The sequence below is a fragment of the Phoenix dactylifera genome, unplaced genomic scaffold (assembly GCF_009389715.1).
Source record: "Phoenix dactylifera cultivar Barhee BC4 unplaced genomic scaffold, palm_55x_up_171113_PBpolish2nd_filt_p 000852F, whole genome shotgun sequence".
NCBI classification, from domain to species: Eukaryota; Viridiplantae; Streptophyta; class Magnoliopsida; order Arecales; family Arecaceae; genus Phoenix; species Phoenix dactylifera.
The window spans coordinates 137,034-209,122 of record NW_024068216.1 but is presented as its reverse complement, the minus strand read 5'-3'; the positions used below and the strand labels follow the sequence as shown (position 1 = coordinate 209,122).

The window sequence follows — 72,089 nt, the reverse complement described above, 5'->3', positions numbered from 1 at the left end:
TTGGCACAAATCAAATGGAACTATAACCTTTTGTGACTTCATGTCGTCACCAGAACACAAGATAGAAACACTACATAGAGAATTACCTTGCATCAAAATCTGAGGTTATATTTAGTGAAATTTCTCCCAATAGGTTTAGAATGGGAAGGTAAGTATTGTAAGAATTTTAATAAAATGTATTTGGGCTTCCATTGGTTACAAGTGTTGCACTAGGTTGACAAGAAACATGAATTATAAAATACCAGGGTAATCCAAATAATGGTTGTAATTATGGTTAAGGTGCATCCTAGCCGCATGTTATCTTGTAATAGATATATGGATTGGATTGCGTAGGCTTGACAAGGTATTGCTCTTACATCTTGATAAGAGCTAATATATAATGATGCTCTCATATAAGAGATAAAAGAACAAGGATAATCATATAAAGTCTATGATAACTACAACCTCATCAGATTATCTCTATAAATAAATCAATCTTGTCCTTACTTCTGTACTTTGCCCCATACGGCTAGTCCACTTAAACCTGATAGCAGGATGTATGAAGATTGGAGAGGTGGAAAGTTTTTCTAAAAAATATGCCTAGAGTTATTCTTAAAATTTGTGTTATTTATTTAATGTTATTAATTTATAATGTCTACAGACAACCCCTTTTGCAGATCTTGCTAGCATTCAAGATTGTGTTGGTCACCGAGATTTGTAAGCCAAGTCACAAGTTTGTGGGCCATACCAAGTTGCCAAGCCAAGGATAATGTACCGAGAGATGAGGGTTGAAATCATACCCCTATAGAATGCTTAATATCTCATAATGAGGGAGCAAACTCAATCTTTAGTAGGATATTATTCTCTTCTGTGGGGGGAAAGGCTAAGGAAGGACAAAAGTGAAAACGAGTGCAAAAGCTTTAATTTAAGAGACTAGAAAGAAACAAATTGAAAAACAATCATTCCATTTTTTACCTCTTTCATCTCTTTCACATCACTATTATAACTCTCTTACATGAGGACTCATGGCCACTAAATATTTAAAGGAAAATAATCTTCATTTTCCTACTCATAAGGAATATTTCCACTTTAAACCAACTGGGATATCATATGAACATATGTATGTATATATTTTACATTGCTGACCTCTTTTACCTCTTTTATCCCACTACTATTACTCTCTTCACAAATGTAGGAATCACAGCCACTCTATGTACAAGTCAAATCATGATTGTTTGATGTATAACTATGCCTAGCATAAGATTGAGATAGTTGTTTGTATTCCATGTTAGAAATATAATTCAGAGATCTGTAAGATAACAGTTGAAATATGTTATAGAGCTAATTTAAGCCAATAAAATATAGCTTTATGGTCCATACCATGAAGAATATCATGAAGGGATCCCATAGTAGCAAACTCATAGGCAAGAACACGGAGATTCCCATCAACACAATAACCGATCAGCTCCACAACATTTTCATGTTTTAGCCTTGATACCATGGAAACCTGTATAACCTTATATAAGGAGCACATAAACATGTTGAAAGCATATTCAGATAATAGGAATGATTGTCAAACCTGTGCCAAAAATTCTTGGTCTGGCTGCTTGCTTGCATCTAATTTTTTTATGGCTGCACTTCTCCCGTTTTTAAGCACACCAAAATACACTCTGCCAAATGAACCCTCCCCAATTAACGCCTCATCACCAAAATTTCTAGTAACTTCCTTTATTTCTTCTACAATAATGGCTGGAACTGCAATAGGCTGGACTTTTACAGTTTGAACACCCTTAGGGGCAGGCTCTGCAGCACGATATGTTCCATCATTCCCTACATAATGCATACCATTCAAATTTATAGCCATGTATGAGAATATGATATTAACAAGTAATTATAATGGTTCAGACATATTGAAGTTAATACAAAATCCTACATCCAATCCATATTACCTGCTGAATGGGTTCCCATATAGGGACCTCCGCTATCGGCTGTTCGATGGACATCATCTTCTCCACAGCATGCGAAGCATGACATGATTCTCTCTTCTTACAGCAATTCCTACTACAATCAAAGGAAAAGAATTGGTAGAATACAATGAGCATCCAGTAAGCAATATCGCTCATCCTTGTTTAATTAGAGGAAGTCATTGCGACACAATTTAAATTAGCAAAGAAATGATAAATCACAAACTTACAATAAAAATGACCCATTGTGTAGTTGGAAAAGGGTTCAAATTTAACTTAATATGTTTGAGTACATTAGGATCTACATACTTAGATCTATATATGCATTTATTTTCAATTTATACTCATATAATAAGAAATATGGGTGATACCCATCAGACATTCAACGGACTTTTGTGTCAACTCTCATTTGAGTACCCAAATAAAAGGGCGGGAATAGGAGAAGTTCAAAAGTACAATTATAAATAAATTTTATCTCCTTTGCATATTCTAGATATTGGAGACTCCTTGACAAAAAAAAAAAAAAGATAAACGTCTTCAATACCACCAAGCACGCCAATTCTTGTCCCTTTTTTCTCTCAAACTTCTTTCCATGTCTACCAAATCACGGTCATCCTGACCTTCTCTCATGTGCATGGCTCATGACTAACACTGGTCTTTTTGTGTGTCTATATTGGGAAGTTGATAGTGTTCTCGATATTCTAAATCATACATGAAGCAAAATTCATGTGGTTTGGATAGTTCTGAACTAATTGAAGCAAACCATTCATGAAGTGATCGCTTGATGCAGAGGTAACAAGTCTCCGTGAGAAAGATGGCACAATGCATAAGGCTCCTACCACTATGAGGTCTAGGCAGGGTTGGATGGACACAACCTTATCCCCCGTGTGCGATGAGGTTGTTTCCGTATTTTGAACTCATGACACCTGAGTCACAAAGGAGAAACCTTATCGTTGTGCCAAAGCTCACCCTCTAAGTAACAAATCTTCGTATTCAATAAAATTGTCTATGAGTATCTGGACATTGTATATCATCGTGTACAATGTGGATTATTGGTTTGGATGTCCTTCCATGACTTTACATGCTCATTACGCCCTATGAACATTTAGGTCATGTTTGGTCCTCGAATTAAATAGATCTATCCAAGTAAAAACACCTTTTTCTAGTTTTATCCATTTTATCCGACCAAAACCCAAAACTTAATTCTAGATTTCTGCAAGTTAGTGGTAGGGAACTTATGAAATGTTTCGAAATAATTTACTCGCCCACCACATCAAAAAAAAAGATATCCTGAAAAATGGTGGATTGAAATTATCCTCACTGTCCCTCCATTTTCAACCCCAACTTATCGCCCACCACATCAGAAAAAAAAAGATATCCTGAAAAATGGTGGACTGAAATTATCCTCATTGTCCCTCCATTTTCGACCCCAACTTATCCCTCCTCCTTTTCCCGTTTCCCAGATAACTCTATTCTGCAAGAAGATATGCCCTAAAATCCCACCGCAACCACAAAAAACCCACCGACACAAGTTGAGTCACTATAATCATTTTTTTGGATGTAAATAAAGAATTGTGGAAAAGTAAAAGGGGAATAGAATCAAATAAAAGATTCAACCATGTAATAAACTCAAAAGCAATCAGCAAATAATTTTTTGAGAACTTGGGAGAATTTGAGATTAAGAAGAATCTCCCCTATTAATAGGACTCAAACTAATGCAGCATAGAGATTGGATAGGCTCAATTAGAACACACAGTTAGGACCATGGTCTGCTGTACCGCTCCGTACCACCTCATGTGGGGCGTACCACACTATACTGGGAGGAAACTGGTACGAAATTCAGCTTCGAGTCGGTATACGCTCCGTACCACCCCATACCAAGACGTACTAACATATACTGATGTGCGTACCGGCCCACACCAAAGCATACCAACCTGTATCGAAGCATACCGAGATAAAAATTGAGAAAAATAATTAGAGAGCTATTTTAGTACAGGGTGCTTACCATACCAGACCAAGCCGATAAGGTATCGATATGGTACCGATTGCGAACCTTGGTTAGGACTCACATAAAACCAATGGAATTCCAAGTCTTGTGTTCACATGAAAGACAACCTAACACACCCTCCCCGCTCCAAGAAACAAAGAGATAGAGGTAGCCCAAAATAGAAAAGCCCTAGCATCATATAAAGAACTCTAAAATCTATTTTCTATATTTCTTTAGGTGCTGAGACGTTGCAGAAGCTCTCAGAGAGGGTAGTTGCACTCTTTGTTTCCTTCTCTACCCTCTTCTTCCTTTGATAGAAGAAAAATTAGAAAAAGACGTTTGGTTCAATATGAGATTTACTCACTATTTCAGCATTTAATCTGTGAGGTTTACTCACTTTATACAGTTGGAAGAGGTAGGATTTGACTTCATCTCTCTTTATTTTAGCATGATGATGGTCTCAATTGTTAAGCCCCCCCCATCACTTAGACTAGCAAAATAATCACTTGATCATCATTACAGTAACTTGGAATAAGATCCACAGAAATCAATGATAGTAGTTTGTTTAACTCTTCATTTGAAAATCTTATTGAGGTCTAGAAACCATCTTGGGGGTTTAAGTTTCAAGACAGTTCTTCTCTCAAAACAAAAAAAAAGTTTCAAGACAATTCAGCAATGGACTTTCCTGAAACATCCTTCAGTTCCTGGCCAGTAAGTCTCAGTGCAAGATGAATTTATGAACAGCTAGTGATTCATGAGAGCATAGAACTTTCTTCATCTGTCTGATCAAAGATCTAATTGGTCTGGTAAAATTACATCCATTAGATGAGTTGCTCCTTAATTTTGTAAGGCTGATAAAATCCTAGCTTCATATTGTGTTAGACTTGAAAATTTATCGAACAATGCCAAAGTACATGAAGTGATGTTGATTGATAACACCCTAGCTCCATGCTGCATCAGACTTGAAAATTTTATCTAACATTGCCAAAGTACATCAAATAATGTTGATATCAAGGAGTCCATTAAGTGTTCCAACTTCCAAGTATCCAAGAATCTGATCATTGAGGAACTGAAATCAATCCAGGAAATGTTACAAACATTTGAACTCATGACAAGCCATTTTATCACCCAAAGATGCATTAGTTGGAATTACTACACCAATTCAAATAGTTGTTGTCAAGAACTGATCATATAATGTTCTCAAACAATAATGAAACAGATGCCAATGTTTTATGCCGGCGATAGATAGTTACGGCTTTTTAGTCATGGACATGTAATGTATATTACATTCTATATATTTCTTACAATATTTAAAGGAAATTAAATTTTAGAAATATTCTGCAAATATCTTGAATTCCTGATTGTCAATATTTGTTCCCAAAATATCCTAAACTCCATAAAAGATTGTTGGCCTATGTGCTAGGTTTCTTATTTCCCTTTTCTTTTTTTAGCAATAAATCCAATCAGATCCAACTTTCAGGTCCAAATAAAATCCAGCATTACGTGTTTTACAATTTAATGTCAACATTGTTCTGTAATAATATTCTTCATGCACAAGAGAAGGGGGATGGAGAGGTAGCAAGATGGACTAAAAAAGCATGACTCTTCTCTCATCGATTAACATCCTACATGATCCCTGCAATTCCATGCACAACCACTCCTCATTTCTCTTCTCTATGCTCATCTTATATGTTACCTATTAATCCCATCTAATTACAGTGGGCTATATTTTCCATCTTAACATAAAACTTCTCCTACATCAACATCTTCCTCTGACCAGCATGCCAAATTGTGGAACTGATCAAAGATGGACTGTTCTAGTAAAGAAATTAGTTTCATCCCTCACCGCCTTGCACCCCCCCCCCCCCCCCCGGGCCTTAAAATGTAGGAAGAAATAGGCTATTCTATTGGGGTTTCCACGTCTATGTTGCCCCTAAAAATCTGGAAACATTCTTTCAATCTACCTATTAATTTGGATTTCTTTTGTGAACACAAGAAGATCTCCATGAGCAACGTTGCAAGACAATTCTTCTCTCAAAACAAAAAAAGTTTCAAGACAATTCAGCAATGGACTTTCCTAGAACAGCCTTCAGTTCCAGGCCAGAAAGTCTCAGTGCCAGATGAATTTATGAGCAGCTAGTGATTCATGAGAGCATAGAACTTTCTTCATCTGTCTGATCGATCTAATTGGTGTGGTAAAATTATATCCATTAGATGGACTGCTCCTTAATTTTGTAAAGTTGATAAAATCCTAGCACCATATTGTGTTAGACTTGAAAATTTATCGAACAATGCCAAAGTACATGCACTGATGTTGATTGATAACACCCTAGCTCCATGCTGTGTCAGACTTGAAAGTTTTATTGAACATTGCCAAAGTACATCAAATGATGTTGATATCATGATTCGATGATTTAAAAATCAAGGAGTTCATTAAGTGTTCCAAGTATCCAAGAATCTGATCATTGAGAAACTTAAATGGATCCAGGAAACATTACTAACATTGAACTCATGACAAGCTATTTTATCTCCCAAAGATGCACTAGCTGGAATTACTACACCAATCCAAATGGTTGTTGACGAGAACCGATCATGTAATATTCTCAAACAATGATGAAACAGATGCCAATGTTTTATTCCAATGGTAGATAGTTATGGCTTTTTAGTCAAGGACATGCAATGTATGTTACATTCTACATATTTTTTACAATATTTAAAGGAAATTTTTAAATTTTAGAATTATTTTGAAAATATCCTGGATTCCTTATTGTCAATTTTTGTTCCCAAAATATCCTAAACTCCATAAAAGATTGTTGGTCTATGTGTTAGGTTTCTCATTTCCCTTTTCTTTTTTAGCAATAAATCCAATCAGATCCAACTAACAAGCCCAAATAAAATCCAACATTTTGTCTTTTACAATGTAATGTCAACATCGTTCTGTAATAATATTCTTCATGCACAAGAGAAGGGGGATGGAGAGGTAGCAAGGTGGACTAAAAAGGCATGACTCCTCTCTTATCGATTAACAACCTACATGATCCCTGCAATTCCATGTACAACCACTTCTCATTTCTCTTCTCTATGCTCATCTTATATGTTTCCTATTAATCCCTTCTAATTACAGCGGGCTATATTTTCCATCTTAACATGAAACCACTCCTACATCAACATTTTCCTCTGAACAGCATGCCAAATTGTGGAACTCATCAAAGATGGATTGTTCTAAAAGAGAAATATTGGTTTCTTCCCTCGCCGCCCCCGCCCCCGCCCCCGGGGCCTTAAAAGGTAGAAATAGGCTGTTCTATTCAGGAAACATTCTTTCAATTTACCTATTAATTTGGATTTCTTTTGTGAACACAAGTAGATCTCTATAAACCGTGCTGCAAGACAAGCCAAACTACCCTTCAATAACTATATAAAATATATTTCAAAATCAAATATTAAATGTTTTCTAAGACATAATCAAGTTGGGACAGGCCAGAGAGATGCGGTGGCACAGCAATGTTGATGTATTTACTTCCTGGACTACTTAAAAGGCTATCCAACCTATTTCCTTCCCTATCTTTTTTTGGGGGGAGGGGGTAGGAGAGGGGGTGGGATTTCTTCTTAGTGTTGTCCCAAATCCACACTAATAATAAGAAACAGCAGTTCCTTCTAAAATTCTACATTATCATGCAAGTTTTTGTATTTGCTATAAAATGTTATATTTTGATAAATGGATGGTGCTTGATTTAGGCAACATTTTTCTTACTTGAAACTTTGTAGGCTTGCATATAGGACAAAATGGCATCACTTTGTTAGTTCAATTGGTTACTATATTAATAAATCAATAAATTATTTAAAAAATCCTCGCTCCACCACTAGTGTACAACCTCTTAATACTTGTCTTTTCTCTTATGTGTGCTTTCCTTATACATTTCCTAATTTTAATTCCATCTAGTTACAGTGGGTTAAATGTTCATAACATAGATATTTTAAAATTAAACTAGTCCTAAATCAACAGCACATCCCTTTATCTAAGCATGCCATACCCCATGTCCATTGCCTAACCCAAGGTCTGCGAAACCGTTCCGAACGAAATAGGGGACCAGAGCGGAGCCCCACCTCCATGTCTCCCCTGCCTCTGTCTCCTCCGCACGGAGGCTCCCCGGCCTCCACCGGTCGGCTCTGACCGGCCTCTCTTCCTTTCTCTCCCTCTCCCTCCCTCCCCGCTCTCTCTTTTCTTCTCTCGTTCTCCCTCTCCCCCACCTCTACTATGTCGGTACTAAGCTGGCACGGCACGGCACGGCACGTCGAAGAGCCGTACCAACCTGTGCCGCCGGACAACCGGTACAGGGCCCGGTACCGGCACAGCAGATGTTGGCCTAACCCATATGCTAGCACATTCATCATTGTAGCAAGTTCACCAACTGTTTAACATAACTTGCATATAGATATACTTGGAAAATCCCTGACCATAGAAACTTCTCCACAGTCTTAGAAAAACTAACAAGACTAAGGCTCGTGGGCTAAAGTTAAGAGCACAGCTTCTTAAGATATACCTGTATTCCCCCTCCGCAAATAACACTACTTATTTCCAAAAAACATAAAATGTTGTAATTCTGAATGAGTATCAGGATTCCCTTTATTGGTTGTCAGGTTAAGAGCCAAGCTTAAAATGTTCTCAATATTTATTGAATTATATAAATTGAATAAGTTTTATTGCTTAAAGTTGATGGTTACAAAGATTCAGCTTCTGGGCTATACCTTTGAAATTCCCTTCTTCTAATTTTGGATTGCTGTCTACCAAAGTATACAATATCACACCTCTAGTTGAACACAAATTAGTATAAAACAATGAACACATCAGGATAGTCTTTGGCATAGGTCGGCAGTTAACAGTAGTTGATGAGTAACATCAAACATACTTGGATAATCTTAGAACTATCCAAAAGCATGTCTTTCTCTTCCTGAACATCCAATGGATTTTTTTTAATTTATACTTCATTATGTGTTTTCATCATATCAACAGTATGTATCATCCTCAAAAGCCTAGCAACTTCTTGCACTGAACCTGCTTCCAAATATAAACTGAACTTGCTCCTGTCACCTACAATAAATTGAATTGTAAACTATAGCAGCATTTTTGTTCTGAAATTTCTTTTTCATGCTTGCTTCCAGTCTTTTCCTATTTCTATATTCTAAGGCAACTATAAATGAAAATGGAGAAATATTCTACAGGGAAAAATATTTTCTTTATTCAATAAAAGGAATCTTCTCTTTTAAACTTGACAGGCTGATGAGTTTGATTTAGTACCTGAACATTTGATTCCAGGTCACAAAGCTTCTATCAATAGGCCTATTATTTGGAATATCCTCTTGGAAAGAGAACTTATTGATGAGAAACTCAAGAAAACAAACAAGCTAATTTCTTCGAATAATTTTTAAGCATGACTAGTCCAAGTTTGGTAGTTTCAGACCCAAAGCGTTACAGCTGTAATGGAATTACTATCTACTTGCTTTTCTTTGCATCATCCTAAGATACCATCGTTCAACTATTCCTCTCCCAAATCCAAAAATTCTTATTTTTTATGTAGGTTGTTATATAGAGATCTAATTGCTCCAATCCATTTTTTATTTATAGTTACAAGTTACCATTTTCAAGATTCTCTACCAAGTTTGAGATATCCATCATAGAAAGGATGAGATTACCAAATAAGTTAGTTCGTCCCAACTGGCACCAGTCATCATGGTGCTGATCTGCACACCTAAAATATGAGGTAAAAAATAGCTCCAATTTATATCTTAATCTTGATGCAAGACATGGTAATAGGTTGTGAGTGTTAGCAATCCACTCCAAAAGCTTAAGCAAATTGGAGGATGGATCCATGTGCATATAAGACCGCCTAAAATCACTTGCATTTCCAATGTGGGACTACCCATTCTCCAACACCCCCACACACATGGAGAACCCACAAGACGAAACCCAGAGAAGGGTGACACATACAAAATGGCAGCATGGAGGGACATCAGTAGGAAAAGAAAAGGGACAGCTAGCTCTGATACCATGTAAACAATGTAGTGCAAAAGCTTAAGCTAACTGTATGATGGGCCCATGTGTATTTAAGACCGACAAAAGTCCCTTGCATTTCTGGTGTGGGACTATCCCACTTTCCAACAGTCAGATGGAGAGAAAAGATATCAGACAGAGTTTTTAGTTATGAAGTTATCGATTATCATTCGTTTTTATCTCATGATTATTTGAAAGAGCTTATCCTGAAATCTTTTCCATTAACATGGAGTTTCACTATTCATGTCAAGTATTGAGAAGAAGAAGAAGAAAAAAAATTACAAGAAATTGTGCAAAAAATTGTGTTAAATGTTATTCAGAAAGAAGTGATCATTCTCAAGCATCTTTACATGATTGGACATTGAGCTGAAATAAATCAAAGGCACATGTAATTTTCTAGACTGCATGCACATCTCAGCTTGGAAAATACTTGCAAGAAGGCTTTCACCATCCAAGATGAAGGGTGGTTCCACAAATCCTATTTCCTCACTCCTCGATATCTGATGAACATGATGCAATATGACTTTTGATGACACTTTGATCTGTAAATTTACGAGTTAAGTATGTCCATCCAATTATAATAGAAACACTAGGTAATTATGATATACATCAAGATCAAGAAAGCATTAACTTCCACAGACTTACCCAACACCTGATGTAGACCATGTTACACATAAGATCTAAGATGATAACTGAACAAAGTTTATATTACTCTCTCTCTCTCGCTCTCTCTCTCTCTCTCTCTCTCTCTCCCTGTCTTCCTACCTAGCAAAAGCTGCTTTTTTTTTATGAATCAATACTCGTTGCCATGTGAATGCGATTTTTCAGATCATCAAATCAAGCAATTATAGGAAGAGTTAATATCGCAATGTGCGAATACCACTACTGAATTCAGCAAAGGGATTGTGTGAGGCCCCTAGACATAACACCTTTAATAATTATTCGAGAATCTTACTGTCTGGCCAAATCCGAGAACCAATTCCTTCTTCCAATGAAGTCCAAATTCCAAGCATCCGAACAAATCAACAAAGATCAACAGTTCGGAAGAGAAATCCAGAACTCAAAAGGATGTCAACTAAGGAAGAAGAATACGAACCAATTCGGTCAAAAAAACAAAATTCAAAGATCAGAGATTCAGCGACACGAACTCCCGGAAATAAGTAAAATTGACTCAAAAACAGATAAGACATAACAAATTTTAGGGCAAAAAACTCACCTTTATTATCTCTTGTGCTCGAAGAGGGGGAGAGAGAGGGAGAGAGAGAAATAGAGCAACAACGAGCTTGGAGGCGGCGCGATCCAAGGCCAGCGGTGGCGCGCAGGATAGCAAGCGCGGCGCAGGATAGGGACGCCGGAGCAAAAGTTGGGCTGCACCTGCTTTATTGGATTTTATGCTGCAAGCCGTGCTCATCACTGGAGTAAGTTCACCTCCTTTCCGCGTACGGCACGATCACCCTCCACGGGTTCCGCGTGAAGCACTGGAGGTAAGCTCACTGGCGGAGGAGAGTTTGACTCGCGCACGGGAATGGAGCACGCGGTATTGCTGTCAGAACTTTGACAGTCTACCAAAAGTGGGTGCGTGAAATTACCAAACTGGGGCTACTATAAAGGCGGCCGTAATATGTGCTTTGAGTTATCCCGGTCCGTCTGATTTTCACTGGACGGTGTAGATCGCTCGAGCGCATAGATGGGGGAGGAGGACCACTCGCATTTCGCGTGGGCCCGCCCGAACCTCCACCGTCCGAAACACGCGGCGTCTTCTCCGGCGCCATTATGGTAAGCGCCTACAAAGGAAGACCGGCCTGGAAAATTTTCCTTGACGTGAAGCTGTTTAACGCCATTGCAATGCATGGACATGTGCAATCGAAACGCAATTAATGCAAATTACTAATAGCCTACCATATCTAGATAGTAATATAATAGTCTTTTACGTCATAGTCTCCGACACTTTCGGATATTTGCTTATTATTCTTCAATTATTTTGAAATTATATATGATTCTTTTAAATATATTAATTACTATGTATTTTTCAATTTAGTTTAACTGTATATATATATATATACATGTATGTATGTATGTATCTATGAATATGTATATATTATTGTCAAATACCAAAATTATATCATTGTCTTGTGCTTACATCCCATCTCAACAATTCACATGGCGGTCGAAAGTAAGTGCCACATGCATCAAATTTATGAGAGTTTGACCCACAAAGATCACGTGACCTTTACCGGACAAAGTGGAGTTGTAACAAATTGTGTTAAGTATGGAAACAAAAACCAAACGAATGGGATTTGGCCAAAATGTAACCAAACAAGCTGAAAAGTTAGAATCATACCGACACAAGTAGCAAGCCGAGAGGCATGAAGGATCCTAGTTTGCGGCTGCATCACAATGGGATCATTGAAGGAATCATGGAAACAAATGGTCAAAACCACTAGAGATCATAGAGATAGAGATAGTTACAAAGACAAGCAATTGTACTATAGTTATTTTATTTTAGTTATTCTTCGGTTATCGTCTTTATATAAATATTAGAATGGTACTCTATATCAAGAATGCTTCAATAATCAATTCAATTAGTTTATCTTTATATCTTATAAGTAGGCGTAACATAGTTTTCTACTGTAGCATAGCGTTATATCCTTATAGTAGCCTACTATTATATTCTTATAGTAGCATGGTGTTATACCTTTTCCACTATAAACCAACTCGCACCCTTATCCTTTCTCATCTACTTCGAACAGTGGTGTGACGATGAAGAAAATTTTTGAAGATCAAGGCATCGGAATCTACACTACTCTCGATCTTCCATTAAATCAACACCATTATGGCTAGTCCTACGCCAGTGGCATGCCCACTTATACCTTTAGACCTTGCATGATCAAGCTTGGCGGGCTGTCCACCGAGCTCCCCAGAAATCCGAGTTTTTTTGGCTCACTTGGAATAGGATGGAGAAAAAGGACATCAAGCTTTCTGATGTACCCTATAGAACATCGTATAATCATCGTTATATTATCTCCTAGTTGCATAGTCATCATCATGTTATTTTCAGTGGAATAACTACGTAGTTGCCATCGTGCCACCAAAGAAGAAGATGGGAGTTTTCACAATTGATCAACCAAGTAATCCATTATTTCACACCAAGGATCATCAAGGTTTCCTTCCCTAGCCCTACAAAGAGTTGAAAACTTCGGCAATAGATCATATTCTACTCCTCTGAGAGAACTTGCCCAAAAGAGCCATTCTCCCCAAATGGAGATGGCTTATTCTCAGATCGATTCTCTACGTGATATAGTTGCGCAGATCAAAATCCACATGGAAAGAAGGTCAGCGCGACCTCTTGGAAACAACCACCAATAAAGTGGCCACAGCCGTAAGGCCATTCATGAAACAAAATATGGTTGTATCGACTTTAGTCTTAAAGCAGGTCGATTGACTTGTTATTGTGCTTATTAGTCATTTTCAATTGCTACAGTCTGCTTTGGTTTACAATACAGCGAAGGGGGTTGATCGCATGTCAGCCCATCAATCCTTACAATATGGGAATATCAAGTTACTACAAAGATCTAATTTTCAAAAACTTTTGGATTATAACAAGGGCAAGACCAAATTCTATCATGGTGAGGCCTCGAGAGTACAAGATCGGGGTGATGAGAAGATTACACCAAGATTAAGCACTCCCAACATTCAGGTTGATCCATTGGCCAGTAATGATGCTATCCCCTCATGATCATCGGGCGAGCCTAGGGTGGACCATACCATCTTAACCCTCAGAATTCTACATGAGGAAATTTTGATAATGCCTCACCAACTACAACCCCAACCACATAATAGGTTAACTTGCCTGGGCGAGTGACCAGAACATTCAGCTTTCACAGCAGTCCGGGTTAGCACCAAGGGTTGGGGGGCAACCTCAATGTGTGTCACCCACTTTTGCTGCAACAACACATGGCACCTACTTTTTATACTGGGAGGCAACCATGTTACAATTAGGGCATTTTCCAATCATACAACAATCCTTTCTATTAGCCAATGCTGAGACCGACATTTCCTGCTCAACTTGCCATCCATGGAGCTGAGAGGGAAAACTATAATGCTGTACAACTGGTCAAGGTGGTACAAGACCAACTGGGATGCACATATCAACATGCATTAAGCTGGTGTATTATTTGAAAAAAATATTTTATTTAATAACAGGTGATTCGGAGAAGTAACACTTTTTTGGTACCACTAGTTGTTATTTTCATTAATGAAACCAATAACAACCAATCTGACAGTGCTAGGGTTTGGAAACGATTAGATAGGGCCTTTGCGTCCCCAGACTGGATCCTTCGATTCCCTACTTGCCGAGTGAGTCATTTACCCCGGATTGCATCGGACCACTGTCCCTTGCTGATCTCCACCTCATCGAGACCTTGCCATCATAGCCCCTTCCGTTTTGAGAAGATTTGGCTATCGTACCCTCAGTCTTGGGACATTGTTCGCGATGCGTGGTGTGTCCCGGTGCGGGGGAATGCGATGCAACGAGTCTCACGCAAACTCGAGATGACCAAACGTCGGCTTCGCCGTTGGAATCGCGAGGTAGTGGGCGATATTTTTCGGAGATTGGATGGGGTGGAGACTGCGATTACTGAACTGCAGAGGAGAGAAGACCTAGGAGGTGAACTCCCGGAGGGGGACATGACCAACCTTCGGGGGCTTCTAGCGACTCACCACTCCTTACTACGACAGCATGAGATATTCTGGCGACAGAAGTCTCGGGTCCAGTGGGTATGCGAGGGTGATCGCAACACTAGGTTTTTCCATCGGACGACGGTTATCCGGAGACAGCGGAGCATGATCCACTCATTGCGTAATGGGTCTGGACACCGAGTGGAGGGTGAGCCTGCCGTCAGACAGGTCTTACTTGATTTTTTTCGCACTAGATGGACGGAAGTTGGAGGCCCTGATGATGGCGACCACCCTCTGAGGGCTAATGTGGGTCTTGATGATGACGAGAACACGATCCTGGTTCGGCCAGTGTCGGCGCAGGAGGTGCAGGACGCAGTCTGGGCTCTGGCGGCAGATAAGGCTCCGGGACCCGATGGGTTTCCCCCGTTCTTTTTTCGAAGATATTGGGGCATCATTCGGGGAGCAGTGGTTGAGGCTGTACAGTGCTTCTTTACTCAGGCAGCCATGCTTGAGGACTGGAAGGCCACTTTCATTACGCTCATCCCGAAGCGCCAGGAGGCGGTAGAGCCGGGTCACTTCAGGCCCATTAGTTTGTGCACTACCTTGTATAAGGTTGTGGCAAGGATTATGGTGGGCAGGATGAAGCCCCTACTGTCGGGCATCATCAGCCAAAAGCAGGGGGCCTTTGTAGCGGGGAGGAACATCTCCCAAAATGTTATGTTGGCCCAGGAGATGATGTGGGACCTTCAGCGAGCACCGAAGCGGCGTAGCTTGATGGCAATCAAGCTGGATATGGAGAGAGCGTATGACAGGATCAGGTGGAGTTTTCTTCGGAGAGCACTGGAGGCCTATGGCTTCCATAGGCGATGGATTGGATGGGTCCTAGGGTGTGTCCAGGGGCCAAAGTTCTCTATCTTGGTCAATGGCACACCGTCAGCTTTCTTCGAGTCCACTATGGGGTTGCGGCAGGGATGTCCCTTATCCCCTTACTTATTCATTATTTGTTCTGACATCTTGTCCCGTGCTTTGCAGAGTGCGTGCACTCGCCGGGAGCTAGAGGCCTATGTTCCAGCACCGGGGGCGGGACCCATCTCTCACTTATTCTTTGCTGACGATTGTCTTCTTTTGACTAGGGCGCGGGTCTCTGATGCACGGGTACTTCGCAGGGTGCTGGCAGATTACTGTGCGGCGTCCGGCCAGAGAGTAAACTTCATGAAATCAGCCATTCAGTTCAGCCTTAGCACGGAGAGCAGAGTCAGATAGGAGATCAGGCGGATTTTGCAGATACCAGAGCAGGAGGGGACACTGGTCTACCTGGGAGTCCCCATCACAGGCCGGAGACTATAGGTGGCACAGTGCTCGAGGTTGGTACAGCGGGTCGAGAGCAGGCTGGAGGGATGGCGGGCATCATCTCTATCCATGATGGGGAGACTGACACTAGTCAGATCGGTGTTAGGATCCATGCCGGTATACCTTATGGCCAACACTGTGATCCCAAAGACGACCCTGTTGAAGATTGAACGTCTTCTCAGGAGTTTCTTGTGGGGGTCTCATGGTGGGGGCCATGGGGTACATCTGGTGGCCTGGGAGCAGGTCTGTCTTCCTATCAGTGAGGGCGGTCTGGGAGTGCAGTCCCTCTTGGAGAGGCATGAGGCCCTTGTCGCTCGACACGCAGCCCGTTTTTTGTTGGAGCCACAGGGGCTCTGCAGCCAGGTGATGGCAGCCAGATATGGCCGAGGGGGCTCTAAGGTGGCACGGAGTGGCCGCCGAACCTCCTTTATGTGGCGTGAGATCGGGAGGTACTTGCCGACTGTGTCGGCTAACACCAGGTGGCTGATAGGCGATGGACGGAGCATCGATGTGATTTGTGATCCGTGGGTGGATATCCTTCCTTTGAGATACTGGCCGACGATGGTGGATACTGAGGCAGCAGAGGGGCACCGGGTATGCGACCTCTTAGCACCAGGGAGGACAGAGTGGGATGAGATCAGACTACATCAGTTGTTCGGGGCACATCTTGCTGAGAGGATTCGCTCCCTCCCAGTACCAGGATGCGAGGGGCCAGACATCCGGGTATGGGGCACCTCATGCAGGGCCAGTGTCAGGATGATCTGTCACGAGTTATCCAGCGGGAGCATGAGCGGGGACCGGACTACACCTAGATATGGAGGTCCGGGTTCCACCCGAGGGCAGCTCTCTTTTTGTGGAAGGGGATGTGGGATCGCCTTCCGACGAGAGCAGTGCTGAGTAGGCGTGGTTTGGGGATCCCTGCGGAGTGCGGGGCTTGCGGCGTAGACGAGTCTGTGGACCATGTACTATTTCGGTGCACTTGGGTGAGGGCGACATGGCAGTGGACAGGTATCCCGGAGGAGGCGTGGTGGGAGAGGAGATTCTTTCTTCAGATGATACGACAGTGGTTGGCCAGTCCCGAGACACATCAGGAGGCCATCAGAGCGACTTGCGCAGCCCATCAGATCTGGCTGGCAAGGAACGCTCGTACTTTCAGCGAGCACAGGATGTCGCCGAGGTTTGTTGCGGAGTCTGCTCGTGCACTGGCGATGGAGTCCAGACTCACCATCCCTTCAGATATACCCTTGACAGCTCGGGACACCTGGGGTTCCTTCTCTGCTCAGGCAGCTCCTCGGACGGTGTTTTTCACCTGGGAGCCCCCACCCCCGAGTTTCCTCAAGGTCAACTTTGACGGGTTGGTGTTGTTGGATGGAGGTACGCGAGGCGAGGCAGGCTTCATTATACGGGACCCTCATTCCAGGGTAGTGGCAGCAGGCGGTTGCCAGTTGTTCGACATATCAGTTCCAGGGGCGGAGTTGCGAGCTGCCTGGGCAGGTCTTCGCCACGCGCGGCAGGTGCTGCGGGCTAGCTCGATCATCTTGGAGGGCGATTCGGCTACAGTTATTGGGTGGATCCGGCAGGGACCGAGTGGTGAGAGCACAGACCATCCTCTGATCCGGGACATCGGGATGATGGTGAGGGATGGCGCGGCCTTTCAGGCCACGCATGTATTCAGAGAGGCCAATGGGGCGGCCGACTGGGTGGCTGCATACGCGGCCCACCACTCAGGATACGCCCTGTGGGCAGGAGAGAGGGAGCTGCCATTGGTACTTCGTGAGATTGTGTATTTTGACTTTCTTGGATGTATTCGGACACGTGTTGTCTGAAGAACCCGTCAAAGCAAAAAAAAAAAAAAAAACAATAACAATCATTATTATGCTAACTAATCCCATAATTCTACTTTGGAGAACTTTGGGCAAAAAATTAACACTTACAATCAATATATGAACTATAATAGTTTAATATAAAAGTTTTATTTTAAATAGTGGATTTCGTATCAATAACGTAGTGAGGTTGACTAGAATGTTAACTATTTTGTTATTTGCCTTATTTTTTTCTAAATGACACATACTGATTATTATAACCATTGTTTCTTGATTTAATATATTATCTTATTACCTTTTTGGGCTGGATGTTGAATGCATATCCATTTGTTACTAATTCCATCAAAATCAAACCATTTAAAGTGCTCCAGAAAGGCTAAAATAGTTTACCTAAGAAAACAAAAAGGGTAAAATAGATATTATGACAACAAAATGCTATTGGAAATAAGCTTTATATTTTTCTATGGGTTAAAAGAGCAAAAGCAACCTTCCCTTTAGTGTGGCGGTCTAAAGTGAGATAAGAGAGTGAAAGTAACCAATCAAAAAAAAAATAGAGTTTTTTCTATAATATTTTTTCAAAAACTATATAGAACAAGTTTTAAATTTAGAGTTGCGAGATTTAGCAAAGCTAGCATTAATTTATGCAAAAAAAAGAAAATCTAAACTTAAGGTATCCATGAACTATATAACCTCTCAAATACCTCCAATTCCAAAATTTAAGTTCCTTCTATAGCTTATTGTCAAGGCTTGCGAAACCTGAGTCACCTGACCCTCCAACCAGCCTAAATCTTTATATTTGTCACAGAATCTGTTTCCTACCATATATATTTATAATACTATTAAAGATAAATAGCCTGGAGTTGGCCTAGGATTTGCAAACGTGTTAGGAGGTCTAGCTTGAAAAGCCATCCTAAACAATTAAAGATTCAAAGTATGGAATTTGCACATGTAAGAATCATCAGGTTAAATATTGAAGTATCTCAAACAACATAAATTTTAGCACGCAAGCTATGGCATTTGCATGTGCAAGCATCATCTTTATCATAGGCTGCAAATATCTCATGCTCAATTGTTCTCGATATATTTAGTAGCAAGCTTCTTGCTTTGTTGACCCAAACTAAAGTTGATTAGACAACCCAAAAATTGATCTTAAGGAAAAAAATTACTTATTGTCAAAAGCATAGATAGCCAAATGGTTGATTGTCAATATAATGCCTATTGTCAACACAATGTCCAACTGGGGAAGGTTTTATGTCTAGAAACAGATTTCTAGGTAGATGCACCAACTTTAGGCTAGTTTCTATGAACTAGACCATGCTTTCCTACGCAGAACAGAGAAAATTTTCATGCGAAAGGGAAAAGGAGAATTAGACTTCAAAACCAACTCGCTCTTGTTTTCGTGCAGCCTCACTCTTCATTAAACTAACGAAAACTCAAATGTAGACTGGACTTTCTCGAGGAACATGACATGTTCGTCTTTCAAAAGATGCCAATGGCCACCCCCTCCATCAAAAGAACGCGCTTTCTACACGATTTCAACAACCATAGAAGTTTCTCTTTTGTCGAGTAATGACCGGTACCCTAAAAATGATATTAAATGGCATTTTCCTTTGTGTATTTTTTATTAAACTTTAAAAAAATTTGCTCCTAGCTCTTTGAAAGAGACTCGGTTAGTGTCATTCAGAACAGTACTAGCATTATCGGAAGGGGCTACCTTTGAACATTCGGACTATGTTGAGTGATAGCATGGCTTTCCAAGCCAAGCATATTTTTAAAGAGGCGAATGAGCCACAGACGGGGTGATTTCGTATGTGGTCAGTCATTTCGAGGGCACTCTGTGGGTTGGAGAAAAGAAGCTATCCGGAGTGTTTCGGAATTTATTATTTTCTTACTTTACTGAATGATTAAAATTATATAAATTATCTGCTTCAGTAAAAAAAATATAAAATTGCCCAAAAACAACAGCTTGCATTCCAATATAAGATAGAAAAATGAAGTTGGGACATCACATATTGCAAGCAGCACTAAGTTGGCTCCGTACATAGTATATTGTTGGGTATTTGACAGTCGTCCATCTCCATGGTTGTACAGCTTTCTGCGGTCAAAAAAATGTGCACCGTTAGATGATCCTGACTCCACACGCTAATCCCGTCTACCAGTTTGCCTAATTGCACGGATCTTTTCTAACGCAGCCGATAAATTGCTCAATTGCCGTTTGCAAGACGGAACACGGAACACTGGATGACGAACTGATCAGATGCTATAAATACACGCCACGTACGCAATCACATGCTGGAGACAGTCTACAGTGCGGCCCGTAGATTCCCCGGCCCCGTCGCAACTAAATATCTAAGATTTTTTGCCAATCATACATCAGCCGTTGACATGGCTCAAGCGACAGTTCACGGACGGAGGAGAATGTTTCAAAGGAAGAACCGACGGCAGATCAGACTTCTGCATAGAAAATTCTATGCACTCTTGCCTATACAAATTATGACCTGCCGCCTACAGTGGTAGTTTTCGGCGGACCAATTATAGATCCCCTGCACCACAGGACACACAGAACAGCTTTACCATATTACACGGAAACCCTGCTAGTGGACCGTCAGGCGAACCATGCACGTCAGATCAAGATGATGCCGAAGATGAACGGTTTAGATTGTCGGCGCTTTTCGGGGGGAGTTTCTGGATAAATCAAAGTTTAAAAATTATATTATCAAGTAACGTGAGGTTGGATGCATGTAGCGCTAACGGAGGAGATATGACGTCATAAATAAATTAGGGTGGCTTTCGTACGGCAGTTACCGCATTTATTTACAGCTCAAAAAAGCCTGATCGGCGCTTCAGCGAAAAAAAAAAAAAGCCTGATCGCTTTCGATTGACTGCCGACTTTTCCCGCAGTTTTCTCTGCAGATATCTCTTTTATAGTATTCGTTTTGGCTGGCCGCTTCCTAATCTCTCCCTCTTCCCTTTCGCTGGTTGCTTCGTGAATCTTGAGTTGGATTGCGGTTTTCCTCAGATCGGGTGCTGGGATTTCCGGAGGGAAGTTTTTCTTCATCTTTTTGGCGATTCTTGTTTAATTTTTGAAGTTTTTTTGGGGGGGTGGAATTAGGTCCGGGACTTTAGGGTTTTGCCAAGTTATTTTATTTTGTTACTTATTTGACTGATGTTGCCGATTTGAGAATTTTGCTTGGTTGGTTTTTGCTTTCACATCGAAAATGTGAGACCTAAGCATCTGGAATCGGCTCTTTATGTAGTTAGGGTTCTTATTTTATTGTTTATTTAGCTTAATTTTTTTGGATCTATCATGAAACTTGAGAAGGGTAATACTAATACTTTGGAATCAGCTGTTGTTCATTAAGGTTCCTTTTCTTGAAGTGAAGGGCTTTTTTTTTGGGTAAGAAAAGCGTGTTCTCTTTCGAACTATTGATTCGTATCTGGGTTTCTCTTGTTTGGATTCATGGGTGTGTGGGTGTGATGTTTCTGGATTTCTTGGGGTGCAGGGATCCAGGTTGCCTCCTTGGGATCCCTTAAATGTACGGAAATTTGAATTTGGATTCCAGGCATTCTCGTTGAGGGATTTGAGGATTGATGGAGACTAAAGTTGGAGGCAAAAGACAACAGTTTTATGGTGCTGGAACATCCAGTGGACTTGGGAAGAAAAGCCTGGAATGGGATGTGAACGGCCGGAAATGGGATGGCAATCACTGTGTGGCTACGCCTTTGAATTCTGTTTCAGAAGACTGCCGGAACAAGCAACTGATGTCTGATCCAGCTACTGGAGGGCTATCCAACAGCTCATCCTCCTGCGCTGAAGAGACTGATTTAGGAATCACTGGGAAAGGGAAAGCAGAACTTGAGAAGCGGAGGAGGATTACAGTGGCGGATGATGATGATGATGATGATGAGCCTTCTGATGGATCTCTTACTCTAAAGCTTGGAGGTCATGCCTCTGAATTGGTTGAAGCAGACCTTGCAAACTGGGAAGGGAAGAATGGAAACAGGAGCAAGTTGGCCAAGGGAAATTCTAGCCGCTCCTCTTGCCAGGTGGAGGGTTGTGGTGCTGACCTGAGCAATACCAAAGACTACCATAGACGGCACAAGGTTTGTGAGATGCACTCCAAAGCCAGTATGGCAATTGTTGGAAATGTTATGCAGCGTTTCTGCCAGCAATGTAGTAGGTTAGTAGTTATTTGTTTGCCAAAATAATAATAGCTCAATTTGTTCTGTTTATTTTGTTACGATTTGTTGTGTATATCTTTTATCAAATGAAGCATCATTCTTTCCTTCACAATCCAAAGATATGAACTAAAAATTATGCAGAAAGGTAGAGAAATGCAAGAAAAACATAGTGCAGAGACAAAGTAAAGTTCATATGTAAAAATACCTAGTACATCTATGTATCCACAGCTACTACATATGAAAGCCGATTAGTTAGTTTGCAGGTCCATGTGAAAGCAGTCCAGTGTATCATCTGATCACAACTATTACATATATAAAATTAACATGTAAAAATGCCTTCTCTTAATTTCTCGAAAGAGACCAAAGTCCACACATGAAATAAGTACACAGCAGTCCATGCATGAAATGAAATATGTAGCTCTTCGTCTGATGACGATGTAAACCAAACCGTAAAGAGCACCCTGTTGTACTTATTAATTAATCTTTTGGCAGCATCATGGCCCCTTGTTAGTGGTGAAGCCAAAATCAAGCATGTTAATTCAGCTTTGCTTTATACAAGGTTGTCTTTTGGAAAAGTGGCAGAAGTTGAAGTGGCCCGCCCACTTCAGTTACTTGGGAGCCTCCCCCTCCAAAGTTGCCAAGGTGGGAAGAAAGAAGTCCCAATTCCTGCTTACCTGCATATCACCAGTTACTTCAGGCAACTGAACAGCCGAAGTGCATATTCCATGAAAACTCCATTTCAGGGAACCCACTTTCGAGCAACCAAAGATATGCTCCAATTGTCATCTTTGCAATATTATAATGCAGATATGCTCCAATTATCATTGCCTACCATCCTTCAACTTCAGATTTTTCTTTATAATCTCAAATGTTACTAAGCCCATGTAGGTGATGGATTAGGGGTAGTAATTAGGTCAAATCCTACTGCCATGATGTGTATTCATAGTAGAAGCTTCTTTCTGTTCGTCTCCATGTTAAATTGAACCCCAGAATCACTAACAAGACCTTTGTCAACTGTATTTGTGGATAATTTCTTTCCAGGACTTATGGTATCATTAGAGTTAGAGACATATCTGCCAGATATATCACTTAATGAAATGTTGACCTTAATGTAACTGGAAATTTGAAGGCTTGGTTTAGTTGTTGGAAAAGGGGGAAAATAATTTTTGAGGAATAGAAAAAGGATTAAAAAAAAAGTCAGAATTTCTCTTGTTGTTGCACTAAGAAAATCGCAAAACTTCATGAGGGAAAAGAAACAGAATTACGATTTTATCACTTGGTTGCGCTTGAGAATTTCATAAAGTTATTTCAGGAAAAGAAATGATTAGATTGGGGAAACAACTCTGTTGCTTGCTTGCACTATGGAATATTGGAAAAAAAAATCTGTGGAGAAAGTGGTTCAGATATTTAGGAATTGGCTGACTGACTTGTGTTTTTTTATCTTCTCAAGATTGTCACCTGAGAGGAAGCATTTTGGACCTCTATGATAATTTTTTTGGCAAGTGATACGAGAATTTTAGCTCTTTGTCTATATTGACTTCTAGTTCTTTTTTCTCCTTTTTTTTCTCATTTTCTATTGAATGTTGAACACTAGAAACAATGTTTCCACCTAATATATTGTCCATTCACTTTTTATCTCGAAGCAGAGGGATCAAATTGTCAAGGATATTATGTAAAAAAGGTTCTTTATGACAACAAACTGGGGTCTGATGAGAGATAGGCATGCTACATTGTCCTTATGTTAGGGGAACCATATTGTTTTCCTCTCAAAATTGCGAGATTTGCTGCTTTAACATTTCATTTGAGAACTATTGATTATCATTTGCTATTGCACTTCTTCAAAACATTTAAAGTGTTATTACATTGCTGTTCTTATCGAAAGATTATATTTCCAGGTTTCACCTTCTTCAAGAATTTGATGAAGGGAAGAGAAGTTGTCGTCGACGTTTGGCTGGCCATAATCTAAGGAGGAGAAAAACCAATCCTGATGCCAACATGGCTGTGGGTTCTTTGAATGACAATCATGCCAGTAGCTTTCTATTGATAAGTCTGCTAAGAGTGCTGGCCAATTTACAATGTAATTTCTCTCCCCTTTTCTCCAAGATTATGCATGCATATATACATTTCTTTAAATGATCGTTGGTCATATTTCTATTTAGTTTGGGGGTGGGGGGTGCAGGAGCTTCCTGTATGTATGATTGTATGATTGTTTGTAATATATCTGTGGAAAAAATATACTTCTTGTCATTATTCTGTATAGAAATTTGCTATGATATTTTTGAAAACTATCTCATAGGAATGCAGCAAGTTATTTTTGTAGCTTACTGAGAGTGCATTCTTGTATGGTCTTATAGTTGATGTTTTCCGTATCGGTAAACATATTCTCTGAGTCTGAAAATGATAATGGGAAAAACAAGGCAGTGATTTTGTCTGACTATTATTTTTGAGCATTCTTGCTTTTGTAGGATATTTGTCATAGGACATTGAGAAAAGCTTGTCAATCTTGCACATAATTTCTTCGCTTTTGTAGGATATTTGTCATAGGACATTGAGAAAAGCTTGTCAATCTTGCACATAATTTCTTCATTCTTTTTAAGTTTAACTTGTCTTGGGATGAATTTTTTTTTCTTTGATGCAAGTGGAAGGGTGTTTAAACATGTGCATTTGTTTATGAAGCCAATATCCAATATTACAGATTTAAATAATGCATGTATCCTACTATGATGACTTGCTCATTGTATCAAGTCCTTTGAGCCCATGTCATGCCTTTTGGTAAATAGAAAATGCTCCAAATGACGACCCTTAACTCTTGTATTGCCAGTGTTGGTAGCCTTGATGCGTGCTTTATGCTTGTTTGGCATTTCTCTAAATAAAAGGTAGCCAAAATGAAAATGTCATTATAATTGATTTCTTATGCCCCGAGGGGTGGGGGGTGGGGGCGCTTGGACTCTCTCCTCGTAAACCTAAGTCTATAGTTGGTGTACGAGATTATATTAACAATCTATTGTCTGCGATATAAGGCTTTTTATGCCTATTCATGTTCATTGAGGGTGTACTTGTGGTTGCATCCGTTTTTCAAAAGGTTCTTAGCAAAGAAGAAGCTAGAAGTTAGGTTTTCTAGAAGTTAGGTTTTTTACACTTTTCTTCTTGTAGAAGCAGTTCTCCAATGCGATTAACAAACACATTCTAGGATTTTTCTTTTCTTTAGAAGTTACAAATGAACTTTTAAGCAACACCAAACCATCCCAGATTTATTTTTATGATTGGGATGTGCTCAAAGAAACACATGATTTCAACTCAGTAACTTGTGCACCATGACAAACTAAGTTTGTTTTCTAAGATGCTGTGGAAGGAGTTGTAAAAAGTCATACTTTCAAACAATGATCAGTTGGTGGATTTGTGGACTTGTAGTGAGGGCTTGTGGCCCTTTATGACATGTCATGGTTAATCACATCCTTCTTAAAAATTATTAATATCCTAGAATAATGAATCTTTTAAAAATGGCACCAAATCATTCTCCTGTCAAATAGATCCTGCTACTCTTGAGCTTTTTGGATTGTCTTTTGAACCTCTACGCCCTTGTAATTCATGTTTCTACTTTCTATTTTTCAGCTGATAAAGTCCTGGTTCTTTTATCTCTGAAAAGTCTTGGTTCTTGAAAGAGTAATCCATATTGACCTTGGTTAATAACCATAAACTCTATAAGTCAGAGTCTTTTATGAGTGCTTAATTAGTGAACATAGTGATCTTTCTCCTCGAGGAAGAAGATCTATCCAGTAATGGAGTAACAAGATAGGAGGAAGAAGCATCAATAAAAAATCGTATAAAACAATAAATGGTAGAGCTAGAAATTTCATTCAATTCAAGATGCTCTTACAATAGCTAGACACCCTTATTTATAATTGTATGATCCTTTAAACCTACCCACAAATGTGTTTATATTCATTTCTTATTGAAAAGGTAAAAGAGTTCTACAAATAAGGAAAAGGAATTTTCTCCATAATATGCTAGAGTTTGATTTAGTGCAAAAGAATATTCCTTTTAATAGGTTCTAAGATCCTTGACTCATTTTGATGTCAATATTTCTTATAATATACTTCTTGATTAGATAAGATCTCTGACTTATCTTGATGTTTGTCCTTCCAAATCTACATAGATTTTATTGATAGTTGCCTTATTTAATTAGATCTCCATAAATACTTTTCAATCTATAGCAGGCTTCTAGAGTTGACTTGGTCTACAACTCGATGTTCAACTCAACATCTCTTAGGATCTACAATAGCATCGATGATGCTTTGTTTCATGCAGATTTTTAAATGAAAAAGTTCCTCTCACGCCTTTGGGTCTGCCTCAGTTGCTATCTTGGGTTTTCTCATTATCAAACTCAATTTTGCATCTACTTGCTTAAGCTCGGGCAGCTCTTCAACCTCAATCACATTAATGACCACCTTACCTTTTTTTTTTAGGATCCTCGTCCTTCGACTTCTTCCTTTTCGGCTGCAACTGAGGGTGGAGCTTTTAACACTTCTCGTTGGTATGCCCACTGATCCTACAGTGGTTGCAATAATTTTCTGAATCGTGTTGACTTGCTGCCTCTGTTGAACTTATCACCCTTCTTGCCTTCCATAAGCTGGCTTTTCTCCTCTATTCCCATGAATTTCATGCTACCTTTGTTGATGTCTTCAACTTTGAGGAGTTTCATCTTCTTTCAGATGCTCTCTTTGAGATCTCCGACATATACAATGAAGACCGCATGATCATTGGTGGAGATTCTGAGTGAGATAGCTTGCTTGTGAAACTAGGTGGTGTAATCTTAGATGTGTTGATCATACTTTTGCCATAAGTACTGCCACTTGATCCATCCATCCTCCGCATGGTCTATTAGAAGGATACCCTTTTTGAAAATTTTGTGTTGGTAGTTTGCATTGATAGCTTCTTCATATTTGGTGTTAGATTTCTTTAATTGATTCAGAAGCTGGTCATCGATGTTTTTGATATGATCCGTCAAATCTTGGGCATCACAATTGATTGGCTGAGTGTTTGGTAGTGACACTAGATTGAGCATGCCATGTGTCCTTCCATACGCTACCTTGAATGGACTCCGATTAGTAAAATGGTTGCATGAGATATTATAAGCGAACTTGGCTTGAGGAAGAGCCAGGTCCCAAACTATTAGCTTGTCTCGCACAAGGCATCTGAGTAGATTTCTAAGGTTTCTATTAACCACTTTAGTTTGGCCACCCATTTAAGGGTGGTAGGCATGATTTGAAGTGATAGTTTTGGGAACTCTGTGCACTTAAACCACCTCTCTAAGCACAAATCCGCTACATGTGAAGCGTCCATCTTCTTCTAGCGAGGGATGCAGTCCATCTTGCTGAACCTATCCACCACTAGGATTATGGAGTCAAATTCACATGGTGTTCATTCAAGCCAAGAATGAAGTCATGCTCACTTCCATCCATGGAACTGCAAGGATAGGCAAGGGTATAAAGACCGGCGTTCTGCACGTTACTTTTAGCTGTCTATCAGATTTGGCATCTCATCAAGAACTGGATCACATCACACCGTAATCAGGGCCAATAGTACTTTCTTCTACTAGGGCCATGGTTTTGTTTTGTCCAAAATGACCTCCCAATCCTTTAGAGCATAGTTCTTGGATGATATTCTATCTTATAGAACCATTTGGGATGCAAAGTTGAGTTACAAGGAAGAGAAAAACATCGGTAAGAGAAGGTATGCATACCTGCCTGCTCGAAGATAGCTCCAAAATCTGAATTGTCCTTGTACATATCTTTGAGTAGGTCAAAACCTACTACCTTTGAGGAGAGTGTACCAAGTAGAATATGTTGGTGGCTGAATGTGTCTACCACTCGGTTCATTGCATGGACTTATGTTTGATTATAAGGTTGAGTTGCTGGAGAAATGCAGCCCATCTTCCATGTCAGTGATTAAGACAGTGATTGCCATTAAGGAAGGACAAGGCCTCATGGTCAGAGTAGAGCTCAAAGTACGTTGTTGGAGGTACAACTTCCAATGTCTCAAGGCTTGAGAAGTAGCATAAAACTCAATATTATAGGTAGAGTAGTCGAGACAGCTTCCATTCAGCTTTTGTGCTGAAGTAGGCAACTAGTCGGCCTTCTTGAGAAAAAAATTGTGCCAATGCCAACCTTGGATGCATCATATTCCACCTCAGACACTTCATCAAAGTTAGGTAGTGCCAAGATGGGTTCTTGTGCCATTAACTCCTTGAATTCGTGGAAGCTATGCTCAGCATTGAGTGTCCAAATGAAATTCCCCTGCTTCTTGCAGTCAGTGATAGAGGCGACGATGAGAAGTTCTTGATGAAGTATCAATAAAATGATGCAAGGCTGTGGAAGCTCCAGACATCATTGATGTTTCAAGGAGTTGGCCATTCTTTAGATGGCTCTGAACTTTTTGTCAATTTGGATGCCGTCTTTGGGTATAACATATCCTAGGAAGATCAATTTGGGCACCATCCATTAACACTTCTTGAGTTCGCATATTGCTTTAGGTGCAAGGTTCCAAGCAAGGTTTACTATCTTGGTATTGGACCTCGCACTGGTACCATGTTGGCACATTATTGGTATGTCTAGTACGAGGGCCAGCTCAACGTACTGAGACTCTGGGTACACTCCCCATACAAAGTCTTAATTCAATACTGGTATGGTACAATATGCCTAGTATGGGACGATATGCATTAGTACGGGCGAATGGAGAACCTTGGTTCCAAGCACCTACCTTAAGTGTTCAATATGCTCACAAGAGTTGTGGCTGTACACAAGTATATCATCAAAATAAACAACTAGAAATCTTCCAATAAAAGATTGATTTATTTGGTTCATGACTTGCATGAACATACTTGGGGCTTTGGAGAGATTGCCATGCCACTCATAAAGCCCATCTTTGTATCTTAAAGAAAGTTTCTCACTCATTTGGGTGGATTCGAATTTGGTGATAGCCTAAGCAAAGGTCAATCTTGGAAAGATGCGGACTCTTGCAAGTTAGTCTACCGTATCATCCAATCGAGGGATTGAAATAGGTACTTCATCGTGATCTTATTGATGGCATAGCTGTCCATGCACATTCTCTAGGTCCCATCTCTCTTTGGAGTTAGCATGGTAGGCATAAGGACATAAACTCTCGTGGTTCAAGCCTTTCCGCAAAAGCCCATTGACTCGCCTTTTTTGTAGCTTCTCATGCTCCTTTGGTGCCATGCGATAGTTTGGGAGACTTGACTAGGTGGCACCAAGTACAAGGTCTATGGCATGTTGGATGTCACATAAAGGGGCAAACCTCCAGGGAGCAGTTGAGGCAGCAGATCATCAAGCTCCTTAAGAAGTGGCTTCATGTTATCGAAAACACTAGCCTCTTCCTTGAAGATAACCATGTAGATATAACCTGAGCCCTTACTTTCATTGAAGAAGCTTTTGATAGTAAGGTGACTAAAATCCTCCTTCATTGGTGGGGATTCCTCTTTCATGGGTCGAAACGCGATCTTTATTTCATCTCTATGGAAGGAGTATGTGTTGTATCTTCCATCATGGACCACCCCTCGATCATATTGCCAAGGTAAATTCAATAACATATGGCAAGCATCCATTTGTGTTACATCACACCATGTGTTGTCAATGTTAATGGCACAAGTAGAGAAATCGACTAGGCATCATTTGGAGATAATTAATGTATTGCCTATTTTGAACTAGGCAATTTCGTATGGCCTAGGATGCTTCTCTACTTTTAGATTGAGCTTGTCGATGACTTGTATTTTTGCACCACCCACTATTGATGATGACATCATAGACATGTCCACTCATAGTCTGTCAAACCAGTCCGTACCGGCCGATTCGGCACGTTACAGACCGGTCCGGCCTAGAACCGGTATCCGAACAGCGTGGATACCGGTTCCAGCCGTTTTCGGGCTGGTACCGATTGGTATGCGTACCGGCCGCATACTTGTCTCGTACTGGCCCGTATCGGCCGGTTCGCACCGATATCCTTTTTTTTAACTACAGCGCGGTTTGCACCGATACCTTTTTTTTTAACTACAGCGCACGCGCTGTGGTGCCGAGCACGTGGCCCGTTTTCGGGCCATGTGCTCCCTCGGGGCAGAACACCTCGCGCGGTTCCCCCACGTGTTTCCATGCGTAGGTCCATTGCGTGCAGCGCGATTCCACGTCGTGCAGGCGCGATTTCCCGCGTTGGGAATCACCTCGCGTGTGGTTCCCCCACCCGCGCGGGTCATAAAATGCCACTCTGTGGCCTTTTTTTTAACCCACATCCGCGCGCAGACGAGCACTGAAAAAAAAGAAAACCAGTTCCGGTACGAACCGGTTCGGTAGGCAATCGGTACGCCTACCGATACCGGTTCAGCGTACCTTGTGTCCATTAGTGGTGTAGTGAGTGCGAAAAATATCGGTGTTTGAAGACAATCTTCTTTGGCTTTAGGTGCATACATCACTTACGGCATGATAAGGCTTTGGGCCTAATTTGGTTCAAACTCGAAGGCGGGTTCAACGCCTGGTTCATAGTTGTCGATGGGTTCACCAACCCTCTTGTCGATAGGTGCCATGTTCTTTCATGCTCGCCATCTTATTAATTATCTACATCAGTGATGTGCACTTCAGTAGTGGGTTCTCAATGAGGACACTCTAAAGTACAGTGTCTTGGATCTTCACAAGCATGGTATGCCGTACCGGCCCGAATTGGGCGGCAGAGCATACCGTACCGATTTGGTACCGGTACCTAGTACAGGTGGTGTACTGAGACCAACCCTCTTGTCGATAGGTGTCATGTTCTTTCATGCTCGCCATCTTATTAATCATCTACATCAGTGATGTGGACTTCAGTAGTGGGTTCTCAATGAGGACACTCTAAAGTACAGTGTCTTGGATCTTCACAAGCATGGTATGCCGTACCGGCCCGAATTGGGCGGCAGAGCATACCGTACCGATTTGGTACCGGTACCTAGTACAGGTGGTAACCGATACTCGGTACACCAAAAAACTTTCGTACCATACCGACACTATGCTAGTGTGGCGCTAGTACGAGGTCCGGTATCGACACAGTGAACCTTATTCACAAGTGTAGCAAGATGACAGAGCAAGGTTCGTTGAACTGGTACTGGAGGGGTTACCAACCAGCGATCAACTTGGCATGGTACGGGTCCGTATCATGCCGTTCTGGGGCGTATTGACATAGAGTTGCTCAGAGAGGGAGGGAAAGAGGAAGGAGAGAGACAAAGAGGGAGGGAGAGGGAGGGGGAGGAAGGAAAGGAAAGGGAGAGGGAGGGGAGAGAGAGGCTGAGAGAGGGAGAGGACTTTCAGCCCTCATCAATAGGTGGTTGCCTTGTTTCATTTCGAAATAGGAAATGATGCCTTATTTTTTTTGGTAAAATTTCGAATTGAAATCGACAAATAATTTGTCAACTTTTTTCTGAGTGAAATTGGCAAATCATTTGCCAATTTCAAAAATTATGTTTCGAATTGATGGGATGAACCATGCTAGAAACTGATTGGTCTAGTTAGGTACATTGCGAACTGGTTTAGCATGGTTCAGCAGACCTTGTGACAAAGTGCATGTGTCATGGGGCATGGTTTGTGAGGATTTGCCTCACTTGAGACCATGAGTAATGGTTGGGTGGTTGGTGATCTTCTTGCAATGCTAGACTGGGTAGTTGTAGTATCCTTAGAGGAGGAAGGGGTGGCGCACATTATGGCATGTGCATTGATGGATCCTCTTCTTGCCATTTGGGCTCGTTATAGCTAGTTCTTTGCATGTAGTTCCTTGTGATAGGCGTCATTCACATGCCACATAATGGGCTACACAATTTCCTTTATCTTCATGTGTGCATGTCAAAGTAGATCATTTGAAAAACTCCTCCATGTAGTTAGTGATGCTCATTCCCCATCTATGATTCATGTAAGATTGATAAACTGTGATTCATATAAGATTGATAAAGAGAGTGAGACCGATCTACTGGAAGTGGTGGCATTCTCCATCTTTGGCGAATCAGCAATCTTCATTTTCCACTGCTCACTTGAGGTTGTGGATATTCTCCCACCATATTGATGCATAGTCTTGTAATTTCAAGGCCACGATCTTCACCTTCTTGTTGTTGAGGATCTTCAAAGAACCTCTCAACGGTGGAGATCAAGATGAGGAAGTCCTTTGTTTTGAGCCTCTTGTGAAACTCAGGAAGCTTGGGTTTGATGCTGTAAAACCTATCACGATCATGCGAGACTTTCTTATCAAGCGGGGGAAGATGAATTGGCCCTTGATTTAGAGCACAATGGTAGAAAGGGTTGATGAGGTGCTCAAAAGATGTATTTGAAGGCGTGTATCATCCTCCCGATCCGATCCTCTAAGGCGACGATCACGGCCAACTGCACCATCACTCTCCACTTGTCATTGCGCTCTCTGTTGTAAATCAGCAACCCGATGTGAATCCCTGTTCTAATCAGTGCAAAACTCACGTGCAGCACCAATTGTTTAATAGAATTTTAATAAACCCTGATAGGTTAATATTATTCAGACCACCTTCTTCCTTTGATTTACAAACCACACACCAGTTTACTAATCAACATAAATGATTTATCTTCGCCCCTTTCCATAGGAACACCTGATGAACTTTAGGTCTTTCTACATACACACACAGCACTCATCAGACACATATATGTATGTATCTATACATATGTATTGTATACATGTGTGTATATATATTTATGTGTATATATGTATATATATGTGTGCGTGTTTATATATTTATGTATATATGTGCGCACATATGTGTATGTATATGTATGTACGGGTACATCCATGTACATATATTTATATATAACAAGGTTGGCGCAAGTGGCTTCCTAGGTACTTGGACAACTGCCTTGGTGCTTGGCATTTTCTAGGCCTTCAGACGTGGCTGCCGTTGAGGCGCTTAGTTTGGCACCTTGCCATGTAGGGGTTGCTTTTGCCTGGTGTTGACACCTGGTTTGTTGGTTTATGAAAAGAACTAAAACCTATAAACTAATTCTCTCTTTAAGTAGAAATGTATTTACTTGAAGGGAGAAACATGTTGATTCCATTTATAATGTTCAGTTAGATACTAATCGATGCTTGAACTTTTTTTTTTTTTGAGTACAGATTGGACTAGGTCCAATCAAGCATTAGATGCTTGAACATGTTATCAAAGTGGTTTTTGACATTTCTTAGAAACATAAGTGGTAACCACTGTACTATGCATCAATATGATGTTCTTTTATGTGATTTCTTATGAACTATATATGTTTCTATTTACAAGTCATTAAAACAAACAATTTTATTAAATTTGTGGTATTTTTTTTTTTTTACTCAAGAACCTGCCTGGCCACATAGGCATTCTACCTAGACCTTAAAAAGGGCCAACACTTAGGACTGCAGCAATGGCAACTTTACTGAGCTTTATGCTTTATATATCAATTGTTTTTCCACCAGTCCATCTTTGAACTTCATGACATCTAATGTACTCCTTCATGATCCCATCCTTTTTGGTTTTAACACACATCAACCTCAAGGCCAAGCCTCAAATTCAACAACACATTTCAAAAGTTACTCTGAATTTTCTTTTACTAACAAACTGCAAATGAATCTTCTGTTATTCTGCTGATTTGAAAAGTTTCCTCCTTTGTAAGGTTCGCTATTGTTCATACACAGCCCACACAACTGTTCCTCCATCACCTGAATATTGGATAAAAAATTAAATGTTATAACTGGCTGAATTTCATGCAAGATTCTATTAAGATTTCTTAGAAGGAAAAAACAGTTTTAAAAGATATTTTTCCTTGACCCCAACCTTTTCTCTTTGGTCTGTTGTTCTGGGTGGTCAACACTTAGAACCTAATTGATTGACTGATCATGTAGTTTTCTTTATTTGTCTTGTATATCGATTTTTGACGTTGATTTCTCTTCTGGAAATCAAGACAGTTTTTAATTGGCATGGTGACTTTTATCAACAAGAATTTACTTTGGTTAATCAGTAAATGATTATATGCTGGATCTGTTTTAATGTTATTGCAGCTGATAGCTCTGGCCAATCAAAAGATCAGGACCTTCTGACTCATCTTTTGAGGAACCTTGCAAACCTTGCTGGTTCATCTGATACAAGAAATATTTCTGGACTCCTGCAGGCATCTCAAGATCTGCACAAATTTGGAATTTCTGCTGGAACATCATCAGAAGTAGGCAATGCTTTACATGGCAATGATCTTGTTGTTCAAGAATCCTCCAGGCCCTTGTCTCTACCTTCTAAAGTAGCTTGTACCACTGGATTTCAAGTTCCTTCTATGAGACCTCTTGATCATTCTACTTCTATTGTGGCTTCAGTGGAGATACCTTTAGAAAAAAATATTGCTGCAGCTTTTCTAGGCGAGACTGCACCGTCAATTCCTGCTCCACATTCTGCAACCTTGGTGCCTGGAGAAGATGACCTGTCTGCTAAAGCACAGGATCGGTGCACATCGTCGAGTATTCTGCCTTCAGAGTCTAGATTGGAGAAAGATAAGATAAAGGACTTCGATTTAAACATGTATAGTGATGAACAAGATGGTGAAGAAGCATGTGAGCTCCCAATTGCCCGTGTAACTCAGGCTACGGGTTCCCCTAATTGCCCTTCTTGGATGTTGCAGCAATCAAGTCCACATCAGGCAAGTGGTAATTCAGATTCATCATCAGCACAATCACTGAGTTCTAATAGAGATATTCAGGTAAATGACTTTGTATAACTCATCTGCATAGGTATTGGATGGTCTTGCTTACATGATTGATTAACCTTAACAGCAAAGAAAAAGCAAGAAAACCAACCTTCTGTTTGGGATTGTTTAAGTTTCTTAACAATTAGTCTATAAAATCTTGTTCAACTTAAAGGTTTGTTCCTTTAGCAATGATTGTTCTTCCATCAACTACCATTTGCACATAATTTTTTCAGAACTTTTTTAGTTTCTCAACACTTGTCTGTAAAATCTTTTTCAACTTAGTTGAAAGGTTTGTTCTTTTAGTAACGATTGTTCTTCTGTCAAATACCATTTGTATATAAATTTTTCAGAACCTGAAAGATGATGCTTTTGGATGCAGCTCCGCACTCATGACTACTATGTAAAATTTGAGTAACTGTTGAAATGAGGAATCCTCATTTCTAGCTACAATATTATGCAAAAGAACCGTGGTACTCTTAAGAAGAATGGAGGCCTTCGTTTCAGTTTTTTATTTTATTTATGTTATAGTGAAATCTTAATGGAGCAAATAGGTGCAGATTGCAGAGTGTCATAGGGCATAGGATGTCACAGTTAGGAGGGTGCTAATATATGACTGATGCAGACCTAAGAATGCATCACAAGATTGCAAATCTTTCTTATATTTAATTTTAGTTGTCGATTTTCTTATTTAACTTATACTTCTAGTTATTTTTAGTGTTAGTGTGTTGTTTTGGAACCATTGGTTAAGATTAAAGGATCTTAACTTTTATTTGATAGCTTGGTAGGCTAATTATTGTAGTGGTACTGTTCATGATAGTGTTCTCACTATAATAACTGTGCCTTAGTGGGGGTAGCTTCGGAATTTTGAAAAATTGAGTTAGATTTTCTATTCATAGTGTCTTAAGTGTTGTACAAACATTATGCTTTGTTGAATGAGAAGAGTTTTGAATAAAGTAATGGTTGCTGAAGTTGCTATGCAGCACGAGGCACGTGGTTTCATACTAGCCCCTGTGTGTGATTCCTAGGTCCGCAAAGTGAGTTTGGGCCTATCCACACCTGTTCCTTGAATCTTTTTTGTGTTTTTCTATCCTTTTCTTTTCTCTGTTTTCTACATAGATTTTCTTTTCTTTTTTTGTTTTTCTTGTTGAGTAACACATCTCAATTCTATTTCTGTTAATCCTTGACCAGAAAAATTTCTTGGTAGCTCACTTAACATGAAAAAACCAAATCAGTTTGAGAAATATGACTTCTATTTTAACTTCTATTTCAATTTTGTCTTTAGTTGCTTAGCCCAATTCTTCCTGAATTGAGAAATATGATATGTAAAAGTCTTTCTTGAAAAAAAAATTACCTTGACTGGCTCATTTCTAGGTCCAAATGATGTAATTTGTCTTTGATCACCAGGTGTATCGAACCCTTTAGGGGTTTGCACCACATCATGTAGCTCTAAAAGTTATTCAATTTAAAAAATAAGCATTTCAATCGAACATTGTACGCCCAAGTTAGGGCTTCTGGAAGTTTGGACTGCGATTCACTTTCTTAATGTAGCGAATCTCACTCCTAGACCTTGTCCATACCTATCCATAAGTGGCTTGAGTGGTCCACATCAGGCTTGGTGATTCTCTTGGATTACTTCATTCCTTAATTGAGCCCTAATTGGGTGTTCTTTAGATTTGTCTTAGCATCCACTATCAATTTTGCATTGAAATTCTTATTTTTGTAGTTCAATTCTAAGCGAAACTCAGGTCTGAATTGAATTTTTTAGCTAATCTTTACAGCAGCGCTTTCCTAAATCCTAATAAGTCCTCTTCCATAGACTGTCCTACATCAGTGAGGACAGTGATAGTGCATATGAAGGACTGTTGCATTAGAAAATTAAAAATATGCTGTGATTGTAATTGTGACAGGAACACCTGGAAATGCCTCTAATTGACAGGAACTCACTTATCAGAAGCCCTAAGAGAAATTGAACTTTAGTTTCCAGTTTAAAAAGGTGGTTGATTGATGATTTGACCATTCATCCATAGAGACTGCATTATGTGTCACTTAAGGGTAATTTAGGTACTTTTATTTTCTTTCTTGTAATTTTGAGACTCTTGTTTGGGATATCTAGTTTGTAAGTGGGGAATTAAAGGCTTAAGGTCTTCTTATTTCTAGGAAAATCAGTATACTTTCAAATGTACTCTATATTTTAACTGCCAATGGCCATGATCAACAATCATGCATGCCATCTATGTGGGGTTGGTTATGCGGATCATGTTCAAATGTCAAGATTTATGAATGTATGTAACTGTCTCTCAAACTAATTTAAACATTCTGTCAACTGGTGGCCTTATAACCAAGGCAATTTTGGGGCAAGGAGGGCCTTCCATGGCCAGGGAGGCCTTGAAAGACCAAACTGTGGTAAGATATTTGCATTGTCACACATGTTATGCCCATGCAATCAGGAGTAATGCTTTAAAGACTCCTCAAGATTTGGAAAGAGTATATTTTTGTATTATGTATGTTGATAAATCTTGTCATTACTAAGTCATTAACCCAAAAAAAATCTTGATTGAAGTTCAAATAAGCTTTCATTTTATATAGGAGGATTGTATAATTAATAAATTGATTTAATGAATATTTAAGAGACTTCATTTAGGGTCTGTTTACTATCCTAGTATACAGAATGCATTGCACTTTAAAATGAGAAGGCAACCACGATTGAGTAGCTAGAGTTTCATGATGAGCGGCATCTAAGGAATCTGAGTCCCTGAATTGGAATTTCTTAAATCACCTCTCTAATGGAACACATATTCCTGATATATATTTATATATATGTGTGTATGCATGTATGTATTTTAAAGATAGTAGGCTCTGGAGGAATTTAGTCCCAACAATTTTTCCTCTCTGCGCATCTATCCCCTTGTTAGATTAAATTTTGTTAGGGTCCTTATCCATTTGATAAGAAACCAGACCATCCAAACAGGCCCTTATAACATATTAATTAATGAAACAAGCGATTTACCTAAAAGTGTAAAATACTATCGACCGGGAGCACTTGAAGATAAATGCTATCATTCTGGTCGCTTCATTCTCCTTGATTTGATCACCAGAGAATTTGGTGAGGTAGAGGTGCTACTCTCCTGCAGTTCGTCAACAATTAGGCACCAAGTCTTTCTGAGTTTTCTTCCTTCATATCACTGCTGAATTGCAAAAAGGTCCAATTGACTGCATATCTTAGACTTGTCTAATTATAATTATACCTCTGGTCTGTTCAGGATAATAAACTTAAATAACTTTGAACATCCACAATTCATCGTAACTGGCCACTTGGATTCTGCAAAACATATGTGAGCATTCACTTAATCATGGGTTTCCAGCGATCCAGAAATTCATTCAAAATTAAACTGATATAGAAATCATATTCATCATTAATAACAGAGCCATATGTTCAATAATTTGCAAAAATATGATTATCAATATATATTTAATGAATATTTTATAAATGACATGGATCAATTGTTGCTTCTTTACATTTTAAGCTTGGTGCTTCTCATACCATTTAATTTCATGCTCGAGCCAGTGAAAGGATTTGCAGCAAGCTACATGTCTTAGGTGACATCGTGAATCTGTGCTCCATCTCCATGCAATATGTCATAAATTATTCATTCTATTCCTTCTCATTCATTATGATGCTTTTAATAATGACAGAAGAATGGATATGCAATACCTTTTATTTTCTTACCTACTAACTGCAAAACTAGACCTAGTTTTGAAATCAAGATGTTCCCCTCTATCTCTAAATATGTCTTCATGTAACGGATTGGTTCTTTATTTGCTCTTGCACCATTTTTCTTGCTCTATAACTTTCATTAGTGTAGTGCCTCTTTTAATGTAGTACTTTGACGTTCACTTCTGCAGAGTCGAACAGATAGAATCGTGTTCAAACTCTTTGGAAAAAGTCCAAATGATGTTCCTCTTGTCTTACAAACACAGGTAAATTTGAAGCTGTATCCTTATATGGCATGCTCTAGACTTCAAAAATACAGTTTGTTTAATAGCTCTTGATTAGATAATAGATTTGTAATCTCTTCAAATTTCCAGATTTTCGACTGGTTATCACATAGTCCTACTGAAATGGAGAGTTATATTAGACCTGGTTGTATCATTCTAACAATTTATCTTTGCCTAGCCGAGTCTCTGTGGGAGGAGGTATATTTTCACATTCCAAAAAAACCTATATAATGGATGTCTGAACTCTTTGATTCTTTTTCTTTTTGAGCATTTTACCTATTCTAGTTTTCATCATGTACAGCTTTTCCATGATCTGAATTCCAGCCTGAACAGGCTTTTATGTATTTCCCATGATGACTTTTGGAGAACAGGATGGGTATATGCTAGGGTACCACATCGTATGGCCTTTATTTACAATGGTCTGTAGATTGTCACTTCTCTCTATGTTGCTTGTTTTGCATTATATTTTTATAAGACATGCAAACAAAATCTGATAATGTCTTTTTGTGGCTACTGCAGGTCAGATTGTGCTAGACACACCCTTGCCTCTTGGAAGTCCTAATCCTTGTAAAATGTTGTGCATCACACCTATTGCTGCTGCTGTTTCTGCAAGGATTAACTTCACAGTGAAATGCTTTAATCTAGCGCATTCTGCTTTGAGGTATTTATCATTCCTTTGTATTTCCTGAGACCTGATTCTCTGTTCTACTCTTTTAAAATAGTCTTTACTTTCTTATGGAAAAATTATCTATATTTGTATCTGCTTTACTTCTTTTTCAGGTTACTCTGTGCGTTTGAGGGTGAGTATTTGATCCAAGAAGCAACACAATTTTTTTTGGGGGGCTCTAATACTGGTAAGGAGCATGAAGGGTGCCGGAGCTTCAGCTTCTATTGCTCCCTTCCTAGTGCAATGGGGAGAGGATTTATTGAGGTGCTGCGATATTACCACATCCAATTTGTCACATTCTTTTCATCCATCCTCCATCTATTTTCTTGTTATGTGAATCCCTCCTTCTGGTTCAGGTTGAAGATGATGGTCTTAGCGGTGCCTCGTTCCCCTTCATAGTTGCAGAAGAGGATATGTGCTCTGAAATCTGTATGCTAGAGAGTGCAATCAATGTGGCCTCATGTGGTGACCTCTTGGATGAGAGAATGGATGCAATAAATGCCAGGAACCAGGCAATGGACTTCTTACAGGAAATGGGGTGGCTTCTCCGAAGGAGTCACTTAAGGTCTAAATCTGAGCAGGATTCTTGCTCAAATGTCTTTTCCATGGCACGTTTCAGGTGGCTCATTTCATTTGCCCTGAATCACGAGTGGTGTGCTGTTGTCAAGAAACTTCTAGATATATTGTTTCAAGGAAACATAGATTTAGGTGGGCAATCTCCTGTTCAGTTTGCCTTGTCAGAAGAACTGCTTCACAGGGCTGTTAGGAGAAAGTCAAAGCCAATGGTAGAACTTCTACTAAGATATAAACCAAATACAGCTACGGAGGAGACAGGTCCTGATAGCTTCTTGTTTAGACCTGACATGCTCGGACCTTCAAATGTAACACCTCTTCATATTGCAACTGCTATTAGTGGAGCTGAGAGACTATTAGATGCATTGACTGATGATCCTGGACAGGTAACATCCTTTCCGCAGTTGGCATCATTATCTTATATTCAATATCAATAAACACAAAGATAGATGCTTGATTAGTTACTGTAATTCTTAACATTGTGATAAACAATTGATATGCCTTCATAATTTGGCACGCAACTTTGGACATACATCAGTCAGCATAATCTTTTAGTATTCATATGAAAAGGAAATCACAATGAAGAAACCATATCACATCTTTTGAGCTTCAGCTTTATGTTTCATACTTAGACGCTACTTCCTATCACATACCAAGTCTCCAAAAGAGGAAGGGTTCTTAAACCATTTTTTCCTACTTCCATCAAAATTTGTGTATGTTCTTGCTCATTTCTGATACCATATATTCCAGTCTCTCTGCTGCTGTGGCATCTCTGGATTGTTATTTTTACCATTATTTCTAGTTGTTGCCTCCCACATTATCATCCGTTAGTGCTACCACATGGATCTTTTTCATTTCCTTATTTTACTGTGCACATCTACCTTGAAACCACTCCTCTCCTAAAACTCTTCATTCTGTTCTATTCACTGATTAGAGTCTGCTCTTATGAATGCCATGCTATCTATGCGCTAGCGTCCTTCCAATCCATGGGTTGATTCATTGCATTCTTTTTTTTTCCTGTTTTGCATTATACTTGATAATAGTTACTTTATCAATATGTGGCTGTTGTTTTTAACTCTTTTGGGTGTTTGTCAGTTGGGAATAAGTGCATGGAATAGTGTTCACGACAGCACTGGTTTCACTCCTGAAGACTATGCCTGTTCCAGAGGCCACGGATCCTACATACAATTGGTTCGAAAGAAAATTAGTGATAAATCAGACAAAGGTCACGTGGTCCTTCACATCAATGGCAATGATGATGCCACCTACAAGCAAGCAGATGGACCATGTTCTGGTAAATTAAGCGGCTTTCAGATTGACAAGAGCAAAATCAGATCAGCGCCACCTCCATATTGCAAGCGCTGCGATCGGCAGCTGGCTTACTGCAGATCCATGAGCAGCTCACTGTTGTACAGACCTGCAATGCTTGCAATGGTGGGCATTGCTGCGGTCTGTGTTTGTGTGGCTTTGCTGTTCAAAGGTCCACCGGAGGTTCTGCTTGTCTACCCTCCGTTCAGGTGGGAACTGCTGGGCTATGGTTTTATCTGAGTCAGAAGCATTGTGCACCCAAATGAAAATGATGCAGTTCTAATGATTGATCAGGTTAGTGGTGCAGCATTTAGGGTGTATGTGACTGGGTTTTTTCTATGGGAAACATACTAATTCTGTAATATATTCTGTTGTTTTTTTAAGGACAATCTTATTCTTTTCAAGGGATCAAAACCATTTGTTTCTCCAGAGATTTTTTTTATTATTTCTATTTTCATTGACAAGGTTTGTTGTTATTGGATGTTGCGATATCTCTTGCTCGCATGGGTTGCATTTGGTGAAGGCCATTCAAGCATCATGAGTTAATCTAGGGGTTACCATTATTTAGGGACTAAACTATGATGATACTAAATAGATGGGGACTAGGATTCAAATACCACAGCTCCTTGTCTCCTGTCTCTAGCCATCATCAAATCCAGCCTCACGTTTCCGTACCTTCAGAGCCTCTTCTCTGTGGCTCTAGTAGTTATTATACCGAGCTGCAATTTGGAGGAGGGTATTGAAAGATCCATGCCCGTCAAATTAAACCTTCAGGACTTATTCATACTTCTAGGCCTAAAACTTTGAAGGTATTTTTTCCCCTGGAGGCTTCCAGAGAAGAAAATGCTGAATTGAGACAAACGAAGGCAAGTTAACAATGGAAGTCCAGAAGTCAGTATGATATTTTTAATGTTGAAAGTTTGTGGTTAGCCCAAAAAATAAAAATTGAATGATTGTGTCCATTATATATAAAATATAAGTTATGGTACATATTATCTTATATGTTATTATATGATATAATATATACCATAATATATATATATATATATATATATATATATATATATATATATATATATATATATATATATATATATATATATATATATATATATATATGAGGTTTACAAAGCCTAGTTTGATTGAGATTGGTTGATTTTGGCTCAACTTGTAACTAATTTCGACTCTGTTTTGCTAGTTCAAGCTTGGTTTGTCTAGCTTTTAATCATACTTTATTTGAGCTTTTCTCAGAGCAAGCTTGAGCTTCTTAGTTCATTTGATAGGCCCAACCATAACACCCAGTGAACGGTGAATTCGTCTTGTGTGGTCAAACTCGCAGACTTTTCTTATTGCATAGTGAAATATCCCCTTAGACCAAGGTGATGAAGATAGGAAAAGATGATTGCAAATTATTTGCAAGAACGTGAGTGATAGAATTTACAAAATTAAACTGATTATAAAAATGCAAGAAGTCTTAGTTGGAATTCAAAATCCAGACAATGGGTTTTGGATGGTTGGATGCTTGTTGGGTTTGAGTCAACTGCAACAAAATCTTGTACAAAATTTGAGTTCAAATTAATAGAAAATTTATTTTCAAATAAATTTCATATTGACAATATAACTAGAATTCTAAAATCCTCAATAGTGTTAAAATTTGATAACACTTAAAGGTTGCTTCTATGATATATTTTGGTATTTAGTACTTGAATTTGACCAATAATATTTTTCTTTGATATTGTAGATTTGGTTATTCTGTAGAAAAGCCTTGTAAAATTTGCGCTCAAGCTAATATAAAACTTATTTTCAAATAAACTTGGTATCGACAATATGACTGGAATCCCAAATTCCTCGATAGTGATAAAAAATTAATAACACTTAAAGGTCGTTGCTATGGTATATTTTGATATTTGGTACTTGGATTCGATCCAACCATTTTTTCCATTGATAATGTAGATTTAGTTATTCTTCTTAAAAAATATTGTATACTCTGTTCCAACTTTGAGGACATTTAAATAGGCTCACTAACCTTAAGTTCAGTTGTTTAGCATTGTTTTCCATAAAAACAAGCTTCTAATTTTACATGCCTTTGGTTTATGCATATATACACGGAGGTAAGATAATTGATGAGATGATAGGTCTTTATTTTGATAATAGAGATAATCACTCCTTAAAGATAAAGAAAATTTCAAACCATCTGCCACTTGACATTCCTTATGGGTAAATTTCATTATTGCACCTTAAATAGAGAGCTCGAAACACATCATGTGTGTATGTACTTTAAAATAATTTTTCTATTTCTTTTGAGATTCTAGACATGATTTCGTCTGATTCATGCTTGCCCAAAATTCCCTATAATCTTAAAGGTCAAACCTATTGATCAGAGTTGGGTCGCGCCTGCATCCCTGTCTTCTTCTTTTCTTCCATCATTGTTTCCCTCCCTTTCTTCCCAGCTCTGCGCCTTCATGTTGCCACTATTTCTTAATCTCAAGTTTCGTCATGGGTTTGCTTGCCCAACTAACTTGACCATCCTTGACCAAAACCTTGAAGCCAAATTTAGACTCTTAATAGCTTTCTCAAAAATGTTTCATATCAAGGGCTACACATAGAAGGTTTCGTCAGCCCATATTATGAGTGGTTATTAATCAACTAACAGCATGTAAACCACATAATTCTTGTAAATCACAAATCTTGAGTATGAAGTGGCACAAGAAATTACTACCAATACCATATCGAAGAAGGAAGCAAATAAGAGGTTTTACTTTTCTTATTCCCCATTTTTCCTATATGGATATGTAATTAAATCTAGTCTTGGATTTGCTAGCAAGAAACTTTGCATTCGACCCATTGCCACCCACTCCTATAAACTAAAGGAGTAGTTGCCATTAGTGGGAAAATAGAAATAATGCATAGGTGCACTTTGAAGGTGGGTTGGAGTTTTTTCTTCCATTCTTATGCTTCTTATGTTCCTCAATTAAAATCCTTACTATCTAGAGAGAGAGAGAGAGGAAGCTGAAGGAAATAAGAAAAAAGTTTGAGATCCATCGCCTTGGAATTTATCATCATCTTTGGACCCCACATGCTTTCCTTTAGACACCGAATGACTACCCCTTCAGCTACATTGCCTCTCTCCTTTGCACACCTTGACATGAGACCTCTTCTCCTCGTTGATAGTGGATGCCTTCCCAACTATTCGGGCTACCAAACTACTGATCCACTTCCAACTTCTTTGTCTTTCGCCTATGCTAGTTGACTGCGATAGCTACTTGAGCCATCAGCCTACAAAACATCCCTTCATTGCATTCTTGTCCACAACTTTATGCTTCCTCCTCCACACCCTCCCCATCCACTAACCCTTTCACTAGTAGCTAGCAAACTATTACATCTTACTTCAACAAAGCTATATGACCGAGACCCAAAAACTGCCTCAACATAACCCATTGATCCTGGAACTTAAAAGCACTTTTTGTAAACAATTGAAAGACCAGTTTTAAGTAGGGTTTTTGATTTCTAACCACAATTTAAGACTAAGAAATTAAAGGACTTCTCTTTTACTTAATTTTATACTAGGGGTTTCTTAGGCAGTGAAAGTTGTCACAATCTAATGTTTCGAGCCATCATGTAAGTTTTCTCACTTCCAAACAAAGCCATTGTGAAGACAATCAACTACTTTAGAAGAGAAATGAAAGTTGAATACAAATTTGTAGCTGCTACCAGAGCAAGATATACAATATTCAAAAAGTAGTACAAGAAACTTATCAACAAGAGATTCTAATACTAAAGCTTCCGGTATTCTCTACACACAAAAACAATATCTAGTGAAATTAAAACAAGAATTTCTTAGTAGTGGCATATCCATGTCTTTGACAACAGCAACACAAACAAAGTCAATGTTAATTTTATTTTTTCTATTATAAAAAGATCGAATAAAAGTAGCAACCAGCCGAAGAAGCAAAGGACCTCATACTTCCTCTCACCACATTCATTGATCAAAGTTTGTCAAAATCCTTATTATTAGGGATAACAATAACGGATACTTCATCTATATTTCTACACAAAGATTCTTGATCTGCAAAGCCAACATGGAAGTTGCAACGAGTAATGCTTGGTGGCCTACACAAGCAATTTTTGACTTCAGTTAGCATTACAAATCAAGGTAAGGTCATCATTGTTCGGATCTTGTGATGGAATAGGATTAGGTTTTCATAAAACCTTACCCGCAATTATATGCAATCTATTAAGAGACATACTGAAGTTGGATAAAGCATTATTATTATTTAAATTGAATTACTTTTCCTTTTCAGTAGTCAATGATAAAATTGTGCATCTAGGTTTCAACCATACGAAGCGCAATTCTCGAGGCAAATGATATCTAGATCTAACAGTGTATGGTTTGTACAGCTCCAACCTTATTATCTTTGATAAAGGTTATGAAGATTAAACATTCATTTTTACAGATTATATGATGTAGCATTCATTTTTCACCAAAAGCTACATAGTCATGTATTTGTGCATTCTTGAAGTAAAAGGCCCACGGTTTCATTATTTCCATACGATATCTTTGAGATTTCACCTAATATACTTTTTCACTTGAATAACCCATGTGTTATCTAAGCAATTGTAATGGAAATTTTAGTCTAAAACACATCCTTGTTTGATGGTATCACAACCACTAATCAAATATTCCTTTTCTTGATGAATTTTGTGCATCACATGAGTTGAATGCTGAAATGTTTCCCGTGGCTTCTTTATTAAAAAATAACAAGAAATACACTGTTGTAACAAATAAAAGCAACAGAAAAAATTGTAGACTAGTGCACCTTCTTAGTTGTTGATTGACCATTTAGTCAGTCAAAAGGATATGCAGATGATTGGAAAGATTCTTTTATACAAGCAACGAAACTTGAAGGGACAAAAAAGTATTAATTAAAAAAAAGTAAACGACTACCCTACATATATGGTAGTCTTTATGCATGTACATTTCCCACAACGATAATTGTGTTGAAAGTTAAAACTTTAAACTATCACTTTGGGCATGTGCCATGGAGCAAATTGCTATATACACTAGTTTGTTAGCATGTGCCTTACATGTGGACCATTAAAAAAGAGGAATTAAGATAAAGTCCAAGCTTGTTCTCAAAATACATAAAAACTAAGTCATTATAAGGGATGAGTGTAGTAGTTGATCCGCAAAACTCTCAAGGATCCAAAAAACATGCTTGATGGCCTTATTGGATGAGACAAAAATATTAGAGGTCCACGAAATGCCTTTTTTATTTTGAGTTGATCTTTTCTAAGTTGATTGCAATCTTAGCTAGCATCACCTTCCATGTCATCCCCAACTTTCCTTTACTTTTCCTCTCTGGTGCCTAATTAAAAATAGTCAACCCCAATCTCAACCTCAAAGTGGTCTTCAATAGTATTTATTAGAGTTTTCTATTTTCTTTTTATTTTTAGATCTATTTTGCAGTATTTAAAGCATTACTATACATAAATCTAGAGCATGATACTTGCATAGACATAGCCTAGAGAAGCACAAAATCCTCGGAAGCCCTAAAAGGACCTCTTAACAAGGGTATGGGGGGTGGATCTTGCAGCGTAGATCTCAAAAGGTTGCCTAATTTATAAAAAAAAAATCATCTTAATCAAACGTTGTATGACCAAGTTATGGCCTTCGAAAGTTTAGTCTGTGACTCGGCTTTTTGATATAGCAGATCTTGCTCCTGAACCTTACCAGCCCTATCCATAGAAGCTAAAGTGGTCCACATTAAGTCTAAAGATCCTTCTGAATCAGAGTTTCTCTGTTTAGAAGATTTAGCTCCTATTAAATTAGAACTAAAGGTGAAAAAATGTCTACTTCCCCATCTCACAGTTGACCACCTGGCTTTGCTCAAAAGCTAACCCTGTTGATCAATCCGAGAAGACTCTGTCCTTCCATGCTTGGTTTCTGTGACCTTTCTCTCGATGACAATCCTCTTCCAATAATTTTTCTTGCTCCACCCATAGGTCACCCATAGTTGGCAGCACTAGTTCTCGATCGTAGTCTTTATCTAACATGAAAGGCTCAAACATCGTTAAATTCTTAGTATTGACTACCGAGTACATCTCCGTGTATGGTGGTAAGTCAAGCTGGAAGGCATTCTCCCATATTTTCTTTAGAATTTTGAAGGGACCATATCAAATTGCCTTTCTCCCTTCACCTTTCAACTTGTCTTTCCCTAAATAGAACCAGACTAGCTCCCCCAATTGGAAATTGCATTTCTTGTGATGTTTATCATGCCAATCCTTATAACGTTGTTGTGAGCTATGCAGCTGTGCCTCAACCTCCTGATGCACTTTTTTGATATTCTCAAGAAACCTTTGAGTTCTTGCTTGGTCTCCCTCCTCTTTACTATGCTTTGGTGTAGAACCAATTATAAATCTAGGTCGAAGAAACTCTATGGTAGATAGCCCAAGAAACCCTCAAATGGCGATTTCTAAGTAGAACCATGGATAGCTTGATTATAAGTGAACTAGAGGTATGGCAAGCTATGATTGCAAATCTTCGGATGCTTGAAATTATAGCCTTGAAAGAGATGCACATGGTATGATTCACGACCTCAGTTTGTCCGTCTATTTGTGGGTGGAAGGCAGTGCTCCGTTTCAACTTAGTATCCATCATCTCTCATAACAATCTCCAAAAATTACTCAAGAAATGGCTATCTTGTTCTAAAATTGTGGAAAAAGGTAGCCCAAAATTTTTTCATACCTGTTGAAAGAACAAATGAGTTGCTTCTTCTCTTCTACTGTTTCTTGCAAGGGGTCAAGCATACCATTTTACTAAATTAATCAACTACCATAAATAAGTAGTCATGCCTAGGTCTTGTCCTTGGCAAACCTCCTAGAAAATCCATCAAGACACTCTCCCAAGATCTGCTAGAAACTAGTAATGGTGTATAAATTCTCAGTTTTCTATTGAAGGGCTTTAATATTCTGCATAGTACAGACCTTTAATGAATTGGGCCACATCTTGCTGCATTTTTTGCCAATAGATGTACCCTTTTAAGTTTAACAGAATCATCTCCACTCCGAAGTGCCCTGCAACCTTTGAAGTATGAGTCTTTCGAATCTAATGTACTCCATCAGTAGCTTGAGGTACACATAAATATGTCTCCCTATATAGTCCTTTCACAGTGAATTTTGTTAGCACACCTTTCTTCAATTTCTCCAACTCTTCTTAAAAAATTAAAATCTGTTGCATAGAGATCTTTGTACTCCTCATAATAGAGTGGCTAAATCTATATTGCAATCGATATACTGGAGATCACTGTTGTTAGAGTCTAGGATAATAGATCACCTAATTTGTTTGTAGTCCCTTTCTTATATTTGATCACTAGGTTGAATTGTTGTAGATATGGCATCCACATCATATATCGAGCATGCTATAACTTGGACTAGATATGGAGAAATTAAAGTGGCTTGTGATATGTATGCACAATTATTTTTTTGCCCAACAAATATAATCACCAATGCTTCATGGCCTGATGTGGCGCATACGACTCTTTGTCATATATCGAATAATTCAGCTACGGTCCTTGGAACATCTCTAAGTGGTACACTACTAGTTTTTGATCTTGCCCGAGAACTACTCCTAGTACATACCCTGACACATCAGCCTTGATATCGAAGGGTCTTTACAGATTGGGCAATGTCAAGATAGATGCTTCCTAGATCTTTTTGCTTTAGAAGTTGAAGGGTACTTTCATGCTTCTTCGACCATTCATTTTTTTGGTTGGCTTTTGTCAAATCATGTAGGGGTGCTGCAAGTACTAAGAAGTGCTTGATGAATTTTCTAGCATACTTGCATGCAACCATGAAGCTCCTGACCTTGGTCACTGTTTTGGGTCTAGGCTAATTTTTGATGATCCTCATCTTTTAAAGCTCAATTTTCAGCTCACCTCTACTAACCACGAAGCCTACATACACCAAATGACTGCTTTCTGATCTTGCACTTCTTGAGGTTCAACTTCATCTGATTTTCTTGTAGCACCTTTAGGGCCTTTATGATGTGCAAGACATGTTCTTTCCAAATATTACTGTAGATCAGAATATCATTGAGATAACAATCATGAAGTCTTTAAAGAAGGGTTGCAGTACTTGTTCATCAACCTTATGAAGGTGGTAAGGGCATTGCATAAATTGAACGGCATGACTAGCCACTTGAACAAACCCTACTTTATCTTGAAGGTCATCTTCCAGGTGTCTTCCTCATGAACTCGACCTTGATGGTACCTAGATTTCAAATCCAGCTTGGTGAAGTAGCATGCATGCTTGAGTTGGTCTAGTAAATATCAATTCGGGGTAGAGGGTACCTATTTTATAGTGATCTTGTTCAAGGCATGATAATCGATGCACATCCTCCATCCACTAGCTTTCTTTGGCACTAGAATCATGGGAGATCCACATGGTGAATTGCTAGGCTTGATCACGCCTTGGTCGAGTCATGACCCACTTCTTTGATCTCTTCATTCTTCATCATCGAGTTATGGTAGAGCCCCAAGTTGGACAAAGGTGCATCACTGACTAGTTGAATCTCTTGCTAATTATTTTTCTGGGTGGTAGCCCATTTACCTCCTTGAACAGGTCTAGAAACTTCTTCTATGGTTGGCTTATCTCAGCTTTCTGACTTGGATTCAAGTCTTTTATTAAGGGGCTCAATCTCTCTTATGTGGCATCGACTTCTCCTATCATCAACAACACAAACCTTTTGCAAGTTTTAGTATGTTGCTTTGCTTGAACAACAATTACAAAGTCTATGTTTTCTTGTGTTTTGGAGGCATTGATCATGAATTCCTTTCCATCCTTTATGAACTGATACTCATCAGCCCCTGGTAGAAGACTGCATCTCGATCCCAAAGATACGAGCTTCTAAGGAGGTAAATGTACCTCTTAGTTATCTTGTCACAAGTTACGAGCTTCCAAGTCAAACATCTAGAGAAAATATTTCACAAGTTATCTTGTCAATATACCTCTTAGTTATAGTGCACTTGAAGGTTCACTACTTGGTAATCTTCAACTCAACATTTTTCTAAATCCTACTGAGAGGGTAAGGATATGGATGAGGTTTGGTCTACAACCCTAGCTTTTGAATTAGATTTTTAGAGATGAGGTTCTTCTGGCTTTTAGGATCTACAATAGCTGCGATGATGCTCTGCTTTACTTAGATCTTCAAGCAGAAGAGCTTCTATAGTGCCTCTAGATTTGCCTTAGTTGCTGTCTCAGGTTTCCTCGCCATCAAGCTTCATTTAAAGTCTACTTTCTCGAGTTTGGGCAACTCCTCAACCTTTATAGTATTGAGAATCACCTTTTCTTTCTTCTTGGAATCCTCATCCTTCGGCTTCTTTCTCTTTGGCTATTGCTTAGAGTGAAGTTTTCAATATTTTTTTTGGTGTATTCATGGAGGTTTGGTGATCCGAGTAATTTCTTTTGAGTTGTGCTGGCTTGCTTCTTATCTCTCCTTCTAGCTTGATTTTTCGCTGCCTTTCTTGAACTTGTTTCCCTTCTTGCCCTCCCTAAGCCAATTCTTCTTCTTAATCTTTATAGCATTTACGCTGGCTTCATGGATATCTTCAACTTTGAAGAGTTTCAGCTCCTTTTAGATGCTCTTGTGGAGACCTCTGATGTACTCATAAAAATTGCATGATTGTTAATGGAGTTTCGAGTAAGATTGCATGCTTGTAGAACTCGGTGGTATAGTTCTGGATGGATTGATTACACTTCTATTGTAGGTATTATCGCATGCCCATCGATCATTCTTGTAGCCGATTTAGTAGGATTGCTTCTTGATTATGCCCTTAAATTTGCTCCTTGTCATATTAGAAACATCCTTGTTCCTTATGTATAAATTTTACCAGATAAGAGCATGGCTAGTAAGCTAGAGATGAACAAAAGCTACTTTTTAGATATTGGAGTATCCATAGATAGATCTATAACCACTTTAGCTAGTTATCTAGCTCCTCTGCATCGACAGTCTCATTATATATAGGGTTCTCGATTGGAGGTTCAACTTTAAAAGATTGAAGAGAGAGATTTTCCATACCTGTAGGTTGCTCATCCTCCTCGTTTGATGGTGGATCTTCATCTTCAGATGGAGAGATAGCTTCATAATAGGAGTTGCTGGTGCTTGTGCTTTAGGTATCACTAATCTGGAGATAATCTCGGTGAGTTGGCAATATTCTCATCTAGTTGTGTGAGACGTCCCTTCGTCTCATTATCTATCGAGAAAGAATTAGCAACCATACTCGTTTTTGTCCTTCGATATAGTTGAAATACAGATAGCCCTTTTCTTGATTTCTTGTATTGTTCGCATGTTTGGACCATGAACTAATATTCCCACAAATATAGAAGATTGAAGTTCTAATACCAACTTGATTAGATCGAGGAGAAATTTTTTTTTTCTTAACCTGCTTAACTCAAATCTCTAAAAACAAAAATAGAAGAAGATAGAAGTATTATGAAAGTAGGGTTTAAAATAGAAATGACTAAAACTAAGGTATAAAGCTTCTATTTATAATGGTGAGGTTTGCCCTTGCACAATTCGGTTCGGATTTCTTTTTCTGATTCTAATAGGATTCTCTTTTCTAAAATAGGCATGACTAGTAAAAATAAACTTAAAAAGGCTAAAAAATTTTAGAAGGTAGATTTTGATTTTTATATCAGCTCTGTCCTTTGTCGTTCGGCTTGATCCTTTTGGGGTTAGAAGATATATTCAGTAAAAATCTTATTCAAAAAGAAAACTTTCGGTTTGATCAGTCTGTTTTAAGCCCCAAAGATGAAATTTAGGCTCGATTTTTAGGGGCACCATCCCCTAAAAAGTGCGGCGTTATGACATAGATCTCAAAACGTTGCTCGATTAAAAAAAAATTTATTTCAATTGGATATCGTATGACCATATTATGGCCTCTGAAAGTTTGGCTTGTGATTCGGCTTTTTTATATGGTGGATCTTGCTCCTAGATTCTGTCTAACCCTATTTGTAGTGGCCAACATGGTCTATATGGAGTTCGTGGATCCTTCTGGATCACTAGAAGAAGTACATCAAAGAATAAAGGAGAAAATAATGACTTCTATTTTAGCAGATGAGGGTGTGAATTGTTATTTCAACCAACTGGAATATAAGATTACAAAATTCGCTAAGCTTATGAGCCTTTAACTCCAACACCTACATACCTTGTTGCGAAGTTCTCTCCAATGTTTGGTGAGGACCAATCATGTAGTGAAGAGGAGGATCCATCCATAGGTACGCAAAATCACCTCTCTTCAACCTTTTAAAGAAGAAGTTAGAATTAAGATACCTATTTATGATGGATTTGCTAATGCAAAAGTTGGATCATTAGTTTGAGATGTTTTTTATTATTTAGAGATACACAAGTGTCTAGAAGGTTGCTCTTGCTCATCTAAAGCTATCTAGCGCTCTCTTACCTAGTGAAACTTGTACATGAGATCCAATGATGTATATGAATAAAAAAATTTAAAATTTAATTAAGAAGTAGTTCTACCCAATTATCCATGAAGAAAACTAAAGATTAAGTAGTAATATTTTTAGTAAAAGCATGATCAATCTATTCAAGCCTACACAACCGAGTTCTATAAGCATGCTATCTCTTTGGAGATTTCTATAACATATGGTCTCCATGGGGACGTCTAGAAGGAGCTGAAGCTTTTATGGCTGAGAGCAAGATGGGATTAAATCTTGGAGGAGCATAGTGATGACATGGTAGGAAGGTCACTAGTGACACAAGAGCTGGGTACAGGACCAATAAAGGAAGAAGTGATAAAGTAGGGTTATGTTTTCTTTTTTGTTACCAAGTTCTCTAAATAAGAGATGGAAAGGATTTTTCCATTTCTTTTCTATGTTTGTTGGCGCGGCAAGTAAGCCAACATAGTATTCAATAAATGGATGGATTAGATGGACTACAAGTCATGCACTCCATCGAATTTGTGCCAACATGCATATAGCATACATGGCCATCCACTAGATGTGAAGGTTCCTATTAGCTATTTGGGTTTGAAAACTTGGTTAAGTTTTGGTCTTAAATAGGTCAAATGAGTTTCGGTTTGGGCAGTTCCAGTGGTTTTGGTATCTTCAACCTAGTTTTGTTAATTTTAGCTCAAAAAGAAAAATGAAAAAAATAAAAAATAAAAATGAAAGAAATAAAAAGAAAAATTGATAAATTGAAATAAACAAGTTTAGGAAACAATATGGATGTATTTTGAAGAATATTGTATTGTTTCGAGTCATGGACAAGCCTAGTTCATAGAATTAGGCTGCGCTATGCTGACTAGCTCTAGATCAACTCAGTCACAATCTGAACTCCACACATTCTAGCATGTTGTAACCCTTTTAGTTTGGTTTAGTTGCAAAGACTATTCATCCAAAACTTCTCTGATTAGACTGCCTTAAACTTCTTGCATTACATATACTCACTCTCTAAACAAGTATAGAGAAGCCCTAAAAACTAGCCAAGCTTGGTTCATAGAATTGGGCTACAGTATACTGACTAGCTAGTGGTTGAGTTAGTCCCAATATAAAATCCACACATTTTAGCCCATTGTGATTTTTTTAGTCCAGTTTAGTTGCAAAGACCATTCATCCAAAGTTTCTCTCATCGAACTATCTTGAGTGATCTGCATTACACATACTTTTTAAACAAGCATAAAGAAGCCCAAAAACCAAGTGCCAAGAGGGTGGCCTTGGAGTGGTGGACCTCTTGATCTTTGGTAGGTTTCCTAGTATTTGTTCCTTCGCACCATCAATAACAATCTATGGATCTTGTTCTATCTCGTCTTTATCTTAATGGATGAATTGTTTTGAATTTTGGTATTCTCAAATGATTACATGTTAGATCTTCATTCAAAGATTCCATGCTTTAAGCAGGCTCTAATGCTTCTCGTTGTTTGATTTACATATGGCTTCCTTATAGTACATTTAATGCAATGATATTAGAGAGATAACTAGCAGGTTTGAAATTTTGACTAGAGCTCTGAAACTAAGACCAAAACCTTCTAAGTTATCTTAGAACCATTATGAAATAGGTTCAGTTTTTCATGTTTATTTATGGGCCAAATTTATTGTATGTGTGTGCAATTAATTATAACTTTTTGTCATTTTTTCTATTGAAGCATTTTTCCAGCATTTGAAATCACTATGATAAATGGGTTATAAAGAAATTCTAAGAAGCGAATGGCCTATATAAAAAATTCAAAGGAGTAAACATTGGATTTAGGCTTTTTTATTTTAGAGCTTAAACTAGACAAATACATATTTGTCAGAGTATCCTTTTAAGAACCTAGCATGGCCATGGGTGCCTTGGTGAGGCCTGCCTCATAGGCCAACAACATGAGCACTCACCTAGAAAACTAGTCACCCAATTAGGCAATTAGGCATTGCCTAGTTCGCCCATTTTGAATGAGCGATGGCTAACCCAATCTAGGTGCAATAAGTTCGAGCTAGATAGATGGTTAAGCTTGATGACTCATGTCGCTAAAAAGAGGAAATAAGGACAGTTGCACAACAATTGCATAATATAGGGATATGGGCATCCTATCAACATATAGCCTTGACCATAGATCTCAAAGCAGAAAATCAGCTCTTAAATAGACTCATGTTTAAGGGTGGCAAATGATCTAAATAACTTGAGCCTGGCTCTAAAAAATCAAGGGTCTAGCTTGATTTGAAGCTAGATGAACGAAGCTCGAAATAAAATTCTGGGTTGAAATTATTCAAACCAAGCTAAAACTAGATCTAACTTGATCAAACTTAATTCGATAATAAAAAAAAATAATATATATTATATGCATGCGTGTACAAAATTTGGATAGTAATGCTTGATTTTTGATCCAACTAGCCAAAATATTAGGATTTTTTCAAACTTGAATGCTTATTTACTTTTTGAATCTATTAAATGTCATTGTAGATTTAAACCAAGTTTGAATTAAGCTATAAGTCAAGCTTGAATTTATTTCTAACTTAATTTATAATTTCAAAACAACGAATTAAGCTTTTTTCTTTTTATTTTGATTTGCAATTAAATTTGAATAAAGGTCAAAATAAGGCTTACAAATCAATTTTATCTTATTTTTTTGGAGCTTAAAACTAATTTTAAATTGTTTATATTATCAAGTTTGGCCTAATCATATTCCTCATTATCATTATGAATTAGATTTGAGTGCATATAAAAATTTAAGCATCGAGCAGTAAAGCCGGAGGAAAAAAAAAAAAAAAAATGATACGCTACGCCGCCGTGCGGAGGATTTCATTGTGCCAGAATGGTTTGCTCGTCCCTCTTTCCATCCTGACCTAGGGCACACACGAGAGAGACGACTCCCCTCGCTCCCACTCTCGCCTCTCCTGTCGGCTTGTCCTCGGACGGTGGCGCGCCGGCGAGGCTTCCGAGGCTTGGGATTGACCGCTCCACTGATCGGCCGCTGATTGAGGTAACTCCTTTCCCCCTCCCTCTCCCCCTTCCATCCTCCATCTCAACCCTGCGTCACAACTCTACCCGAACGTTTCTCTCTCACACCCACATTGCCCCCATTAACTCTTTCTTCTTCTCACCTCAATAGCGAAAGTGGGATTAGGGGTTTATTAGGCGCAACGATCGGCATCCCCTTTCATTCAGATTTTTCTCTTAAGAGAAAAAAAAATCAAGGGGTGTTTATCCTATGTGAAAAATCTTCTATGTTGCCGTAGGAGAGTTCATGATGTCAATTCAATTCCAAGTAAAGTCATACAGGTTTCATCGGAAAGTCGAATCCTATCTTCGCACGATTTCAAATATGATCTATGTGTTTTCTTTTTTCCTTTAAACTTCTTCATTGAACTGTTTATCAAGGCCTACATGCGAGTAAACCTATTTTTTCTTTTGTTTTGTAGTGCATCTGCTTGCTGGAGATTGAGCTAAAGTAGTTGTGTTTGATTTCTGAGGAATTTTAAGTTTTTTTTTATTATTGTATGCAGGAATCTTTTGTTGCCTTGTCAGTTTGCTAAAGCTCTTGCAAATATATATGGGCTGAATCTGGCATTTCATGGGAGGTGTTGAAGATGATGAACCGCCGTCAAAACGTGTGAAAGCATCTACAGAAGACTTGCGGAGTCCCTTTGATAATTCATCTCGTTCAGTGCCCATCAGTCCTTTGGGAGGCTCGATGGCTCGGCCTTTACTATCCCAAGGGAAAGATGATATGATTGGTTCTAAAGGGGTAATTAAAAAGGTGGAATTTGTAAGGATCATTACAAAGGCTCTTTATTCTCTTGGTTATGAGAGAAGTGGAGCAGCTTTAGAGGAGGAGTCAGGGATATGCTTGCATTCCTCTGTGGTTAATCTTTTCAGGAAGCAAGTTCTTGATGGAAATTGGAATGAGAGTGTGCTTACATTGCATAAGATAGGACTTAGTGATGAAAGCATCTTAAAGTCTGCATCTTTTTTGATATTGGAGCGGAAATTCTTTGAACTTTTGGAAAAGGATAGAGTCATGGATGCATTAAAGACATTGAGAAGTGAGATCACTCCTCTTGGCATTGATAAAAAACGAGTGCACGAGCTTTCATCTTGTGTTGTCTCTCCTCAACAGCGTTTGCTACTTGGGTTTGCCAATCTGGGAATTGAGACTTCAAACTCACGACTGAAGCTTCTGGAGGACCTGCAAAAATTGTTTCCTCCCACTGTTATGATACCTGAAAGGCGGTTAGAGCATTTGGTTGAACAGGCTCTCAGCGTGCAACGGGAAGCTTGTTATCTCCACAACTCCTTGGATAATTCACTGTCATTGTACACTGATCATCACTGTGGGAAAGACCAGATTCCTTCTTGTACAGTACAGGTTAGAAATTACTATCTGATAGAGAATTACATTTTGTTGGCATTGATAAAGAAGCATTCTAACCTTCTCCCCTTCCCCCTGCCCTCTCTGATTCTTTCTTGGTGAGTTAGTTTGAGCATTGTGTTCCATGATCTGGCTAAGATTCCATTTCCTTGGGAATTCCTCGACATAAATTATTGTTTATACTCTCTTGCACTTCCAAACTTTTTCAATAAATGAGTGTATCATCCATATCATAGAGACTAATTCTGAGAACAAATTCTAAGAATTTTCTGCTGTAAAACACATCTGAAACCATATTCACTCATGAAGTTCTCGATCTTATGATACCTTGTTGACATGTATTATAGTCTAATAGTTGATTAGTAGTGCTATTGAAACACACGTTACACTGGCAACATCATTGCCATAAAAATATGGATTGGTATTTGTGGAAGGGAAAATAAAGGGAATATATGGTGGAAATATAGGTGGGGAGAGGATAAATATGTTGCATGTTTCAGGTGAGCTGCTACATGCAATGTTGTTAAGATCGACATCGGTTCATAAACCATAGAGGGGGTCAGATTGGATTGGATCATGGATCATAAGATTTTTTTTAGATTTTTTAGAAATATAAAAATATTAAAAATAAAAAAATAAGTAACAAGTTATAGGAAATAAGAGAAATGTGATCATCAGTGAGAAATCTGTTTGTTAGCAGGTGTTTAGCACCATGAAAAAGGAAAACATGGTTGAGGAAAGTTGTAACGGGTGAGAATAGTAGTAAGGTAGAATAATAACAAGGAAATGAAAGGAATTAGAGGCATGCAGCAAGTTATTTTTATTAATCTTGCTTACAAAAATCTAAATCCAATCAACTCCGTGCAGCTGGATAGATCCTCTTATAATAGGTGAAAATCAGATTCCTTGTGTTCTTTTATTAATCTTACTTTGTTAGATGTTCCTACTGAAATTTTCAATATTTTATTTGCTGATTCCCATGGATGTATTTATTCTAGATTGGTTTTATAAATCCGATTAACCAAAAAAAATAAGAGAGACAACCAAGACGTGCCTGAGGTTGAATGATCTGGACCTTGGATTGATTGAGATTAGAAATGTTCATGTTAGGAAACTAGCTAGTAACCAGACCTTGGCTTGATAGAGATTAGAAATTATCATGTTAGGAAACTAGGTATCCAGTTGCTTATTGATACCCCTATTTGAATTCAAATAGAACTTTTTAAAAGGAAATTTGAATTCAAAATTAAAGTTCTTAAAAGGAAATTTGAATTTAAATAGAACTCTTTAAAAGGAAAACAAATCAAGAATATTTATGTGTTTAAAACTCCCTTAAATCATCTTAAAAATTAGCTAATTAGTGCTAATTGCCATCTGAAAGATTCTCTTTTCTCTAGAAAAAAGGTCCAGAATAAGTTTTGGTGGGCCTGTTTAGTGTTCATGCATGAAACATGGATGCTGTTACTCTGTTTCATGCATAGACAGTGCACAGAAAGCTCATTTAAGTGGTTTATGCAATCTTATGGATTGGACGATCCACGATTATGATCGTGTGATCCAGAATTGGATCATCCGATTCTTTCCAAAGTTGATCCTAGTGCTTCATCTGGACTGTTTGGGTTTTTCTTTTAATCCAGATCGTACAATTCAGATTGTGGATCATCTGATTTTAACTACCCTGGCGACATGAAGATTCAGATGATAGGGTGAAACATATTGCATTACAGACTTAAGTAGTAGTAAGACCTTTTCTTCGGTAGCTTCTCCAAGACTACCAAAGCCAAGTATCTAAATGTCTGGGATGAGGGAGTGCATGGGATCTAAAAAGGTTGGTCTATGAGTCTGTCTAGCATATGGAGAGTTATCATGAAATGTTAATTTTATTTGAAGATATGATTAAACTTTCTCACGAAACTATTCTGAGTTTGCCTAGAACTAAAATATTGTGAACTTCCTTGTAGATATGGATTTATTAGATATGATAGATGGCCATTTGATTCAAGAAAGAGAGAAAAAAGAAGGGATGTAAACTGTTATTCTGATTGGAATTTACTTTCTCCTTTTTTTGTTCTTAATTTTATTAGGATGGGACAATTTTCTTCCAATTTTAGGTACTGATTACTTGTCATACATCACAAAAAAATATTATTACTCCTAATCTCATTTTCCTTCATGAAGTGGGTGGAGGACTGAGGTAGTGGGGCCAATGGGGGTGAGAGGGAAATATTTGGTTAGAGTTGTCACAGGGTTGAAAGACATGTCTCAAGAATGGTTTAGAGGTGTCCAATGATATTGTGAATTTTTGGTGGTTGGCTAGATTGAGAGTTAGGCGACTGAGGGAGCAGGTGGGTTAAGAGTCTGATGATGTATGATGTTACAATGCTGGATTTGATGAGAGGGTTGTGCAGTCTAATGTGGGCAAGAACGATGGACGAGGTTGATAGGGTTGGAGTTTGATGAGACTATTAGTGGCCTATAAGTGGGTGGATGAGGGTGGAGTTTCAGATCCAGAAGGCCGTTAAGTTTCGGGATTGAGGCATGGTCAAGAAGGGCCATGTGAGAATGGACACGTGCAACAGTCTTCTCTATTCTCAATCTCCCTGGCCATCAAACAAGCTTCAAACATGTGTAGTGCATGATTCATGACATAATGAATGAAATAATTTGTTATTCAAAATGGTAGAAGATAGAAAATAATGGTCTATTATGTGAAGAGGTGACATGTAAAGAAGAGAGAAAAAAATTATCAACAAAATTTTAGTAAATAGTTTCGAAGCCTGTGCACTTACAATAACTTTCTAGAAAAGGAATATTAGAATTCGTTTAAATGTCACATTAGACTAATAAAGTTCCAATCCAACCTAATGGGTCAGTTATGGGTGAATATCACAACTCAAAGCTATCTAGAGTTGATTCTTAGTCAATGAGAGAAACTAGCTTTATCCCTTATCTATCTTTGATTGGATTTGGCATGACAGCAAAGTAAAAGCAGTGTTGTTGCTTCCTTTCTATCGGGTGAGAGAGGAAACAAGAGTGAGGAGAGAGTCCAATATATTCAGGTCTATTTTTCTTCATTTGGCTTATCATTTCAGCAAACTTTGAAGAAAAGGTTTAATTGTCTAAGGCAGGTCAAAACCCATATCATGTATAGAATTGGGGAAAGAATGGACATGCATTCTATATTACATTGATTTTGGTATCAGTGTTACATTTGGGTCTTTCTAGTTCTTTTATTCTATAAAGAATTTTCTCATGTGGACTCATACTCAAGTGTCATGTTTATTCCCCATGACTGAGTGTGTGCCATGGCTGTTTGCGTATCTTTGGGCAAATTGAAGGATCTAAGTAACGAAAATTGCTTTTTTTTCTTGAAATGTTTTTTCTTTGAGCTTGTTTCTACTAACATGCATCATGAGTCATTCCATATAAGACTATGTTAGACAGGCTTATAAATCAGAAAGAGAGAAAGATCATTGCACATTTGAAAGAATGAACAAATTTATAATAAATCTAGATCCTTATGGAGGCATGTATAATCTTTGTAAAATCAACAATGCCATCTTTCTAAAATCAGGCTAAAGGGTAGAAAATATTATCCATTGTAGTTGGAGAGTGATTGTTTCTTAGCATAACATTAATCCTCTAAGCTGGTAATGAATTCCTAGTCTCTTCCAATTTAGTCATTTAGATTTGAAAATTTCAGAAGGGACTATTTGTACCATTATATTTGTCGGAAATGATCAACATATGAAGAGGTATTCACATTGACATTATTTCAGATGTGTTATATATTCACAATACAAAAACTAGGTTTCTTTGCATTAATTTTTTCCCTCATCTATCATTATTCATATCCCGTGGTTTTTTCACTTGTAGGATATTTTTCAAGACATAACTCTAATAAATAATTGAACTTTCCCCACCTTTTTGGGCCATTTTGCATAACATAACATGTAAATGGCACTCCTATTAGCTATTTGGGTTTGAAAACTTGGTTAAGTTTTGGTCTTGAATAGGTCAAATGAGTTTCAGTTTGGGCAGTTCCAGTGGTTTTGGTATCTTCAACCTAGTTTTCTTAATTTTAGCTCAATAAAAAAAATGAAAGAAATAAAAAAGAAAAATTGATAAATTGAAATAAACAAGTTTAGGAAACAATATAGATGTATTTTGAAGAATATTTTATTGTTTGAGACCTTTGAGTACATCATTTAGGCAATTTGTGTTAAAACAGTGTCTGTATTTTCTTCGGATGCAAACTTGCATCTATCTATATGTATGTAATCCTAGTTCTAACATTAATCATCATATATGTTTCACATTACTTTGTAATATATCATTTTATTACTTGATCATATGTTAATGCATGAAGTTTTTAATGTGTATCTGGTCTAACCTCTAGTTAGCAAAGCCTATTTCAAATTTTGACTTATTGGAATTCAGAACCCAGTATTATAGTGGTTCCAATTACTCACAGCAATTTATAATCTCTGGAAAATGCTTCTGAAGATTGGAAGTCATGAAATGTTGACAAAAGATTGTAGCTAGTTGCCCATACTGAAACTCGAAAATTGAACCCAGTTTAAGAAAATTTCTAGGTAGAACTGGAAAGTTTTAATCTTGTTTTCGTAATTCTAATCAAAACTTGAAACCATGCTAACTATCTTGATAACATCATGTGCCACTAGAGGTGCCTTAAGGTTGGTTCTTAGTGCGTGATGATAGAAAAATCAACCAATATTTTGCCGCATATAGCTGATACTCTCTAGAATTTGAGCATAGACCAAGATCTATGGTGCAAAAGAAGAAAAGCTATTCAAACTCTCTTTAGGCTAATGTTTAGCTTGTGGACATAATTCATGGTCTCATGCACTATTTGTAGAGGCCTGTTGGCTAGTTGGATTATCTTAGATAAGTAACTTTAGTTGTTCCTTCTCTTTTCATTTGTCATCTTCTTTTCATCATGGAAGAAATAATTGTTGTCTTTATGATGAAAGCGTTGGAGATAGGGAGAGGATAAGAGGGGGATGTGAAACTTGAAAGAGGCTAGAAGGAACAGAAAAAATAATAGAGAGGAGATATGAAAAAATTCTGTTTCTAATTAAGAGGGTCTCAAATATCAAAAACCTATTTTATGGCTTAAAGTAGATATTATCCAGCTTCATGTCTACTAGGGTATTGTTCATATTAATGTCTTAATTTTGCTAATGATAAGCAGTCCCTGATGGGTGGCATATAACAAGCAATGTTTGAAGAGTCTTTTATCCAACACCACCTTAATTTTGGAACCCTGTGCCTATTTGAATTAAATTTTAGATTGAGTGCTTCAATATCTCACAGCTGTCATGCTATCATGGTAATGTTGTCACTTGAAATTTTCAATCTATGCTTCTATTGCAACTGATTGTTTCCAGTAATATACCAAAAGGTGAGCATGGCCGATTACCTAACTTTCTAACACAAACAACATGCATCAACAAAGGAAAGCATATGTGTACCATATTAATGATTTCAAGGAAGTTCTATGTATATTTTTGAGTTATATAAGCTATTTCCATCAGACAATGGTTTGGCAACCTTTGGGATTTCAACTTTGTTGTATAATATGACTTGTTTGTTTGTTCAACTTGCATAAGCTTTTGTTTTATTTGTTTCAGTTGTTTAGAAACTCAGCTATTGCCAATCTACTGAGCTAATTTACTAACTGGTTTGGAACAGGTATTGCAAGCACACCATGATGAAGTATGGTTTTTGCAGTTCTCAAATAATGGGAAATATTTAGCATCATCATCAAATGATAGATCTGTAATTATATGGGAGGTAACTTTTTATTTTGGATTTTGACCAGACATTGCTAAACTTCTCTCTATTTCATAAGCTTGTCAATAACTCGATTTCTCTCATCATCTGATTTAGAATGCAGTTAGAATTGGAGTTTGCATATGTTGCCTTCTTCATATTCTTAATGGTGAATATACTACATAATATTGCTATTTGTTTATTAGTAACCTAAAATGGTGAACAATATAAATTTTTCCAGCTAAGCTGATTGTTTTTTTTGGTGATATATGCTCATTTCATTGATAGCTTTAATAGAAATTTTGTAATCAAGTAATGAGAGCTTTTTAGGAGAAGCAATTAGAAGACTCACCCTTTGATTCCATCTTCTCCATCGAGTGGTCTCATTCAGTAGGTTTCTTCTAGATTTATTTTATCATACAATGTTGTTACTGATGCTTTAATGGAAGTCTACACTATCCATCACTATGAGCTGCTATTATCCAAAGATATAAACTTGCTTGCATAAGGACTTTGATAGCCAATCCACCTCTCTTTTAAAGGTCCCCCTCCTATTTCACTTTGTACTGTAGAGTTTAGATCTTACTTTCCATGTATGGAAGTACTTGATCCTATGGCAAAAATAGTTAGTGATTGCCAAACTAACTTGAATCAGGCGGTTTGGCCCGTACCAAACTGAATCGGCGCCAAGTCGGAATGGTCCAGCAAGTTGGATTAGTTCGGTTATAAAAGCTCTCCCACACCCTCGTTTGGTTATAAAAGCCCTCTAGGACTCTAGGTTTGGTTATAAACCTGCTCGTGATAGTTCGAGAGCACCCTCCTCCCTGCTCGTGATGGTTCGAGAGCCCCTCCCCCTCCTTTCTAAGGGTTTCGATGGTTCGAGAGTCTTCGCCACTAGATGCTATTTGCTCCCCCCTTGGCCATCACCAGTAAGCCTCGTCCCTCGCCCACTCTCTCTCTCTCACTCTGCTAGAGTTAGGATTAGGGTTTAGCCCTCGGCCCTCTACTTCTTCGTTCGGTCCCTTGCTCCTCCTCTTTGACATCATTTTGTTCTCGGCTCGCTCCCTAAATTAGGAAGAGCCACCGGAAGGACATTCACCGGTAAGCCTCCTCCCCGCTTTCTTTCCCCCTTTCCTCCCTCCCTCTCCCACTCTCCCTCTTCCTCTTCCTCTTCTCTCTTCTTTTCTCCCTCTCCCCCTCCTCCCTGTTTTCTGTATGCCTTGAAATGGCATGGTGTGAACTCGTTCTGTATCGAACTATTTGCCGGCCGGTACGACCTCCGGTCGCTTCTGCTATGCTGATCTTGATATTGAGGTCTTCATGATATCACTATAAGTTCAATCCACCTTTGAATTTCCAAGATCTGATGAAGAAGGCCGACATAAAATATTCTCACAATCACGCTATTGATTGGTTGTTTTAATGGCATTGCTTGACAATCCAATTCTGAAACTCAACTCATTGATAACATGATGAAAGGGGAAAGAAAGGAAGAAAACAGAGGATCAAGAAAAAGACTAGTAGAATGGAGTAGGACCTTCTAGCTCCGATACTCCATTGATGTAGGACAGCAAGGGGTTAAAACATTTTAAAGCTAATTCTAGCATATTTTTGTTTAATATTCTGCAAAAAATCAGCTGCTGTGCCAACTGCCGACAATCCAATGAAGAAAAATAGGGTAGAAATAAAAGAGCAATAAGAGAAGAAGAAGAAGAAAGAAAGAAAGAAATCGAGAGGAGAATAGGGTAGAAGGAGAGAAAGATACGAAAGTCCAAACTTCACCTAAAGAAATCTTTCCGCTTATTCAAAACATATCACCTGCAATGCTTTTTCATTTAACACTAGTAGACCTCTTTATAGACTTTACATGACTTGCTTTCCACCTACATGTATCTTTCCACAATGATTCAACAAGAATTTTAAATATAGGCTTAACATTTAATTTCTAATTTTGGAAATTTTGGGTTCAGACTCTCTGGTGCTTAGTTATGGTTGAGGTGGTTTTGTTATCCATTCATTTTATGCACCTCGTTATATGCCGTTGATCTTTATCGCATATGCAGACATTCATTCTTATAATTGTGGGATTATATTTCTCTATATTACTGTTATGCCACAATCTACTGAGAACTATGATGCGAAAGCTAACAGGCCTGGTCTATGGACCGTCATTCACATGGGCGAATGTGTTCTTGGATATATTTGAGAAATGCATGTGCATCCCTTACTGTTTTTAGAGCATGGTCAAGATAAGATTGATTGGAGCGTGTAGACATATCAGTTTTTTTTGTTAAAACTACAAATAAAAGGAGAACAATGTATAATCTTAATCATATCCATCAGACCTTGTCCCAGCTTTTTGAGATCTGCACTATGGATCCTTTTTGAGTATCGCTTTATTATAACTATCTCTGATTTTATATCAAGTTTTTCTTTATCATTCTTGACAACTTCCATCATTGTTAGGTCATGCCTTTCTCTTTTTGTCTTACATACTTTAACAAAAGTTAAAAGTATCCCCTTCTTATTGGAGCATATGTCAATTGTTGTTTCACGTGGCCCTACCATATTTATCACTTTATCAAGTTGTCCTTCATTTATGCAGCTCTTACCGCTCCTTATACGTTCTTATTTCCTGCTCTATATTTCGAATTTTTAGCTTGTCCATCTTAGAATTCTAATTTCTGCTGGATTCAATTTGTTTTCTGGGATCCTCTTTATTGTCCAACATTTTGAGTCATAGAACATAGCAAACCTTATGGGTTGTTTTATAATTTTTTCCTTAAGCCATCAACATATAAAGGAAGATCAAGTTTATTTATTTTAAAAATAAACACTTAGTAGGCTGATTTACAGACATTTGCATGTTATCTCTTGGTAAACTAAAAAAAAATTTAGAGCTTCATCTTGTGGACTTGTCACTTGTGCTTTCTTTCATTCGTCAATTTGAAGACTTAACCTTCTTTATGGCTCCTTTGTAGGGTGAAATGTGCCTCTCTCCTTTATAACTCTTTTTATGTTTCTTGATTGGATATGGTGCACCATGCATTTCATTTTTACCTTTTCTCAAGTTAAACTACTAGCCTTTTCCTGATGGAATTAGATATTCCAGCTACTTCGCATTCTTGTTAGAACAATATGAACCTGAATTATTTTGCAAGATTATTAAGGCTTTAAGTTCTCCATAATTGTTGCATTTGAGTGAAAGTATAATAAAGTCGCCTGAACTTTCCTCTATATGGCATAAGTTTCACATTGCAGTCTGCTTGATTTAAAATCAGGGTTCACCGTATGGACAAGTATCAGCTTATACTGGGCATTACTGTGCTGTATTGGTAAGTATTAGTATGTTATTGATGTTTGATATAGCATAAGTCCGAACTAGCCTGTACCAAGTGGAACCGACTGGTTTCGCCAGTTTTGTGTTGTACCGACCCTTAATGCCTATTTTCTGGTGGTACTATTGTTGGGCATGAGAAGAGAGTCTCCCCTCCCAACATTGTTTCGGTACGGGAGGTGTACCTTACTGTGCCAGGGATGCCATATCGTACTGTTATGGTACCTAATACTGATACAGTGAACCTAACATTGGTCACCATATTAATTACTACATGAAAATGGACCATCCCAAGATGGATCTTGTTATTTTTGATACTCTCTTGCTATTAGATCTGTTGATATTCTGAGATCTGATTTTGCAATCAGATTTTGGAGAAAAGATACTCATAGATTTGAAGATTTGATAAGTCAGCTGGTTTCTGGCATTAGATCACTTCAATTTCATATGTGGCAATTCGGCCAAGATCTCTTCGTTAGTTGGGGGAAGAATCAGCACGAATCGGATTTTTTGAGGAACGTATCGAGAGAGAATTTGATTTGGTTAGACAATGTGTGGTTGGTAAACAAGGATCGGTTTTTTAGCAAGGTACGGAATGTATTGTCCAATATTCAATTGGCTAGAATCCCTTACTTGAACAAAAATAGATCTTGTGGATTCATGAAACTTAACAATGATGAGACAGCATTTGGAAAGTAGAGAGGTACTTTATCTCACATCATTAACAGAATATCGCTTCAAAAACCCTATGATCTCCCTTAAATTTCCCCTTCTACTTTCCTTAATGAAGGTGGCCTGATATAAAAATCACACTCAAACAAAAAGAAAATAATCTTTGATTATGTGCTGAAAAGTAGCAAAGTGAAAGACAAGCCCTCGATCTTCTCAATTACTGTCTCTCCACTTTTTTTTTCTTTTTCTATTTTTTGGATATCTTGCAGATTTGGTTTCTGATGAGTGGAACCCTTGTTTAAGGATTTGATCAGTCTCTAGATCTAAAACTTTTAGTGGGTTGTCTCCACAACTGAAAACTGGCTAGTTATTGTTTTCACCAGCCATGCTCAAAGTATGGACCAAGAACTCTCCATGTTCCATATATTGTAATTAATATCATCTTCCAACTAACACATATTTATGTCCTAAACCGGGATTTGAGACTGTCAAGCCCTAAACCCTCTTAAGGACTACATGACATTAACCATCCTACTCATTTACTTTCTTTTATCCACCCTCACCTTTTTCCTTTGTGTTCCCCCCCTAATTGAGCACAGTCCCAAGGTTATAGTGATTTTGAGATAGGTACTGTAGAGAGACACGTACTTGTCAATGTCAGTGAACTTGGACTTATTGCTCAACTTCTTTAGAGAAGTGAAGTTGAAATATTTGGAGTTATCCTTCATATTTAGGCTATATATGCATCTCTAATCTGTTTTAATACTATCCATGATGTGCATGGGCACTCTAAGTGGACGCAAGATAAAACCTAAATGAACTAGTTTTTCTTGTCTCCTGTGTTGACAGTCTTGTTTCAGGTCTTGTTGCCTTTGCATTAGACACTGTGACCAAGTCGATGCTATTGCTTATAATGACCGCTGAACCTTACTCTTAATTTTTTGATGGATGTAATGGAAATACTGCCAATTTTATGATGGCAGATATCTCTTTTCCTCTGCAAAAGTGATTCTTTTGTTTCTGTCCTATTTGAATTGAGCCATGACTATTTCCCATTTTATGTTAGGTTCATGAAGATGGGGAATTGTCATTGAAGCACATGCTAACTGGTCATCAGAAACCTGTCCTGATGGTTGCGTGGAGCCCTGATGACTTCCAGCTACTCACAAGTGGAATGGAAGAAGCTGTGAGGCGCTGGGATGTTCGTACTGGAGATTGCATCCATGTCTATGAAAAAGGTGGGCTTGGCCTGATTTCTTGTGGTTGGTTCCCAGATGGAAGACAAATTTTTTCTGGTGCTACAGATAAGAGCACTTGCTTGTGGGATTTGGATGGGAAAGAAGTGGAATCTTGGAAAGGGCAGCGAACAACTAGGACAAGCGACATGGCAGTCACAAAAGATGGCAGATGGATAATAAGCATATGCAGGGAAACTGCAATTCTGTTGGTTGATAGGGAAGCGAAGCTGGAGAAGCTGATTGAAGAGGACCAGACGATTACTTCATTCTCACTATCGGGGGATGACAATTTTTTGCTCTTAAATCTAGTGAACCAGGAGATTCACTTGTGGAGCATAAAGGACGATCCAGTATGTGTCACCAGATACAGAGGTCACAAACGTAGCCGGTTTCTAATAAGGTCTTGTTTTGGGGGATATAAGCAGGCTTTCATTGCTAGTGGTAGTGAAGATTCACAGGTATGAAGTTTTTATCCTTTTTGATAATTAAGATTAGTCAGCTGTGAACATTTATATGATCACTGGTCCTCGATGTTGGTCTAATGCATGATTCAATAAGACAATATCCTGTGAAAAAAAGTGAACATTGGTTATTTGTGCATTTCGTTTACTGCATTTTGCTTATGGATTTCTTTCCAGCTAGAGATATGGAATGTAGCTTAGACTGCTGGGAAAGCCTCGGTTGATGAACATGGATATATTTTGATAAGGCGTACTCGCATATTCATGTGTATTAATTCTCGCAGAGTTTTGGATTTTGAAGAGGCAATAAAGTAAAAAAGATTTTCAGCATGCACATAAGGAGAGAAAAGTATGTTAATATTCAAAATCTTGCTTTTTTTTCCCAATTGCATTTATTAGCTTCCAGCGCTGCTTAAATTTCTTAGTAATTTCACTATTTAAGATGTATATTGATTGATATGGATGTTCGATTGGTGAACTTTTTGAAATGTATAATAGCTTTACTTATTATAATGTGCAAATACTAGTCTGTCGTAGAAACAAGTTTTGTATTTTCTGATCCTATCTCTTCGAAACTTTTAATTTGGAAACCACAGCCTGCAATCCGTAGAAATCATGCGTGACAAAGTTTGCTTTGACTGCTGCAATATCAACTGTTTACAGCCATAGAAAGTTATTGAATGATAATTTGTGACTGACTGCTAGTGAATATGGAGTAGGATAAATTCATTGTTGCAATGATGCCTTTAAAACTTGTAATAAATGACCAGATATTTGTTTTTGTAACACGAATTTTGAACAAGTTAAAAGTTTTGTTTTGGCATTTTTTTCCTGTTTTGATGACTGGGATATATTTTTAAAAAATCTTCCTTTTTTAATTAACCTTAATATTTACCGCAGTTTTAAATCAAATCAATAATGTCCTCCTTTATCTTTCTTTCACTATGCTTATTGACTGTATGGTGATCTATAATTTTTGAATGACATACTTTGTCGAGTAACCAGTCATTATGTAGCCGAACCCTAGGGTGTTTGGTTGTGGAGGATTGATAATCAAAGAAATCTAACAGATCTGGGTACGTAGTTTTACAGTCTCTCTGGTTCTCTTGAAATTGTTAACTGTCTTCTTTCATAGCTTAAGAAATGAGGCTAAATCATTGCTCCGAATTTTTGTTTGGAATTTTGGTCCGTAGTGCATGCAGAACTTGTAACCTGCCGAAAAGTTGATGGTTTCAATGTCATTGCTGATGATGAGATAACTGTAATATCAGGTGTATATATGGCATAGGGGAACTGGAGATCTCATCAAGGCACTACCAGGACACTCTGGTGCTGTCAACTGCGTCAGCTGGAACCCGGCTGACCCTCACATGCTTGCATCAGCCAGTGATGACCATACCATCCGCATCTGGGGACTAAACAGGGCTCACCTGAAATGCAAAGAAGCTTACAGCAATGGAGTTGCCGACCAGTGCAATGGAAAAGGCCAATGATATGAGAACATTGAAATGGTCAAGTTCTTAATTTCCTTAAATTAGTCCATCATTGACTGGGTAAATCCATCTCTTGTTCTCCTTTTCGTGGGCACTCATAAGAAAGAAGCCTTAAACGTAAACAATTGCTACCAGCCCATAAACAATCTAATATGATTATTTGGTTCGTCCATTCATTTCTTAATTTGAGCAGCATAGAAATTTAAATTTATATTTATGGTCTGCAATATTCCTTTCTAGGTAAAATTTTTCCTTTTTCGCTGAGCTTAATATTAATTTTCAATTGCATCACTATGTTATGCTCATTCACTTTGTATGCGGAAGCGGCAAAACTTGGCCTAATATCTATCTTTATGCAGATTTCATTAGCTTTGCTGCTTGCTACCTGTAGAAAAAGTTTCCAGCCAAATGGTATTTGGTATGGGCCGTTACACATTGTTTAGTGGTGGTATACCCTTTCAAATTACCACTGAGAATACGAGATTAAAGAGAAGCATAAAAATCTTTTATATTTTTTATGTGCAACTGAGAAGTTTAGAGAAGATGCTGGTGGATGTATTTAAGTACCCTTAATGTATTTGGCACCAAGTTTGCTACTAGGATAGACCTAACAATTGAGTTTGCCGGTGCCTGGAATTATTGAGGAATGAGATAGTAAAATCACAAATTAATGTTCCAGTATCATTTAATCATCACCATCATCATTATCTTATCTTATTGCACAGATTATTAATTCTTGGCACTAAAACACCTATATGACTTGCAGCAGAAACTGTGTGCTAATATTTAGGTGTGTAAATGGGTTGAGTCTGGAACGGGTCATGAGTGATTCCGACTCAATCCGGTTTTTTGTTTGGGTCCTAATTTTGAATATAGATTCAATCTAACAGAAGATCGGGTCGGTTCAGATCCACAGCTATAATTTTTGACCAAATAGATTATTCAGGCAGGGTTGGGTTTATGCATAATCCGGATCGGTCTAGTTTGGGTCTAGGTCAGGCCCACGCGACTTTCAAAAGTTTTGCATGCTTGTTTTAGCCGTGTGGAGTATCAACTTATGGGTACGATCATATTTTAAGCTTTGTTTCCTAGGCTTTGTAATTAAGTTTGTTATGTTTCTTGTCGAGTGTCAGCTAACATGGAGCTATCGCTCAGTATATCCCAGTAGAAATGGTCTAGCAGCATCAGATCATTTTAAGACCCTAAACTCTTCATGCTTCTGCTGACTTTGGCTCCTGTTCTTCTCTGAAATAATTAATCGGTTGATGATAAATTGATGGTTTGATGATAGTGAGTATACAAGCAATAAAAATAGAGAATCTAAACCGAAAAACTTTCATGAGAAAACAGAGAAAACTGCTAGTATATTTTTATTTCCATCACCCAACTAATCTGAGAGATGTAGCAATATTGAAACCTGTCATTGACTAATAATTTCACATCTTATCGTGAGCACATCTACATCCATAGCGAGCAGCATTTCACAAGCGCAAGTTAAACTACTGATCTAATTTATGATCTAGATCACGTTCTCAAATCTCGATAACCAATCTGACTGGGATCTCACCAATCTAATTTAAGTTGATCAAGTTTATAAAATAATGCAGCACTAACAGAACACATCTTTAGAAAGATAAGAGTGGTTGTTATAATTTCATGGACAAAACACTAGTTGGCGAAAAATTAATAGAAGTCCTAAAAACTTCGATTAACATGAAAAAATCTTGCCAAACCTAAAGCATGATGGAATTTTGGGACAATCCCAAGAGCAAGTATGGTTTCATTCCTACGAAGGAATCCACACTTGGGCCAAGAAACGGGAATCCACGCAACCCGTCGGATTGATGTTGGTTCCTCCAAAGCTAGCCGCTTGCAGACCAAATTTAAAGTCAGATTTGCATAAGAAGTGTATTTGAAACTTTGGCTGTATTTTC

General features: G+C 38.3%; 3 protein-coding genes across 6 annotated transcripts; 2 read left to right on the top strand and 1 right to left on the bottom strand.

Moving 5' to 3' along the window:
- Positions 1 to 1,297: 1,297 nt before the first annotated feature.
- LOC120107410 (pto-interacting protein 1-like) lies at positions 1,298 to 11,358 on the bottom strand. Of its 3 annotated transcripts, XM_039120678.1 has the most exons (5): positions 11,196 to 11,354; positions 10,410 to 10,521; positions 1,929 to 2,040; positions 1,559 to 1,809; positions 1,298 to 1,486 (listed from the first exon to the last, which is right to left on the bottom strand). In XM_039120678.1, the coding sequence occupies exons 3-5, from the start codon at positions 2,011 to 2,013 to the stop codon at positions 1,313 to 1,315; spliced, it is 510 nt and encodes a 169-aa protein (XP_038976606.1). In that variant the 5' UTR covers positions 2,014 to 2,040; positions 10,410 to 10,521; positions 11,196 to 11,354; the 3' UTR covers positions 1,298 to 1,312. The 3 variants fall into 3 exon arrangements, with proteins under 3 accessions (XP_038976606.1, XP_038976604.1, XP_038976605.1); XM_039120676.1 differs by lacking the exon at positions 10,410 to 10,521 and having other exon boundaries at positions 11,196 to 11,358; XM_039120677.1 differs by lacking the exon at positions 10,410 to 10,521 and having other exon boundaries at positions 1,929 to 2,037.
- A 9,316-nt stretch (positions 11,359 to 20,674) lies between these two features.
- On the top strand, positions 20,675 to 41,762 carry LOC103707678 (squamosa promoter-binding-like protein 6). Its single transcript, XM_008792255.4, has 11 exons — positions 20,675 to 21,226; positions 21,333 to 22,010; positions 23,907 to 24,088; positions 34,081 to 34,766; positions 38,658 to 38,732; positions 38,841 to 38,948; positions 39,052 to 39,169; positions 39,270 to 39,411; positions 39,531 to 39,681; positions 39,774 to 40,376; positions 41,086 to 41,762. The coding sequence occupies exons 2-11, from the start codon at positions 21,421 to 21,423 to the stop codon at positions 41,536 to 41,538; spliced, it is 3,108 nt and encodes a 1,035-aa protein (XP_008790477.1). The 5' UTR covers positions 20,675 to 21,226; positions 21,333 to 21,420; the 3' UTR covers positions 41,539 to 41,762.
- A 13,788-nt stretch (positions 41,763 to 55,550) lies between these two features.
- Positions 55,551 to 70,366, top strand: LOC103707677 (WD repeat-containing protein 26 homolog). 2 transcript variants are annotated; one of them, XR_005509203.1, is made up of 6 exons: positions 55,551 to 55,769; positions 56,293 to 57,155; positions 62,874 to 62,975; positions 68,030 to 68,659; positions 68,840 to 69,011; positions 69,934 to 70,073. XR_005509203.1 is itself a non-coding variant. In XM_008792253.4 (5 exons), exons 2-5 carry the CDS (start codon positions 56,361 to 56,363, stop codon positions 70,153 to 70,155), a joined length of 1,749 nt encoding a protein of 582 aa, XP_008790475.1. In that variant the 5' UTR covers positions 55,551 to 55,769; positions 56,293 to 56,360; the 3' UTR covers positions 70,156 to 70,366. The 2 variants fall into 2 exon arrangements, 1 of the variants encoding a protein (XP_008790475.1); XM_008792253.4 differs by lacking the exon at positions 68,840 to 69,011 and having other exon boundaries at positions 69,934 to 70,366.
- The last annotated feature ends 1,723 nt before the right edge of the window (positions 70,367 to 72,089 follow it).

Bases quoted from the DNA above. Each gene is read 5' to 3' on its own strand.
- LOC120107410 (XM_039120676.1), bottom strand. From the start codon at position 2,013: ATGTCATGCTTCGCATGCTGTGGAGAAGATGATGTCCATCGAACAGCC. The intron at 1,810-1,928 runs GTAATATGGATT...TGCATTATGTAG, and splicing joins TATGGGAACCCATTCAGCAG to GGAATGATGGAACATATCGT. The intron at 1,487-1,558 runs GTTTGACAATCA...AAGGTTATACAG, and splicing joins ACCAAGAATTTTTGGCACAG to GTTTCCATGGTATCAAGGCT.
- LOC103707678 (XM_008792255.4), top strand. From the start codon at position 21,421: ATGGAGACTAAAGTTGGAGGCAAAAGACAACAGTTTTATGGTGCTGGA. The intron at 38,733-38,840 runs GTAAATTTGAAG...TCAAATTTCCAG, and splicing joins CTCTTGTCTTACAAACACAG to ATTTTCGACTGGTTATCACA. The intron at 38,949-39,051 runs GTATATTTTCAC...CATCATGTACAG, and splicing joins CCGAGTCTCTGTGGGAGGAG to CTTTTCCATGATCTGAATTC.
- LOC103707677 (XM_008792253.4), top strand. From the start codon at position 56,361: ATGGGAGGTGTTGAAGATGATGAACCGCCGTCAAAACGTGTGAAAGCA. The intron at 62,976-68,029 runs GTAACTTTTTAT...ATTTTATGTTAG, and splicing joins GATCTGTAATTATATGGGAG to GTTCATGAAGATGGGGAATT. The intron at 68,660-69,933 runs GTATGAAGTTTT...CTGTAATATCAG, and splicing joins GTGGTAGTGAAGATTCACAG to GTGTATATATGGCATAGGGG.